General features: G+C 36.1%; 7 protein-coding genes and 1 long non-coding RNA gene across 9 annotated transcripts; 4 read left to right on the top strand and 4 right to left on the bottom strand.

The window, feature by feature from the left end:
- The first annotated feature begins 13,335 nt into the window (after positions 1-13,335).
- LOC113507677 (enhancer of split mbeta protein-like) lies at positions 13,336-14,426 on the top strand. Its single transcript, XM_026890581.1, has one exon. It carries the CDS (start codon positions 13,439-13,441, stop codon positions 14,048-14,050), a length of 612 nt encoding a protein of 203 aa, XP_026746382.1. The 5' UTR covers positions 13,336-13,438; the 3' UTR covers positions 14,051-14,426.
- A 12,257-nt stretch (positions 14,427-26,683) lies between these two features.
- On the bottom strand, positions 26,684-39,495 carry LOC113507674 (probable ATP-dependent RNA helicase DDX46). 2 transcript variants are annotated; one of them, XM_026890577.1, is made up of 18 exons: positions 39,352-39,495; positions 39,029-39,274; positions 38,532-38,676; positions 37,868-38,057; positions 37,366-37,475; positions 36,933-37,059; positions 36,557-36,726; positions 36,020-36,234; positions 35,420-35,654; positions 35,062-35,223; positions 34,423-34,542; positions 33,917-34,124; positions 32,542-32,704; positions 31,941-32,152; positions 31,509-31,672; positions 30,377-30,574; positions 29,758-29,925; positions 26,684-26,956 (listed from the first exon to the last, which is right to left on the bottom strand). In XM_026890577.1, exons 1-18 carry the CDS (start codon positions 39,363-39,365, stop codon positions 26,714-26,716), a joined length of 3,090 nt encoding a protein of 1,029 aa, XP_026746378.1. In that variant the 5' UTR covers positions 39,366-39,495; the 3' UTR covers positions 26,684-26,713. The 2 variants fall into 2 exon arrangements, with proteins under 2 accessions (XP_026746378.1, XP_026746379.1); XM_026890578.1 differs by having other exon boundaries at positions 26,714-26,956; positions 37,366-37,469.
- Positions 39,496-39,768: 273 nt separating this feature from the next.
- LOC113507679 (U6 snRNA-associated Sm-like protein LSm3) lies at positions 39,769-40,897 on the top strand. The gene is made up of 3 exons (XM_026890583.1): positions 39,769-39,992; positions 40,125-40,232; positions 40,670-40,897. Exons 1-3 carry the CDS (start codon positions 39,972-39,974, stop codon positions 40,847-40,849), a joined length of 309 nt encoding a protein of 102 aa, XP_026746384.1. The 5' UTR covers positions 39,769-39,971; the 3' UTR covers positions 40,850-40,897.
- LOC113507675 (U3 small nucleolar RNA-associated protein 14 homolog B) lies at positions 40,887-43,884 on the bottom strand. The gene is made up of 3 exons (XM_026890579.1): positions 43,127-43,884; positions 42,581-42,773; positions 40,887-42,423 (listed from the first exon to the last, which is right to left on the bottom strand). Exons 1-3 carry the CDS (start codon positions 43,777-43,779, stop codon positions 40,906-40,908), a joined length of 2,364 nt encoding a protein of 787 aa, XP_026746380.1. The 5' UTR covers positions 43,780-43,884; the 3' UTR covers positions 40,887-40,905.
- A 600-nt stretch (positions 43,885-44,484) lies between these two features.
- Positions 44,485-47,508, bottom strand: LOC113507676. Its single transcript, XM_026890580.1, has 7 exons — positions 46,915-47,508; positions 46,509-46,624; positions 46,341-46,433; positions 45,613-46,221; positions 45,422-45,534; positions 45,196-45,339; positions 44,485-44,974 (listed from the first exon to the last, which is right to left on the bottom strand). Exons 1-7 carry the CDS (start codon positions 47,099-47,101, stop codon positions 44,824-44,826), a joined length of 1,413 nt encoding a protein of 470 aa, XP_026746381.1. The 5' UTR covers positions 47,102-47,508; the 3' UTR covers positions 44,485-44,823.
- Positions 47,509-47,912: 404 nt separating this feature from the next.
- Positions 47,913-51,444, top strand: LOC113507673 (early boundary activity protein 1-like). The gene is made up of 11 exons (XM_026890575.1): positions 47,913-48,120; positions 48,239-48,562; positions 48,895-49,010; positions 49,301-49,374; positions 49,458-49,544; positions 49,645-50,100; positions 50,182-50,337; positions 50,423-50,535; positions 50,625-50,768; positions 50,973-51,179; positions 51,380-51,444. Exons 3-10 carry the CDS (start codon positions 48,911-48,913, stop codon positions 51,109-51,111), a joined length of 1,269 nt encoding a protein of 422 aa, XP_026746376.1. The 5' UTR covers positions 47,913-48,120; positions 48,239-48,562; positions 48,895-48,910; the 3' UTR covers positions 51,112-51,179; positions 51,380-51,444.
- Positions 51,445-51,681: 237 nt separating this feature from the next.
- On the top strand, positions 51,682-67,888 carry LOC113507682 (probable ribonuclease ZC3H12D). Its single transcript, XM_026890584.1, is given in 6 exon segments — positions 51,682-52,076; positions 64,475-64,645; positions 64,874-65,044; positions 65,047-65,105; positions 65,492-66,359; positions 66,412-67,888. Coding segments are annotated over 6 exon segments (1,728 nt in total). The 5' UTR covers positions 51,682-51,851; the 3' UTR covers positions 66,646-67,888.
- Positions 67,889-69,393: 1,505 nt separating this feature from the next.
- LOC113507681 lies at positions 69,394-71,315 on the bottom strand. The gene is made up of 3 exons (XR_003401884.1): positions 69,866-71,315; positions 69,624-69,767; positions 69,394-69,432 (listed from the first exon to the last, which is right to left on the bottom strand). It is a non-coding gene; the product is annotated as an uncharacterized LOC113507681 (long non-coding RNA).
- Between the last annotated feature and the right edge of the window lie 19 nt (positions 71,316-71,334).

The raw sequence follows: 71,334 nt of genomic DNA, 5'->3' as shown, positions 1-71,334 counted from the left end.
ACGTAGATACATACACAGCAGTAACTATAGGTATAAGGCTCTGACGTCAAATAACTAATCACAGTGACCGAAGCACAACCGGAAAATAAGAGGATAATGCTAATACCAAAGGCTTTGGTCCAAAGGTCAATAACGAGGAGCTAGAAAAACCGCAGGCATAAGGCAGGTCCTTCTAAGAAGATATGGACGAAAATGTTCTCAAGAATGCGTCATTTCCAAATATTTTTATTGCTTTCAATTAGATGAAACGTAACGATTAACGTTGGACCAAATAGTCCAACGTTAATTACCTACCTAATTTTACTTTATGCTGGAATGAGAAAAGAACACGACCTAAGAGAAATCAGGAGCTTGTGATTCCACTGACACAAAAAACAAACAAAATCGTTATCTTCTAAATATGCTCGACATGTATCTTTGATACCCATAAACTCTAATGATAAACGACCTTGAAACAATAGTCAATCAAACACAACATTTCACGCCGTACAAAAAAGAACTCTACCAAAAAATCTCCGTATCTCAGAGCCCCAAATATGACCGGTAGTCATTAAAAAGATTACACAGATAGGTGTTTGTTAGCCGCGGGCGCTGGTAGCGGTCGTGTCCAAATGATTACAGGGAAGCTACAGCCAACTCTTAATGTAATATCCCTGTACTTGTGAAAGCAGGAGAGCGCTCTTCATGGTGTAGAGTGGCATCTCTCTTCCACTCGTGCAATAGTGAGATGATGAAGAGAATTGATACTCGCTCGTAAATACGTCAGCCGATAACCGGATGGACGATACACATCGGATGCCGCGGGTTCGCCTCTGATTGTTTGACCATACTTATATGGAAGGTGCGTAATTATTAACTACTCTTATGCCTACTGAAATTATGAAAGTTGGGTTTTTGTGCAGGTTTTTTTCTTAATTATACAGACAGAGAGCTCGTAGTTTTGGTCTTACACTTTCGTTTTGATACGGCTCGATAAATTCACTTACGCACAAAACATAGAAAAAATTAAAACATGAATCGTAATATGTATTTGCATTGTGGATCAGAAACTTACATGTACACACAATAAACAAAAATGAGCAACAATAGGAGTATTATTCAATGTTTCAGTAATTCATTCAACATTATTCTTAGACCGTAAAAGCTCTAAAAAAATCCTTGGAAAAGCTAAGGAATTTTTGTTAAGACACGTACTTCACCATGACACAATAATTTAATTCGAACTTGACATTTTCACCGTTGCCTCATAAAACACAAGTTGTAACATTTTTTTATGTTTCTCGCAATAATGTTACAATTTACATGTCCTGTAAAAATCGATACTTTTTATGGTGCGATAAAAAATAACATAAATTAAGAACTTTATTTAAATTAATACATTTACAGATTTTAAACTTAAAAGATACACTTAACATTTAATACCAAAGAAGTATAATAGCTAATGAGTTGAGTTTCAGTCAAATCATTTAAATCAACGATACATTATGTTGATTTTATTACGGAACACGTTAAATGCGTTTAATATGTGGCACTTTGACGTCGCATCTTCCCTTTAATTACCACTAAAGCCAGCATTAAATTGCTGTGACACCACAAAGTGAGCGATTGTAAAGACCGAAGCAGTATAAAACTGAGGGCCCCCATAAAATTTAAACTAGAGACTACAATAAAATATGACTTTTAAAATCGTAAACATCATTTCCTATTGAGTAGGCTCTAAGCGGCTCTCTAGCGGCACAAAGCCTTTTCAAGTATTTTAACTATTCCTGAGGCGTCCTTCACAATAATGAGAATTACACCCTAAACTGGCGTTTGTCGGCAAAGAGCACGTGGACGGTTTCGCGCACTTCACACGAAAAGGGGTTTTATCATTCCGGGAATTCGTAAACCGCCTCGTCAGACCCAAAACATAAAAGCTCCTTTCCATTGATATATTCACGTATCTTTGGACACAACCATTATTTTACGCCGGAATATTCATAGTATTCCGTTGAACAGTTCCGCAGAAACCAACAATTTCTTCCAAAATGAATAAGTTTAGACACAATGGTATGAGCTGCAAATTACGCGCTCCCTTGGATTGTAATACAAGCAATTATTGATTTCCAACAAATCCGGTAGTCGGTAACTCTGCTTCCATTCAACTTATGAAAGAGAAACGTTAAGTTAATTTTACGGTGGAAATCTGTATGTTATTACTTTTGTGTAAGCACAATAAACATAAAGGAATTATGTAGAGGAAAATACGTGCTGCAAGTTTGTTAGCGAAAAAAATGGCGAACAAAATGCGTATAGATCATACGCCCATCGGTTGTTAGAACGTCTCGAAGGTCTTCAAGAGGCGTTTCTATTTTAGGCATGTTATTAGCAGTCGCATTCAAGTGTCCTGTCTTCTGACACTTGACAGTTTTAATACAAAAGCCAGACATTTCACATCGTTTGTACCGACACCTCCTGGCCGCCTAATCTAGTGAGGGGGCAGAAAAAGTTGGCGCCGCATTGTGTTATCTCGGCCCCCGGGGTGCAGTCACTGTCTCAAGTGTCGTTCTTTTGTTTACATCCGAAATGCACTTGCCGATGTACCTGTTTTTACAACGTCGGCTCATTGTTTAGTTCTGAGGAAAATTAGCCACGAACACGTGTTAGTTAGCCATTGTCTCGACAGGCAGGCCGACAAAGATGAACGTGGGGAAAGAAACGGACTTTTTATTACCGACTATGATTTTATGATCGAGTACTGTTAGGTACCTACGAATTTAACAGGTGATTGTAATGTAAATAAGGGTATCCTAAAAGTTCAGTTATGTATTGTGAAGTTATTACTGCGATTGAAATACTGTCTGTTAGGTTCGGTTATGCAAAACTATTTGCGAATATTTTTCCATTAAGTTATATCATGAGCATTTGTCCTGACGCCTCTCAACATCTCGTGACCGTTAATACCACACATAAACGTCTACATCTGCAGCACTCATTACGAGCTAAGCTTTTAAGCTTTATTGGTTCGAGTGGGAAGAAGAAATCACAACTTATCGCTCTTGAAATGTAAAAAAATGTCGTGCACATGTAAGTCATTAGTCAGGGTTGGCTGTCGGCTTCCAATATTTGGCGATGGTTGCAAATCGCGGCGCCACCGTGCTCCGGAATCCCTTTTAAGAAAGCCGCCAAGAAACGGCAGCTAACATAATATTTGTCGAGACGCCGTATGAACACAAATCACCGTTGGATTAGGTATCAAGAAGGTGTCGCTTTGCTTCAAAGCCGAATGTTTGCTTGTGAACAGATTTTATGTATATTTTATTTTAATGTTCTTAAAGTTTTTACTGCACTCGTAAAATGTAAACAGTTACTGGGGAACACTTAAGGTTTCTTTATTCAGGTACAGTTAGTAAACCTTTTACTTTGGGTAAAGGAAGCGCTCCACTATCCACAAAACTTCTTATATTATAACTAGGCCATGTAAATGCTTCATAGGATTGCTCCCGATCCCGATAGGAAGGCTCATTTAAGGACTCCTAGCTCTATTCAAATTCTAAATATGTCTAAGTTTGAAGGAACATTTCAAAAATGTTCATGCATTACACTATCGCAAAATTCTGTCATCACTTATCTTGAGTGATTGATGGTAATTAGTCATATAGAAATAATAGCGCAATATAATCGAGTGACGTTTAATATCTAATCTTTATAGGAAACATCAAGTTAATATGCTCTTGAGATATAATTACCTATTTCCTGTAGAGGTAAAAGCCTCTCATGTAAAGTGATCTGAATCAGATGGGTAGGGAAATCCCTTATCTTAGATACTAATTAACATGCCCAATAGTAATTACTTAATGAGTCATTTAATTATCCTCTCTTTTATGTTGAAAGTTTTAAACAAAATTTTGCTTGCTTCATGCTTGATTAGTAGGCACTATCAAGTTTTCAATTCACTTTCATAATAATTTAGTTATAGATCACTAAAATATTTTTCTCAGGTTAATACCGACCACTCGGTTATTTGTGTAGTCGAAGTAACTTCAGAGGCAGTGACGACCAAAAGTCCTGATATAATTTGACGTTGTTATTTGTCAATTTAACCATTCCCGTATATTAAGAATCAACAATAATAAACTTTCTAAACAATAAACTACAAAGTTCAAAGCAAACTCATAGTACGCACCTCATTTATTTACCTCCTTTCCTTAGCGTCTATTATGCACGTTTGTCGCACATTACGTCAAAAACTACGCAGTCAGGTCACCAATATGCCCAAAACGTCATATAAAACAAACAATCGTCATAATAATGACTCTCCAAACACTCATCGCAGACGACTCACGGAACAATGACATCAAAATTTCCGTCATAGGTTGGACCAGTGACAACATCGATTTCTCGTGAATCAGAGGAGCTTTAACTAATCGATTAGCGGCGTCATAGCGGAGGTCACGGCATTAGGCCACGTCACTTGCACCACTCACTCGTCGTCTCGAAACAGGTTTTCGATTCTCGATAACGTAAACATCCGATAGATAGCTTCGCCGGTCTTGGGAATAAACCTGATTAGGATTTTGCGAACTGACCGGTGTTCCGGTTATAGAATGCGATGACGTAAGAATTTTAATCGGATCCGTGATAAAACCCGGAAGGGAAGTCCGCTGAACTGGCGTAAAGGAGTTACAAAATTTTGGATCGTGACCCCATGAGTCAATATGCGATTCGAAAGGCTGTATGGTGTGATGTGATGACTCTCCTCTCGAATATTTATTATAGTTTTATGGAAGGCTTTCCCTGCATTAGTCAATGAAATTCTTGATGCCAATAAAATGATTCAGAGGGTTTGGATGACAAAAGTTCAAAAGAGATGAGACGTTCAACCTGTAGACATTATAGGTACATTTAACCTACTTAAAATAATACTTTGAAATTTAACTAAATGCATTTTTGTACTCCATCAAATGACGGAACTTTGATTTTTAGAGGAAGGAAAATTGGCCTTCTTTTAAGGAAAAAAAGCTTGACACCAATAAGGACAGTCCTCTAACCTTATCAACAATTATCCCCAGAAAAATATTTGTAATAACGGCTTTGACATAAAACGAAGCATTCAAACACGTAGCAAACTAATCGTGTGACATAGAAAGCATACGTAAACAAAATTACAAATAGCAATTTTGTTGAGTCATCAAAACGTTAAAAAGAGCAGAATTAAACGAAGTTTAGTACAAAGTAGGTGTTTCCTCATGCGCGGGCGCAACGTTTAGGTCGGCACGTGCGACGAACCGTGTCATAAGTCATGTATGCGTCATTGCTAGGGTTGGCGCTGGTGGCAGTTGAGTCATTAGACGCGGAACTCGTTGCTAATGGTTATAGAATGTGAAGCAATTTGTTTGTTATATTTAATTGGCTTGTAAATAAATGAGTTGCAGCTTGTTATACTCTACATTATAAATGTAAAAAAAATGAATGTAAATTAGATAATAGGAGGGCCTAACAGGGTTTCTTGTACTCAAACTTCTAACAAGTATAAAATGGCCTATACCTTCGACAAACAAATCCGTGTTAAATTAAATCAGTACACCTTTGTCTTATACTTACATATTAAGCAAGTCATGCCTAAGTGTTTTTGGCCCCTGCCAACCCTACGTCTATCATAGTGGATTAGGGCGCGTGGCAACTACGCACGTCTCTCGCGGCACGTATCGTAACCGCGCACTTCAGCTGTTTACAGGATAAACAACCACAAAACAGTTGACTACGTGACTGTTTTAACGTTAGAGCAACCTACATTACATTACCTTACCATGCAAATTAAACTCGGTTGAAAGCAACCAAAGTAAACAATGTTATGCAAATACATACAAGATGCATTTGTATCGAACAGGGGAAATCAATTTGCATCGCCTTTCGCTTGCTATCACAAAATATCTAGAACAAAAACCTAGACATAATCCATAAAATTTAATCCGTTTACGTGCACGTGTGCTGACAAACATACGTCTAAATGAAAATCTGACAATTAAGATAAGATGTTCTATTAAAATCTAAGAAATTTTTACACTAGAAACTTTCCAGTAAACAGGCCGGTAATAAGCACGTGTATGGAAGCGTGTGATTGCGATCGATCATGCGCGTGCGCAGCCGCTTGTACAACTTACAATGCAAGCGTTATCAGTACAGCTCGTTGTGGCCGAACAATGCCGTTGCCGCGTTAGTGAGGTCATTCAGTCGTCGATTTAACGTCGTATTACATGCACGCGATCGACTGACCTTGCTGTTGATTGTTATCGATTACAACACTATTTACTCGATTGGGAGTCAATATTTTTTCAGCCGTTACGAGCAATAACAAGGATTTACCAGAATAGACGGTTGATAACAACCTGTCGTTACTGGATAATCACATGCTCCTGACTAACATAAGTTCGGGCTTAAGGCTAAAACAGCACATCCATATTTGTTTTGTAGTGATGTTAAAAAATTAACAATGGGTATTTCAAATGAATGTTTTTCTTCATGTGTATATTTCTTGTCTATACCTAAAAGTGAATGACACGAGTTGTGTTCTTAATTTGAACCCAATTGAAATCAACATTTAATTATAATTACATTGCAATATTCCTATCAAGTTACGTGTTATAATGAACACAAGAACTCGATTGCCCATATCTTATATAATAGATTAGTCTACAATGTACCGTAACTGATGTCCTATGGGCAAGTGGCGCCAGCTCGCTGAGATGCGCAGGCGCACGCAACAGATAAGTAATCCGTGTAAAAACCAAACGCGCCGACGACACACGTATACGGTAAAGTACTTGCAGCAAACGTGATTTAGCATAAAAATGGGTTTTTGTGAAGATCTTTGTGAGGTGACTTGTATGACTAATATAATTAATAACATAAAATACATTTGAATCAGATGTAAGACACATCCTGAGATTCTACCAAAAAGTTGTATTTTTATTTTTGTGAAAACGTGACAGCGCAATACGTGTTACAATACACGGCGTAGATCTGTATTTAAACGTAAATCCAATCGAATTGTATACAAGTTAATAAATTATTTAACTATTAAAGTTAATAAAAGCAAAATTGAAAAGTGTAATTTAGTAATAAATAAAATGTATCTTAAATTTCTCTTATCGATGACTCAACATAATGTTTAAAATTGTTATAATAAGCAGGTGATTCATATAAAACTCCCTCACTCAAAATACTCAAATTTTTGCTTTTCACTCTTAAAATATTCTTAGAAAAGAACAAACAATAAAGCAATTTACTAAATCCCTTATCAGATAGTTATATTTGAACAGTTATCTCACATTAATTACGTACGCGTGCTAACACATAACAATCAACAAAGACTGTAGTTATAAATAGGAAAATTCCTATTATTAAAATCAAGTGCATGATAACTGCGATACGAACATGACTCCAACTATTAACCTGAATAGATTATCTATATGACAACATTGCAAATAGCTATTTAATGATTTAATTCATTAATAGTAATTAAGAAAAAGGAAAATTTAGCAAAATACATTTTTATCGTTAATTGTAAATATTCCTTTGACCTCAGGGTATTGGAAAGATTAGATGTTAATGATGTGTGTTGGGACACGAGATTTTTTGTTGGGATTTCTTTTAACAATCTATTAAGACTCTTGCATAAAGAAACAAGGTTCTCTGATATCAAAGAGTTTAGTATCGAACGTCGTGAGTCTATATTAAAACCTCTATAGATGTGTTTTCATGATGTTCTCATCGCTTTTAGACCAAAATCAAGTGTCCGAAATAATACGTGCATACTTTCAACGACGCTTGCTCGAATACGTTTTTGAGTTTAGTCACTTGTCAACTTAAGTCAGGAATCGAAGGCTTGCTATGGCCGTATGTACCTAAATCGAATTTATTAATCGTTATTTTCCAAGAATTTGTAATAAGTTTATTAATCATCCCTGAGAACATTTTTCTAATTATATCGTCTACATTAACACGGTCAGGTGTTTCTAGATGTTTATATTTGAGGCAAAACAAGTGTGTCATTGTTACAAAGCAAGGCTTCGTAATTCCAACTCTGCAACAAATACTATTTACGTCTATAGATAAGATCTCATATGTTTTATAAATGTATTTTTTGAATGTTTTTGTTGTCTTCAACAGACGCAGACGTCTAGCAACAACCTGATAAAAAAACTGATTAATTCAAACAATTATAAGTCTTATAATCCTTAATTTATGAATCGAAATATGCAAAGTGGTTGAGGAAAAACACCCGACATTTAGAAAAACCCATCAAAATACTTTTATACTTCTCTACGAAAACTAAAAAATATGTATTTTTTATTTGTTTTTCAGCGTTTTTTTTCTCTTCTTATTGCACAGGATTTCACTCATAACCAGACTAAGTTTAAGTATGTAATATAATTAATATAAACATATTTTTATACAAAATTTAAGGAGTCATTTAAATAATTTCAAGTCTTTTCTCAAGACTCAAAATTAAAAAGTAAATTAGTCGTACAACAAGTCATACACGTGGATACATTTACAAACCACACGGCGTTAGGTAATTGAATCTCTTGCCAAAACCGCATCGTTTTCTGTTCAGGTATTACGGTGTCATGTAATGAGTATTAGTTTTTCAAAAAAAAAAAATACCAAATAGAAAGTAAGACACAACCGAAAAAATAAATAACGGTCTACTATCACACTTATATCATACTTGCGAAAGTATGTTTGTATGTGTGCCTATATATTTGTGTATGTTTGTTATCTCTCTACACTAAAACGGCTAAACCAATTTCGATAAAATTTGTATAAAGACAGCTGGCACCTTGGTTTAACATCTAATGATATTAATAAACGTTTTGCAACTCAGTTTATAAAGCTATACCCGCACGTTTCCTATAATCGACATTGATTGTCGATTATCTCAATACCAAAAACACAATCAATATCTCCAACGGACATAATATCTGTCTACAATCAAACCGGCCTAAAATTAAAAGATATCTCTTATTAATATATTAATTACAAACCGCTCCTCAGTAATCATCGCTGGCATTTCCGGAGTTAATCTACCAGTTGCGTTATCAGCTTACCCTAATCGCTAAAAGGAGACAAGTAAGCAGTTTGTTGATATGCAGTTATTGAAGGATTTACGATCGTTTTCAATATTTTATCTAGTGATTGATTTTTATGGAGATACGTTTTAAAATTCCGTCAATAGTAAAGATATGAAAACGGTTTTTAGTAAAAACTTTGTAAATTTATTTTTTCGCATTAAGGACTTTAATTTTTATGTCGCAAGGGTTTCACAAACATTCAAGTGTCATGCACAGAGACACTCATAAAGTAACATCGATATGTATTTATTCCTGCAATAATTATGGTATATTAATATTTTTTAGGCGGCAACCCTATGATTAACAATCGTCTCGTAACTCCTTTTAATCTCAAAGTCAGAAGACATTTTGTTGTATGCAGTAATCTATTAAATGCTGAAATAATACGAGTGACACTGATATCAAACAAATAAGTAAGAACAAGTATTTAAGTTTAAAAAAAAAATTACAACAGTATTAAAAATCTTACTGTAAATCAAATTGTGCGAAGAGACGGGTGAAGAGGACAGAAGCATAAGAAATAAACTGATGATAAAAACATATGATGGATTTATTAAGTTCATTAACTTTTAAATGATTGGATAATGTTGTTTAGGGTTTACTGAAAGAATAAACAACAAAAACCCTATTTATTAGTTCATGGCAAATCAATTTAAACGTACCCAAATTGATTATTTGCCTCCCAACCGTTTTGCCTTTAGCCTATTTTAACGAAACCCTCGTTGTCGCAAGTCCTTCTCGCAATTGACCGGTCTTTTTAAACCTTTAAAACACGTACCTATATAGAACAACGCAGTAATACCCGTCACATTGACTATGTATTTATTCTATTGTTCCAATAAAAATATGACAAGAGAATGCGTCACTGTGATGCATGTAAATAATGATCTGATTACATAATATTATGTGGAAGGATACTTATGTGACTCATATTACTTATTTCATAAATTTGCATAAGTACTAATGCGTCTACGTCGTTAGTGTTTTGTTGTGACTAAGAAACATTTCGTCAATGACCTATTGTTGCAAGTTCAATATTATTTATGAATGAGTCATATTTTATTATTTGGATTTTTATAGCGCTGCTTTAGGTAATGAAAAAGATATGAAACCATTAAATTTGTCAGTTTCACAATTTTACAAATACAGGGCTCTTTATAGTTTGAATGTTATTGTAAGTCATGCCATTACGTTATTCAAATACAGCCTTTTTATATGATGATTAAATAAATATACAACATCTAAATGCCGTAAATTCCAGTTATAATTTTTATATACAATAAACACTTTAAAACAACGTTACCATAAACTATCAAATTGTATACTTAGTATTAAACAATTACCAAATAGAATCCACCTTCAATACACAGCAATACCTGTTTCAACTGAATGTATTTCAAACCTATTTAGTTATAAACTCATTAATCTCTCTATTGTTAACATTTAAATCTTGCAGTCAAAGGTTTTCGCTAGTCGCAAGCGGCACCCGCAAAGCACGTAAGGGAACGACAGGTAGCCGGATCGGGTTGGGTGCGATTGTGCAGTAACAGGTTGGACCCGAAAAACAATTAACAATAGAATTTCAGTAATTACCGTAACGGTACTTTTAGTTTTATGACTTGGTAATTTTACTTCCTTTATTTAAAGTGTAGAATGAGAAAAAGCGCTTTGAAGTGATCGTAAAATTGAGGATTTGTCTGCACTTGACATTTGTTTGTTTTGAGAAAATATGTATATAGTATTGTTTTATTTCCGGTAATCCTATTTAACGCGGTTAAAACAATGCGCTTTTAACACCAGTCGGTAAAACAGAGTTCAGAAAATAAAATTAAATCTAGTTGTTTACAAACCTTTAGCGTAATCCCTTTCTTGAGTAAAGGAGGGTAAAAACATATATATATGTATATGTACATATTAAAATTGTTTTATCTGAAACCCGCTTAACTCCCGCCGCTCGATAACTCAAGCGATAATCAGATTTCTTATCGTCTTACGTTGGGCACCAATTAGACTTACTACACCCTAGCCGCCGACGGTAATTAATATTTTAATTCTTTTGTTTTTTTCTTCAGCCAGACTACCTACACAATACATTATCTATGATGCACGGAGATATAGGCATACTTAACGTTGTATAGAGTTATATATTTGTGGGCTTAAAAACGGGAATAATGTTGACAGGAGTAACAAAACTGTTTGTTCCCTCAAACTTTTGTACTTAATCTTAAGTTGAGGGTTCCTGTTAAGTAACCATACACAATACCATATAATCTGTATGTAGCTCATCACTTCTTGACACAACAACATCATATCATCATCATCAAATGTCTCGCTGAAGAACGAAGGCCTCTTTAGACCTTAAAGAGAAGCATTAATTATTAAACGGCACACTTTGACACAAGGCACGTTATTTAGTATCACCATAATTTCTCAGAACACTTAGTTATCGGTTAATACCTCAACAATCCTCGTTATTTGACTAAACTTTCCACAGTTTAATGTCTGTGTGCATTATAGACGGCCCGTAATCACCGGACACCCGCAGGGGACGCGTGCGCACGCGCATAGCGCACATTATACCACAAATTAACATTTTTCCGTCCACCAGACATTAGCTGTGGAATATTTAGGCAGTGACAATTAGTGTACTGCAATGCTTTCCTAATACGTTTGTAAATTAGTCCAGTATATTTACTGTTTTGGGCTAAAATGTAAAGTGCCTAAATAGTACACACATTTTTGGCATGTTAAAGAAAAAATAATAATAATTTCAAATTCTAGATTTTAATAACGTAGGTAATAATTATTTTGAATGATTCACATTTCAAAATAAATATGCCAAAAATGAGTACTGTGATAAGAGAAGTTAATATTATGTAATTAATTACTTAATGATAAGAATAATTACACTGATTAAGAGCACTGCAGTCCTAAAGAAACCCGTTTTAACTGAGACAGTTACTCTAAAAGCGTGATCATTTTTAAAGCCCGTTTACTTAAAAAAGGTACCATCAAAATATCAACATTATGATCAAAAGCACCAACTTTATAAGGCGCGTAATATACGAGGTCGTATCTACATATTATAACAAGCTCATAAACATATAGAGTGTTAAAGTGGGTGTATTTCGGAGAAAGCATTCAGTGATCGTCGATAATGAACGCGTGTCGATACGAGCGGTGCCGCGGCGGATAATATGTCATCGGCGTCAGGCGTGGGCCGCCGCCCACTGGCCGAGCGGCCGCGCCGAGCGCCGCTCTGACTAATGCCCACCTACGGCCGCTACCGAGCCATCACCGCAGCACCGCCACGCCACACCGCGCCGGCGCCACAACACACGACAAACAAGATATGTAACAACAAGCACGACCCCGTTACGGAACTCTCCAACTCATTACCCAAGATAGTCTCATTTAACCCGGCTACAGCGTATCGCGACTGTAATTCCATCTGTCAATAATTATTACAGCGCGTAATCCGTGATTGATGAACGCCAACAGTAGCCGAGAGCCGATCAGAATATAATTGACGCCGGGCTATTGTGTAGCCGCCGGTCGCCGCTTGACTGATCGCTTTACACCGGCTTTACGTTGCGACACACGATGCATAAATCTGATCTTAATTAGACGCAGCTTTAATTAAATGCGCGCTGATGAAATAGAAGCTCCGTTTGTGCAGCAATAACTCTTTGATTAATTGTTACACGCTGCTATTGAAGGTGGCTAATGGTGACAAAGTACTGTGCTACGCAACACGTAGCCGGCGCCAGCTACGTGCTACGTGTGACCTTAATACTTTTTCTTACACTTTTCTTAAAATTATGATCATTTTTTTTTCATGTTTATAATTTTCCATAGTTATTATGTTTCTGCAATTTTTGATACAAGGCGACTTTTATAAACACGTTGAGTGTTTACAATCTGTTAAAGGCATGACTAACGTCGTATGAGATAAGTATTAACGACAATCTGTATATGGTTTGAGCTAAGCAGTGTCCTAGGCTGAGCGCCGAGCGGTAGCCGCGACCGCTGCGCACATAGAATCCGTCCGCAACACGAGCAATTACCGGGGCCAGGCGTCGCGGCGTGCGCCCGCGCCGGCGATTGTTTACGGCGCGCACGCGCGGCCGGCGCGTGTCCCCCCGCGCCCCGCGCCGGCGGCAGCTGCTCCGCACAGGTGGCGCGTGTGGGAACTCGACGGCTCCGTGCGTTCCCACGATCGCGCGCCCTCCGCTCCCTATATAAGCTCCCCGCCCGGCCGACATACCGCATTCCGCGTTCAACGCTCAGCGCAAACGCACACTTCCACTCGCTACACACAAATGTCCAACATGTCTTACGAGATCGCGTATTCACTCGCAGACGACGGCCCGCAGCCAGTCTCGCGCACTTATCAATATCGCAAAGTTATGAAGCCGATGCTTGAGCGCAAAAGACGCGCTCGCATCAACCGCTGCCTCGACGAGCTCAAGGAGTTGATGGTCAGCGCTCTTCAGTCTGAAGGAGAAAATGTTGCAAAATTGGAGAAAGCCGATATTTTGGAGTTGACCGTTCGCCACCTTCACAAGCTGCGCCGCCAGCGCCGCCTGTCACTCAACCCTACTGTGGATGCTGACCGCTTCCGTGCTGGATTTACTCACGCCGCCAACGAAGTGTCTCGCTGCCTGGCTTCCATCCCTGGAGTGGACGTGAGGCTGGGCACCCAGCTCATGACCCACCTGGGCCACAGACTCAACGACATGCAACGTGCCGCGGCGGGAGCCGACACTCCTCCGGCCAGCCCGCCCAGCCCCGCTCTGTCCACCGCCTCGTCCACCTCCGGCTACGTGACTCCGTCGCCGCCTGCCTCGCCCGTGCCCATGCACACGGCCACGCCGCTGGACTGCTCGGCCGGCGCCTTCAGCAAGGGCCCGGCCGTGTGGCGGCCGTGGTAGACGCTGACCCGGAGCTGGCGGACCCGGCTCCGCGGTCACATCTGTTCCAGCACCGACGGAGTCGTACGCGCCCAAATGTGTCCGCTAACATCCATAAGTTTAGTGAATCGTGTGGAGGATATCAAGATATCTTTAGATCTCAGAATCAGTTAGCATAAGTTAAAATCATAGATCGTAAGTCCAAACTTAAAAGCTTTAATAAAAATTAGAATGTAAGTGTACTTGTGATATTACAGAGTAAATATTATTGTATAAGAGATGTTGTATCGAACCTGTTCAAGTTCGTATTGTTATATTTTTATCGTTTAAAAGAATTCACAGAATTGTGAACAATCATACAAAAGAGTAAGTTAATAAAAAAATATTATCTACCTTATTTCTGCATTTTATTATACCAAAACCCTTTCATGTTAATACACGAATTTAATATGATTTGAGTGATGACATGTTCATTCACAATCAAATTGTTTAAAAACAGATAACATTTTGGAAAGAACTGAATAATAAATTAAACATAACAAATCAGACAGCGATAAATATTAAAGAGGTTAAGGGCACGACTTGGACCTCTGACACGGCGGCCCCGGCGCGCGTGCTCGGTAACTTTCCTGTTTACAATATTCTTATAGTTGGCACATCATGTGATACGACGACGATACTTAGTCCACCGATGCTTTCCACTGGTGACATTAGAGGCTGGTCGCCCTCTACCACGATACACGACTTGACAAGTAAACAAGCTGTCTATTGGACGTCAGACAACGTAATTACATGTTTTGATGCAGGATTTGCATGCGAAAAAAATTATCTTGGTACCTAATTAATACATTTCTTCTGCAACCTGATTTACGCAGAAGTAAGAACTCATATCTCTCGTATCACAAATATAAAGTATGAAGACCCCATTATCCACTGTTTTTATTCCTCATTCAATGTATATTGAGGAATAAATTAGAACCCGATCGCTGATCAAGGTAATGCAGAATATATTAAAACGATTTATATTGACGGCTCACTGTATCACGTCATTGCTGTTAATTAGAGGAAAAATTATGTATATAAACTAATTATAAAGTTGAATCGTTTAAGTAAGAATGAATAACAAGCGAATAAACGACTAAAGACAGAAATTTATTTCGGTCAAAATGTAGGGATATCATTATCAAAGTGATTTTCTGCTAAAGACATCTCATTACGAAATTGTTTGTTTGATAACAAATGTGGTAGAGCAGAACATATTGTGTGTAGTATGATCCCGAGTAGGACAAGTAACGCCATCTGTTATTGATCCATGGAAACAATCTGTATTGGATCCCTAGTGCCATCTGCTGTAAAGCTTCAGAACTTCAAAAAGCTTCGCAAAGCCAGCGTAAGCTTTCCAAGATAACTTTGTGAGACGCTTTTACACTAAAGAAGTCATCATGACGTTCTCGCAGATACTATTGATACTTATAGAACCTACGCTAAATATACAGGATCATTCTTCTTTTTTAATTGAAATTGTTTTAGAAGTAAAAACTTTAATTCACATGAACAAGGTCCAAAGTCTAAAATTCTCTCCCTTAGAGCATTGCTCTTGTGAGCGAAGTCCAACTAACAATTATCATCAGCTATTATCAGTACTTCTAAGCAAAGTTCAAATAATAAACACCAATGTTTTGTTAATTAATTATTCGCTCTGATGTTACGAAAATATGATTCAATGTCGTGTGATATCGATGTGAAAATTTGTAAAACTCAGTAGATTGCAATTGATTCAGACCCTCCGCATAAGTAACATTTTCACTGACATTCTGGCTCTAAAGTCCTGCACTAAAAACTCCAAAAAATTGCGGATTATACAATTTATCGAAAAAATAAATCGGTGCTAAAATAGCCTCATGGTACAACCGTTGGAGTGTCGAGTCAAAGGTAGCTTGTTTGAAACGAGGCACGCAACAATGAACTTTTGAATTCATGTCAAAACAAAAGACGCGAAACGGAAAAATATCGTGAGAAAACCAGGACAATTTTATAGCACTTGTTAGACCATATCAGACTCCTACAAGCTGCTTAACCCAAAACCAGGCTGTATACAAACCGTACTAAAAGAAGAAGATCGAAAGGGTTTTTTTTAAACAACATTGCACACAACCTAATAATAGCAGCTTCGCAACAACAAATATCAGTTTAAACTTCTGCTAATAAATGTGTGTAATGTATGTATGTAAATGTGCCCTACGGGATCCATAATTGATCATTGTACCTAAAATTACCACCTGTAACTACAGTATGGAAGCAATAAAGTATTGAGTATCTTATCAATATTTACAAAGAACACATTATATAATACTCGATACTTCCGTACCCGATTCTAGAGTAATCTAGTTAAATGTTACTTCATCCGTCAACATTTCATGCACAGATAATATTATTTGTTCAAGTATTCTTCCTATTGCATCATAATACAGATTGTCGCAATATCTACGCGTCTGATGAATCAACGAGGAATTAAAATGTAATCTACAAAGATACAAGACATGTATTATGACCAATGACGTATGAAATTTTTAGTTAAAGCTATTTCGATGTATGTTACATTGATGTGTCTTTGTAATTAGTATAAAGCGTGAAAGACTAATATTGTCTTTAATAATATATTTAATTCAAGGCTCAAAATTGATGCACCTTCAATCAAAAAGAGGATTAATGTTATTGATGTCTGTTCCTTCTACCTATGTAAGTATATTAATAGAGCTTCGACTGTTTGGCTATCAAATTCTTACTCGAATTCCTAAAACCTCCACTTAAGCATTTGTAAACCATTTGTTTCTACATTTCCTACTATAAAACCTGAAAATCACCCAAAATTGTCCACTTATATAGCTCTGTAGAGTACAAACACCGATCTCAGAACAGATATTTATCGATATCCTCCTAACTGTAGCCAAATTTTATTCATACATTTTATCGATTTAATTACTACATTATCAAATTTTACATCCATCTGCATGCGTTACCAATCAATCGACTCAGCCCATCGCAGTTCAAGGTGTGTCATAGCAAGAATAAATAAATTTATTTCTGCATTAGAAGGACTAAGTAGTTATACCTACTACACCGCTTATTACCACGCTTCTATATAATTACAACATCTCGACGCAACAACAAACCTTGAGAATAATCCGGAAGTTCGGCCATTGACGTATATTCTAGATTCAATGTTGTAAACAGTTTATAATCTAGCTTTTTTATGCATTTAGTTAATTTCCGGTCTGACTAACCTGGATTATTATTCAGACTTGAATCTGACTGTTATCGCTCTCCAACACAAGCCTTATCTCGATCTCGTAAGATATAAATAATGCTATTGATTAAAGTTGCGTATTTAATCCGTGAATACTTTCTGGGCCGTCCAATGCAGGGATTGTTCTTACTTTACAGTCCTTTGCTATCCTGTGGTTTTGCTACACAGCAGCAGCACAGTCGTCATAAATACATAACTTGACTTTGCTCAATTCTCGACATATCTATGGCGACACTACCTATTCACTGTGAAGACGAGAGCAGAATCTTTGGCATAATAATATTAATATAAATAACTATGCATATAAGAAAGAACAGACGGCACACCGTTTCCATATTGTTCCCCCTTTTTTGACTAATCTATCCTTTAAATCTGATCTCGGACTTCAACTGCTTTATCCATGCTCTTTTAAAATTAAATTTCCACAGAACCTTTATAACAAGTACTTAGCGTCCACCCACGCCTGTCAAAATGAAACATATTGTGCACATTCACAAGCAGTGTAAGGAATGCGAAAGCCCAGGGTAAAGGGTATCAGTAAATAGCTACGTGAGTTGTGTTGAGAGAGTGACCTTAGAAATGGGTTATCAAACTGTCGTAGGAAATTACCTAGCAACCTAATCAATCATCACTTATGTAAAGCCGTGATCGGACTGCGGAGTGCACGCGCTTTTGTTTACGTCTACAGAAGGAAAATTTAATTAACGGATGGATTATTTTTGATCCATCTTATCTGTTACGTGCGTTTAGGAGATTGTGAATTTTGGCGATTTTATTTTTATATATGAATACGTCAATGCGTTGTAATGGAGAGTACATGAATTTTTTCCTTTTTTACAGTTATTAGGAATTTAAGAAAAAAAACTTATCTTGATTTGCAGTATTTATTCATTTCCCTGTACCATGAGTCATATGTGAAGTTTTTTATTGTTTAACTATTGTGTCTATTGGCAAAATTCAACTGACACTTCATCGAATTTTAGTAGCATAGTCCTTTTCAGCGGATTAAATTGTTTGTTATCTAAAACGTGACTTCCACCGACGTTCCGCGACCATGCAAACAATACCAAATCTACCGATATTCCAGTACCATTTATAGATTTGTACTATTCTGATAGGTCCACAATGTAAGCAGTAAATCTGCCTTCACACCGATAGACATCAGTCGATAACGAATACTGCATAGACGTCATAGTGATTCACGTACTAAGTATGCCCCCGCGTGCGAGTCATATCGATACAATCGTTATAGACACATCACGCTTATCGATTCCAGATAACTTATCGATAATGAACTTTGATTTCGTGTTTGCATCCCAACAAAGGGGTTGGTGAGTTCGTTATGGCTAGACAAAAGTTATTTCCGGACATATATTTTGAGTTTTACATGCCTGGTGCATCTCTGTAGTGTGCTTAACTTTTGTATATGTCTTTGATTATAACAGCTTGTAAATTTCGCTGTGTTATTTTGTATTTACAAGTTATGGACAGCGAATCTTTGCCACTTATTACAAATGTTCAATTGCCTGAAACAAAGATTACTCAGGCACTAACGTTTGTTAGTGCTACAGTCTGAATAGCAGAGGCACAACGCGGGCACATTGTTTCTATAATTGTCATTTTGTAACACCCGAGTAGCACACCAACTTTCCGTTCATGCATTGGGTGCCCCCGTTCATCCCATGGATGAAAGGAAAGTTGGTACATGATGACATAATAATTAATCCCACTGTATCTATAAGTTACAATCGTAATTATTGACTTAGTACGATAATAACGCGACTTTTCGAACAGGTGTCCTCGAAAACATCGTTATCATATCTTTTGGTTGTCTCTGTTTCTGTCATTGTCACTGTCCGGGTGTCGGATTAGAAGGCGGTGCCACAAATGATGAGACATCAAATAATTTAACGATTATCTGTGTCTCATCGTCTTTTGTCGTAAACATGTTTTTGTAAGAGTAGGTAGGTACATAGCTCCATGATGAGGTCGACTCGAAGATATGATGGTCCTTATGTTGTGATGACTGACTGGGGAGCGTGTTTAACTTATCAGAAGTATTTTGTTTGTCTTCCTAATATGTACCTACCTACAATGGCTATAGAAAAATAGTTATGTCCTTATTGTGACTTGATTTCTCTCCTTTTGGTCTGCAATATGACTGGATAAAAGCCACTGAGACTGTCATAAGGGAAAAGGAAAGGAGACATTAAAACGACTCATTCTTCTCTTTGAAGAACTTGCACATACAATTTTCAACACAAAATTAGAGTGAAATGTTTTCTTGATATAACCCAGCTTAAACAAAAGAAAACTTTACGCAATCATCAAACAATGGTCGACACAAAAAGCTCTTGACAACTGTCAGAAAGAATAAAAACTCCATCAAACACGATAGCAGACTATATTTAGACCCACGTCATTATAATAAAACAAGCCGTTATAAACAAATGGAAAGTTTATTCGTAAGATAACAGTGCGTAAATAAGGATATTAATCATATCAAGTTCTCCCATTCGAATAACACATGATTTTATCGATCTATTAATCAGAATTAGCTGATGTACGGACTGACAATGTGGTAATGATTTAGGAGATTGATTGTCACTATATTAAGTTATCTTTTAAGGTAGATAAAGTAAATAAGGCTTCTTAAGGCTTTAAGCCTGGCCTTTTAAAGACCAGTTTTCGTAAATGGAGAAGAAAGAAATCAAAATCAAAAGTTTTTATTTCAAATAGGCCGTTTTTAAAGGCTCTTTTAAAACCTTACAGGAATGACTCTAGTTGCAAAGAATATTATTGTCTACCTATCAGCATGTTCTTGATTTGGTAGATAAAGAACTTGCTGAATGATTTGGGGAAAGGGTAAAAAATAAGGACAAAGTATTCAGTCACTAGTCCTTATGGCGGGTAGTGTAGCGGGACCTATTTTCAGTAAGCAGTCAAACCTTAGTTGTTTTATTTATGGTGGAAATTGTGTGGTATTTGTATATCGACTTCAAACATTTGTTTATCTGGCACGATACCTATATAAATATACTAGCTGTTGCCCGCGACTTCGTTCCCGTGGGTAGAAGAAGATGTAAGTTATGATTTATACCCCTCCTGTTTTTTTTTCACATTTTCCATTGTATCTTCGCTCCTATTAGTCGCAGCGTGATGGTTTATAGCTTAAAGCCTTCCTCGATTAATTGTCTACTCAACACAAAAAGAATTTTTCAATTTGGACCAGTAGTTCCTGAGATTAGCGCGTTCAAACAAACAAACAAACAAACAAACAAACTCTTCAGGTTTATATATTAGTATAGATTATGATTGGTTAGGTATATTAAATATGGTAAACGGAAAGACAGCGTGTTGCTGTGCAGTTTGTGGTGCCGTTTCTTCTCCGGGACCAAGAGCCCTTAGGAAGCGGTGAAACCAGGACAAAACTGGGGGCTAGCGTTTAGCTTGAGATCAATAAATAGATGGCCATTTGAATAAAAAGTCGTAACTTTTAATTTGAGGTTTGTATTATAACATATTAATTATTGTTACCATACATACGTCTGCCTTTCATGTTCTTCTTTCTAGCGATAACCATTTTTAGTTTTTGCTATAAACACTGAAATGAAAAATCAATAACAATATGATATACAGCACAATAGCACAGGACCTACCAATAAAATGCCGACACAAAATCCTACTATGTGCAAACGTCATGACACCTTAATACAAAGACAAATAGATGACGTATTTTCAGGAAAATCATTCTATTTCCTAATGCTTCAGATTAGAAAAACAATGACGCACTAACACTACGCATTTTTAAAGCAAAACAATGAAACATCAAATAGTGACGTCAACTTTCTAAGTGACGTAGCAAGAGTGACGTAGTAATGTAGGTGTTGGTTGTCACTATGACGTGCTTAACCTTTAGTGGTTTGTGGCATCCAATAACGTGATGCTATTTTTGTATAGTTTACCTAACTAAAAAGCGAGCATGGTTGTAGAGGTTTCTTTTTAAACGACTCGCAGGGTTTCACAAACATACAAATCACATGCTCAATGACACCAAGACTAGGAAAAAGCATTCATCGATTACACAAATGCTTGTCCTACGCAGGGATCGAACGGGTGTGCGTGAGTGCGTTTGGCGTAGTGAAATAGGCATTTGTGAATATTTTGTGTAGATAAGTCTAGCTCTATCGACTTGGGTAGAGAACCTTTATGCGAGTCAAAGTAGAGAAAAACAAAAGTTCTATGCTCTTTTGTTAATAATATGATGCAATATTTCAAGTAAAAAATCATTTATTGCAACTATGTGATTGTTTAAACTTTCGTTTCGTCACATAACGCCATTTGTCACTCTGTTTATTTGTTTATGGGGCTCTGTCAGGGTAGAAAGAAACCTTATTATAAAGGCTCCGCTGTCGGTCTATCTGTCAGTATATAAAGCTATAGGTATAACATACCTACTTAATCGGTTAGATAGCTTATTTACGGCTCCGAACTGTCAATCCGATTCGCACGTAATTTATTAGTAGGTACCAACGTTAACAAAAGTGCTACATAGTAAATAGATAGGCGTACCAAAATGCATGTCATGAACTAATAGCGTATGATATGACGTCATTTATTATTTAGTATTATTTTTATCGCGGCCATTTATAGAGCATGACCGAATTGTATTCGCTTCATATACGCGAGTTCAAAGTTCAACCGGTAAATACAGGCGCTAATTATATATTATGTGAACTGCGTAACCAGGTCCATGTTGTTGGAGATCTCTGTGAAAAACTACGTGTCACAAAATTGATTTTGTTTTTTCAAGTTTGCCTTTTTCAGGTACCAACTCTGAAAATTTTAATATCAGTGCGCGATGTCAAAATAGCAATCTTATTAAGAAGAAAAGAAAATATTTATTTTTATAGTAATTGAGCTATTTGTTCATGTAGAGGGTGGTCTGGTTTTCATCTACAAGTAGACGAACAAGTTTTTCTTTTATCTTTCTCTTAAAAAAAACAATAACCCGTCAAATAATATAGTCAAGTGAGTTAAGCTCTAAAAATCGTCACGTTTTGCTTTCGCGTTAATATTTAAATTGATAATATGTTCACTACGAATGTTCTGAGTTATTTTTCTACAGAAACGTGCCTACCAAATCAACAGCACGCTTCAAAGGTACTTGAACCGTGAAAGATGGCAACACTATCTTGACATCATGTCTTATGCCTCAGTCACGCCCCTTAAAAAAACAAACCATTTATCGGAACGTGACAAACAGAGGCTTGCCTAAGTTTTTATTTCTGTCTATCTACTATCAACTCCCCAATTACGTAATCAGTTTACCACCTGATAGCGATTAAAAGGGATTAAGATAAAGATTGAGAAGTTAACCAAGCAGTCGCATATAGTATGCTGTATTTGGTACCTATTAAGTATGGGTCTTGACATTATCAATCGTGCGCGGTGTGTGCCGGACCACGTGCCGTAGCAACATGTGACAGTGTTTTGTTTTAATAATATAGGTACCACATTATCGATATTATTATGTATTCGCGAATATTCGTTGTGAGAATTGGGTGATATGAAGTTTCTTGACGATTCTTAAACGAGACGTTCAACAATTAAATAGTAGTAACAATAAAATAATTAAATCCTCACACGTTTAAACAATTAAATAATGTTACTAAAGCGCATTTTTGGAAATCATTACAAAAATGTTGGACCATCTTACAGAATTATACTGCCGACAACAATAATCACAAATTTCGTGTTCAATTTATCATCGGCCTAGCCTTTTCCCAACTATGTTTGGGTCGGCTTTTTTAGCGGTGTTTAGTTATTATTCTTTAACTTATGTTTCAGTTTTAGACATTGTATATAAAAACAAAAACAATATAAGTACATTTAAAAATAAAAATAACCCTCCAACCGGCAACGCAAACAGGGCTTAAACTGCCGGTGGCTAGGGCTCCAGAGAGAGGAACCTACTCATGATATGCGCCGCGTCAAGAAGTACCGGTTGAAGCCCTTGACCCAGACACCTAACGAGAGCCTCTTTAGGTGTTGGTCGAGGCTCTTGGCTATTAAGCCAATTATTATTTTTATAAACACAAAAGTTCCCAGAACTGTACCGATGTTAAACGTAGCTCATTCATTTAACTTTCATCACGTCATAAATATGAATAACTTAAATTGACCCTCGACAATCGGAAACGCAATAGTAATTAAAACTATAAAAAAATAGGTAGAGCAATTTGCAATCAATCCCATTGTGTCAACACAATAATTTCTTTACGTTGGAATTGGATTAAAAATCAATGTTGTATGTTAATTTTTAATTAGTTTGTGCCTAGGTCACTAGGTGGAATTACACGCTGTTTTTTTTATTAGGAAATGTCTAGATACTTTTAACAATATAATGTATCTGGTGTATTTCGCGTAGCGTTTAGTACTACGTAAAAAGCGTAGCTAGCCAAACATAAAACTAACGAGAAATTTTTCGTTACACCCTCTGTATGTCTTCTTACATCCCTTAAAGTAAGACTGACGAAGTTAACACAACTGCGTCACTCTTTAAGATAAAGTCATCAACATTAAATCCCAGTGCGTTTCATTTGAGTCCCACTCAACATATATACGGCTCAACTAATTTTATGTAATATATTCGTGCGCATATTTCAATTTTCATACAAAACATACTATTTAAAAAAAATACACCATCTTTGGAATTTAGTCCTTTTGTCGCTGAGGTTTCACAAACATTCAAGTCACAAGCTGCACAGACAACACGTAAAACTCATAACACTTTTTGCGTCGGGAGTTAAAAAGTTGGTAATCGTAGAACGTAAGTAGATTAGATACAGTTGCCCTACTTCATTACCATTTTGTTTTGTTTATAAAAACAATGAAAAAGAAGAAGAACAGAAGCTTCACATAATTGCGCAATTATATGTGATCGGGTTATTACCACGGAATAAATAATATAATGACAGCTCCCGATGAATTATGTCCTGCAAGATTGTTGCAAACTAGTGTAACGGCCTATTCTAGAATAATTTTATTTGTAGCCACTCTTTTATTAGATATATTACCTTGTCAAAGGAAAATGGACTTTAGGGGTAGGTAGTTGAATTTCATATCAAAATTGCAAGCGTCATGCATGTCTGTTCTATAAACAAAGTGCTCTTTGGAATAGGAATACTTTGACATTATGATGAAATACATACTTAATTTCAAATCATTAATTAAATACTTTGTAAGTTCAGAGGTATTTTAGTATGTATGCAATATACTTAGTAGTTGCTTGTTGCATATTTATAAATGCCACTTAAGTAGGAACGTTACCTATGCAAGGCATTGTACTGTTATGCTAATAGCTAAAGGCGATTGTTCTAGTTCATAAAAATTAGAACTATCTATTGTTTAATTTCTCTGCTGCGTAGGTAAATTTGTTCTTGTCTTTATTTGCGTAAGTTTTACGTTCAACACGAAATATAAACAAATAAAAATAATTAAAATTGATTACAGCTTACGTCCTCACGCTTGTTTTACGTCGCAAGTCTCAGTTAAAACATTATCACAATTATATAAGTTAGTAACAGATGATATGCGAAAACCAGTAAAAACTGATGAACTCTCAACAGTAACCGTCAACACACCGATCTTAGATCAAGAGGTGGCGTAGCGACGACGATAACGAAATTTTTGTCATAATCGCTGTTCATTTAAATTGAAATCATAGATATTTGACCTTGGTATCTAAATGAATACCGCAATCGGTAGAAAAAAAAATTAGAGATAGCAGGACGCATCATTGGAAGAGTAAGGCAATTAGTTAAACTTTCCACTGGCTGTTAAATGTAATAAGGTTGAAAATCGCTTGAGCGGTGGGTAGGATAGTATGCGATGTTGTCGTCAGTTGTTTGCCGTGGAATCTTCCCGCGCTGTCGATAACCCGCGTTATCAGAGCGGCGCCCGCGCACGAGACCGCGCTTGTTCTTGCAGTTATTTATAATGTGTAATCGAAAGGATGACACAATTGCGGCAAACACTGGCCCATTGCAGTGACACGTGCTGTTTGTGCTCGAGTGCTGTCTGAGCTTCCAGATTCGTCTAGGCTGAAGGTTTGGTATTGTTAGTTAGTCTGACAATAAAATTGCAATAGTTGTTAGCTAATGACTGTTGATCAAAAATACTTGTTTTGTCCTAGATGACAAAACACGTACAAAACGTTAGTGACTCATTTAAACCAAAACTTTTGTCTAGCAAACCAGTCTTGTGTCACATAAATGTACTTAATACTTCGACTTCAAAAAGTTGTTTACAAATACAGTACAGAATGGTAGAGAAGCCATTTATACATCCCTACTTAATAATTATAAATGGCTTCGTTACTACTTTAACTGAGTAGGTATGTGTAAGTCCGAAGCAGATGGAGCAATATTTGAACTGTTATTGAGTAATTGTGTGTGTTGAACAATGTTTTAATACAAAATACATAAAACTACAGGCAACAATTTGCCTATGCTGCGTATATTCACATATTACCGAAGAAACTACCTCTCAAATCATGATTTAATTAAAAAAAATATTATAAACTTGGTTGTTATTATTTTAAGGTAAACAAGAATTTAGTTTTTTTTAAACGTCCAGTACATTTGAGCACAACCATCATATAATTTTATTGTGTTTTAGCTGTTAATAAGAAATTAACGACTGGTCAAAATGTGCTGATGATAGACCTTAAGACTATTAGCTTTTTGTTCAGTTTAAACTTTAAATATATTTTAGCGACTTTACTAACCCTTTTAGGTCAGTAATGATAAATAATTATAAAAAAGCCACATAAGTACTGAATTAGGATTAAATAAATCCTTCTACATTTGGTTTCGTTAAAAAGGTACCATCTGTATACAGCACTGTCCTTTATTTCTATTTCTACGAAACGAATCTATTATCAAATTACGTTCACAATTGAACGTAAAAACCCACTTTAAACAACTATGATAACATGTACCGGCTGTACTTATTAACCGTAATAAATGTTTCATTAATATGATATTGACGCCGATCTAGTAAATTAAAATGTAAACATTACTAATATATCCAATGAGAAAAGAACGGTAACAGATACCTAGAAATGTTAGGCTAAACTCATCCTTAAACATTAGGGATTTAGTGAGGTTTTCGTATGTGCACAAAATTGTGTAAAAAGTTCAAAAGCTTCAGCCAGACTCGAATCATCAATCCTTTCGTAACATACACGTTAAAAAGTACTTAAGGCCTAAAATATGTAAATTACGGGTTTAATAGAAACAGGACCATAACGCACTAGAAATAAGGTTGAAAATAAAACAATATTCAACATGCTGTAGTTATATTCCTTACATTTACAACACTTTGTATCTAGCCTTGTTTATCATGTGATGGGCTGATGTCTGAAGCTTGAGGAGTTCTTCCTTGATGAGGCGGGTTATTTCCGACTTGGCCTTGGCCACGGCTAGTTCTTGCGAGCTTTCGATGGCTAGGTAGAGTTTCCTTTCGCCTTCGGGTGGGGTCTTGCCCGGCGGGACGTAGGTACCTCGGACAGTGATACCAGCCTCGGAGTACTCGCTGATAAGAGCTAGCGCCTCCTGTAATTGTGGAATGAGATTATTAAAGATAGGTTGTATATAACAAATGTAGGAGAATAGGAATGGCTGAACAATATTTATCGATTTCAATAAGTAACTGTAAGATTCAAACTCAATGCGTCGTATAGCTAGTTGTTTTCATTTTTTGAAGATATACTTTTGGTATGAGGTGATCTACATTTATTTCAATTAAAATCCTACATGACTGGAATACAGGAAAGAGTTTAATCAAAATAGAAGCTTCAGAATAGAAAAGCGTTTGCCACATATTTTTGGGTTAGTAATGGATGCTAACTAAGCGCTTCTCTATGTTATATATATCGGAATGACTATGTATTACCTTTATTTACTAATGACAATAGAAACACCTATAATTCCTTTGTCCCCTTAGTAATTTAACACACAGGAATACGAATACACCGATAATTGCTAGTTTCAGCAACATATTGACGTCTAATCGCAGAGGGCTGAGAAACTGCACTGAGATGAGTACTTATTTACAATATGCAAGTACTTAGATTATAAAGGTTATCATTAGTTAAGGTCGAACCGACCCCTAGTAAATAACATAAAAGAAATGAGTTTGTTTACTCGTTAAAAAAAAGAAACGAGTCCTGATTAATTATATTTTATTGTTCCAAAAAAAATGGAAGGGATTGTTTTACTTTTATAAATTAACTATTATAATGTAAAAACAAAAAAATCTTGTTACAATCAAATAAATTAAGGCAAAAAACAATAAAACTGAATAAGAAATATGACTAAAGATAAACTGTTAAATATTTAATTTAGGTTTCTTAAAATGCCGCTCATTACTGACATTTTTTTTTTCAGCCCTCAGCCAATACCAATCGAGCTATGGATTTGGCATATTTCAAGATTGGTCTTAAAAAAGAGGAGGGGCCTAACGGCGGACCGCGTAGAACATGGTGATACCCAGCTTAGAGCATTATAAAAAAGACTTTACTAAACAGCGGAACAACATAGCCTGATAAAATATGGTCTTAGCAACGAAAACAGCATTGACAAACAAATTACTATTCTTAGTTTTACGGCATAACGTGTTATCAAGAGATAAAAAAATGATTTTCATGTTACAGTGCCGTTATCCACGGGTAATCCCTTATATTTAAATAGGTCAGCGTGATCAGGTGCTAGCTGAATACCATTAGAATAGATAAGAGGTAACTAAATATAGTGACGCGTGCGCCTGAGCATGTATGTAATAACATGGTGTCATTTAGATTTGATTTGTATCTTTAGATTGCTTATTGTATATTCCGCATTATTTTTATACTTATACTTGTTCTTCCTCCTGATTTTTTATGGCTGAGGGGCGTGACTATTTAAGGTCGAGTTGTCTACCTGAACTTTCTTAGCGAAGACTTTAATCTGGCGCCGTTTGGCATAGCCCCTCCAGGGGCCTCCTTACCACTTCGGTCCACTTTACACTAAAATACTTTAGTACTACAATAAATATAATTAATTTAGGGTTCCAAGCTTCAGAAGGCCTTACAGTACCCTAACAACTACTATTTAAGTACTATTTATTGTAGTACTTTAGTACTACAATAAATATAATTAATTTAGGGTTCCAAGCTTCAGAAGGCCTTACAGTACCCTAACCACTTTCGTTACGGATCACAAAAGCATAAGTTGATTGAACGCCTGAGCTGGAGGAATGCGTAAAGGAGCACTGAGTGTTCGGCCAAGGGACAATGCAAAGAGAGTATTAAATAAAATAGACAAATGTATTGGCCACATCTTGTCGTAATGTTCTAGATATAGATTGCATGGATACACAAGTAAAGTCAACGAAGAAAGTATACTCAACATTAAGTTTTAAGAAATACTGTACAAATGTATTTATTATTCCCTACTTAGTGCAGTACGCCTTGCGCTTTAAACGAACTAAAGATAACTATCCTCAACCGAACGATATAGATATCAAAATTGTTTGTATAGTTTCTTTAACGGGCCAGTATTACATAAGGTAGATATCAACGATCACCTTATCTAACGATATCATATTACACTTTAAGTGTCTATTTTTAAGCTATTATTAATTATAAACAGTGGCTTTAGACGCTAATAATACAGGGAAGATAAAATACTGAGACACAAAGATTGAAGATTTCTCATATTAAAAAAAAGTTGCGAAATAAACTTAGTCCTATCATAAATGACGTAAGATTTGATTAATAAATATAATTATGAATTACTTTGTTAAAATATAGCTTTTATTGCTCTCTGGGTTATTGACGTTATCTAAAGAAATCCTAGTTATGTGTTGCGTCAGTTTGTTAGGCAGAACAGTACTAATTAACTTCTTAATGACGATAATGCACTATCGTTTGTTATAAGTCCGGGATGGCTGCGTGTGTATGTTTTAATTTCCTTGTTTATTCTTCCTGGGTGGATGACTATTGGCTAATTGTCCGTAGGCATCGTTTTAACTAACCTTTTTACAGAAAAAAAATGTTTATTTTGCTATGGCGGCAATGGAGCTTATTATTGCATAGTATCCTTTGTATTATGGACCTATTTTAGGGTGCCGTACCCGTATGGGTTTAGCTGAACTTTATCATTAAGGATCCGCTGTCAGTCAGTCAAACTCTCCCTCTGTTTATTTAAAGACATCAATTCTGTCATAAATCGTAACGGACGGCATTATACTAGTAAGGCAGGCTTACTTTACAAAACTAAATATTTCACGGAACATAAAGAACAGCAAAACGCTAAGTATACAAGTAACCGTCCTACACTCCTAAGTCTAAGTACATTTATAATGTATGGCATACCTTGCTGGTGACCCTCCAGCGCGCCTGCTGCGGGAAGTCATTGATCTCCAGCTCGGTCTCGTACTTCCTGAACACTTCCTCAGCCGGCTCCGACGCGCTCTCGTCGCGCGGCTGGTAGTTCAACCGGGTGTTTAGCTTCGCTGCCAACTGCTCCGCTACGGTTTTGGCCTGGTAGAAACATAGAAGTTATACGGTGATGCATGTTTAAAAAGGTATGTATGAGCCGCTGGTGTAAGGGATATATTTGTGAACACCCTACCTACAGTAATGAAGGAAAACGAAAAAAAGAGGAAAATGACGGAAAGGAATGGTGTTAAATGGATACAGCGCATTACCCTGTGTAGAGCGGAGTCTCTTTTACCCAAAAGCAATAGGTCACTTTCGTTTGAAGATATGCTTGACAGTTTTCATATTACTTACTAATTAATAATAAGTAAACAAAAAATATGTATTTTCTATTGAAAAAAAAATGGATTTTCCATAATTTTAAATAAAATTGTCATTCATTTTCGTTAGGCGTCTCCACTACGGTTCATGAATATCATCATACGGTGCATCAACATGTTACTTTAAGAGATAAAGCCCTAGAGTCGAAACGTAGGATATTGTTGTATATTACCGTGATGAGTGTGTGAGCTGAGGGCGCCCCCTTGAGTATGGCCTCTGCGGCCTGCTGCGTGGCGCCCTTGTGCTCTGCGCCGAGCCCCTTGGCGAGGTTGATGCGCGAGGCCAGGCGCCGCGCCAGCTCCAGCTTGCCGTCCGCGCCGCCCGCGCCCGCCGCGCCGCCCGCCGCGCCCGCGCCCGTGCCCACGCCCGGCTGCTGGTACATGACAATGTTATGAACTATTTTACAAATTATTCTAAATTTATGAGGCATTGCCCATCGCATAACAAGAAATAAGTTACCAGTTTCACCCTAGGATGTGAAGAACACAAGAATAACACAATACTATAACGTACTGTTGACTCAATATTATGAAACATTGTGACGTAAAATTATTACTTCCCCAACTTCGATATGAATTATTATGTCATTTTAGTTAAGTTTTAAATTTTAGTGTAATTAAAATTAATTATAATATTATATTTCTCTTTACTTAGCTATCATCTCCTAATAAAGTTTACAATACGAAAAGTCCAAGTAGCTAAATACTTAAGTAGTAAATATTAAGTTCTATAATACAATTAATAGTATAAATAATATACTCATAGATAACAGTCAATCAAACTATAAAAAAATATTATGAGGGATTTCTTTTCCACATAATATTAGAAGATTTCATCACTATGATGAAATAATAACATTATAAACAAGGCAAACAGCATCAATGTTAATAAAAAATCTTCGTAAGTTCTTTAGAAAATTAATCTACCCAAATTTCCAAATGACTAACAGTAGTTTAAATTAGATAACATGTTTCCAACACCATCTCATATATTAAATTGTAAGCATCTTATTTACAAGAAAAACCACCGACCTAGGAGTCTTTTGGTAACTTTTATTACTACTAGATCTTTCTTCAAGACATCAGCAAGCGACGGGAAATCTACTTTCACCATTATAACCACACATAAAAACAGAAAATTATTGAAAGAGTACAAGAAAATAATTACTGCAAATGTACATTTTTACCAAGCCCACTGTGTCCAACCGCTGTTCAAAGCCCTCCTCCAAATATTTCCACCGCTTCTCTACCCTGGGCCAAGTGGAACCAGCCCTCATATACATTACAGTCAAAAAACCAACGTGCCTTGATCTCCTTAACGATCTTCTTGGCAGCTAACATGACCTCTATCTGCTGGTCAAGGTCGCCCTCAACGTCCTCGTCGTCAGAGTCCTGCAGACCAAGCGCCGCCTTCTGATACTTCTTCTTCTCAGTCGCCGCTTGAGCTTCCGATTCGTCAAACTTGAAACCTGGTATAAAATATACAGTCAGTTTTGCCTTTTGAAATAACCTGAGTAATGACGATATAAAATTATTTATATCCAGAAATAACGCACTTCTCCTAAGAACGCAACGAAAGCTCATATGTCCAGACGTTTTACGCTATCAACATGTTAAAACGCTCGAAAACCCTCATAATCGGCATTCATCTTTTAGCATGAGAGGAACATAAGACTTCAACCAAGGGACGATTCGGTATTTAGCTTACAAAATGCTTTACTTAGTAGAAGTAAGTACCTTTCCCACTAAAACCTCCACCAGTATGCACTTTCTTCCCATCCTTTTCCTGCGCGAGCTTGTAGCGCTCCCAAAGTGCTCGTAGCTCAGGCGGAGGGTTGGCTCCCGCCAGCTCGAAGGCGCGTAGCACGTCGCCCGCGTAGCGCCCCTGCTCTGGCGTCAGGAACGTCCACGCGTAGCCTTTGTTGCCCGCGCGCCCCGTTCGACCACATCTAAACATTAACAGGATCATTTTAAACCGATAAAATAGGGTATTTGATAAAAAAAATCGGTTTAGTCAGTTTTCCATAATATATTAAATAAGTATTTTTTATTTTATCTCAAAAAAAAAAATTGTGACGCCACTTCCCAGAATGCTTTTGCTTACATCACTTGCAAGTGATGTAAATAGCCCCTACTACAATACATTTTATCCTCTTAAGTGGTTTTAATCTTCTAAACTAAAATAAAATTAAAAATACTTATACAATATTTTTAGGAAACCTGACTGACAGACGAATTGGATATTTTTTAGTTAAATACCTTAACAACTGACGAAGAAACCCGATTGTACTCACTTGTTGCTAGACTAAAGAATTGCTTTTAATAGTACAACACTCACCGATGCACATAATCTTCATAATGATTCGGGCAGTCGTAGTTCACAACCAGCACGAGTTGCTTCACGTCGAGACCCCTGGCGGCTACGCTGGTCGCCACCAACAGTTTCACCTTACCGGACTTAAAGTCCACGATCGTCGAGTCCCTGTCGAATTGATCAATCCCTGTAACAGGCCACCATTAATATATTCGTCACTCGACAAAAAGTATAAATGCCGGTAAGTATAAGCGTACGGGTTTCTGTTAATTCCTTTCTTACTCAAAATTATATGTGAATTAAAGTTTCCTTTATATTTATGAAAGAACTTAAAGAAAATTTAAGCAATAAAGCAGTAGTTTGGTATTAATTGTGTTATTAACTCGTTTCTTGTATCTTTAAATAATAATTTCTTTCTTTAATATATGAGACTGTAACAACGTGTGCAACATTTTTTAATCCTTTACGCAAAACCTAACGGTTTACAAGTAGTTGGCATAGTGAAATAACATTATAGGACTTATTATCCTGAACATTAATAACTAGGAAGACAAGCCAATTGTCGCCTGTAAAAGCCAGGTATTATCATTTTAAAAACAATGCCAGTACGCTTATAATTATCGACAAAATACACATAAAAATATATCGAAGTGTCCCCAAATCCGCTTTGATAGCTGAAATCAAAATATTCTATTAGTATAGTTTTATACTGAATTCATAAATGGATCTTAATTTGGAAAATTATAACCGAATATTGAAACTTATAAAACAGTTCTTTAAAGAAAAAAGTGAAATTTTTGAAGTCCCTTTTCTCATGAGTTTGAAGAAAACATAAATTTAAAAAACACGAAGACAGAGGCAACCTGCAAAAGAAAATTTTAAAGCCTGTAGTGTTTTGGTCCAAGCAGAAGATTTTTTATATTTGTATTGTTTTTTTATCTAATGCCATATTGGTGTTGCACAAAATTATTTCAGATATCATGAGTTCGTTTGAGTTCAAATTCGCGCACAAAGTTGTGCCTATTAAGTAACTTTCTGAGATGATATTATTTCCCTTCATATTAGCTACATACTAAATCACAAATCCAATCAGTCTTTACACACGAGTATAATTGAGTACAGAAGAATTGTAGGTACCTCATCATTTTAACTAGGCCGAATTGTCATTAATACTTATTCGAGGGCCGCGGAAACACGAGCTCTCGCGCACCTATTTCCATTCACCTATACACAGTTATTCCACTTTAAAAGTGTAAGTAAGGTTCCCCTGAATAAACAGAAGCCAGACTACAGTACGGACAGAAGTTCATTATAATAGGAAAAGTAGGCACTAAGTAGGTAAGCTATTTTGTTATGTTATACCTATAAGGTATAACAAAAAACGCCTTCGATATCTCACCTCCATGCAAGCTCATGCAAGAGTACGACGCCTTCATGAGGTCTTTGAGCAGGCTGTCAGCGTTCTCCTGCTTGTCCACGAAGACTATGATGCTTCCGTGCTGGCTGTACAGTCCAAGGAGTTCCAATAGCTTGAAGAATTTGGCCTCCTCTTCGAGTATAGCTACGTGTTGTTCTACGTCTTTGCATACCACGCTTCTGCCGCCGACCTAGATGTGCAAGAAGGGATTATACCTAATAATAATAACATACTATACTGTCAATGGTTCAATGGTATATTTGATTTCGTAAGCTTTATTGTTTTTTGCATGTTTTCAGTTGGGTTTCATTTTGAAACTAAGATTTTAGACAATGACACTAAATTCTTTACCCTTTATCAGTACCCAGTAATTTACTAGTCACTAAAGCATTTTTAAGGCTAAGGACTTTTCTCATATAAATCTAAAATCAACATTGATCACCATGAAAAGTATTTATACACTGTAATTAATTGGCAGAAGGCCTTACCTGGACTTCGATGGGCTTCTGTAATATCCTTCTTGCGAGAGCTTCCATTTGTAGGGGGAAAGTGGCACTGAACATCACAGTCTGTCTGTCTGGCCTTACATTGTCTATGATTTTCATTACCTTTGCAAAACATTAAAATAAAAATTCTTTTATTGTTAACAAGACAATGTATTTCTAATTCTAAAGGTGTACTATTAGTCAATCCAATGATACTGGGTAAATAATCGTTCACTAGATGGCGTCGCTATAAAGCAACTGTAGACATCAGATCGTGTTTCCAAATATTTATTTTAAACTAATAATTGTAATTATTTGCAGGTGAATTATTTGCAGTTATTTACTGAGAATATTTAAAGATTCTAACGGTTTATTTTTAACTTGTAACGCCGTCTAGTCTTGTACCAGACAGCTGATAAGTATACTTGTATGTTTATAAATACATGCATAATATAGAGAGATAACACCCAAACACTGAACAAATCACTCTCATCTCACAGAGTAGGAATCGAACCCAAGCCCTCTGGTAAAGCAGGATCAGTAATTACTAATCCAACATGCCAGTCTAAATAAGGTACCCATCTATTGAATAATGGTTTTCTATTTTGATTATAACATTAATACAAGATGGTTTTCACTCACTTGAGGCTCAAAGCCCATGTCAAACATCCTATCAGCTTCATCTAGTACTATGTAAGTCACTCGTCGCAAGTTAGTCACGCGACCAGAGTTCGCCGCCAACATGTCGATCATACGGCCGGGAGTACATACAATCATTTCAGCACCACGTTTTAATTCAGCAATCTGCAGCAATGAAAATTACCAAAATATTACATAGAAATTATTGTTGCACTGTGTTTGAATTAAAGGTTTTAAAAAATAAAATAGGAATATCTGCAACTTACTACATTCAGCAGTGCACTCTACAATGCGTTCTCAATAATTTAAACTAATGTTTCTAGCACAAATTATATAATAAAGACAGTAAAACCACACATACCTGTTCAGAGATCCCAGTACCACCATAAACACAGACTACCCTCAGTCCTAACGACTTGGCGAACTTTTTGATGTCTTTACCGATCTGCATGCAGAGCTCTCTCGTAGGAGTCATGATAAGGGCGATGGGTCCATCCGTGTCTTCTAACGGTGGCTGATCAAGAACGTGGCGGAACATTGGGAGTATGAATGCTAAGGTCTTGCCTGAGCCTGTCTTTGCTATACCAATGAGGTCCCTGGACAAATAGTATGAGCATTAAACATATATTTTAGGATGACGTATTGACATAACAAAATCCTTGATATTATGTAATAACTTGTATAACATTACGGATCATTTTGATAGGTAGATAGATAGGTGATAAGTACATTCTGACACAAAAAGTAGGTTCAGTGATCGAAACATAAGTTGTTCATAAGATTGTCTTGCAATAAAATTGTTTGCAGTAGTGAAACGGAACAGCAGACAACACATGTAATTTCGCGTCTTTTGAAAAGGTTGTGGTAGCAATCTTGATATAAATTAGAGGTTATCTTACTCTTACTAAAACTGATTGATTGTATTGTACTGTTCAACTTAAAAGACAGTGAAATGACTTACCTTCCAGACATAATAGCAGGGATGGCCTGTGCCTGTATAGGTGTGGGCTTCTCAAAGTTCAGTTTCCTCAATATATCCATTTCCTTCTTACTAATACCGCAGTGGGCCCAAGTTCGAATCGGTTTTGGGCAGCCTTTACCCTTCACTCTTATACCTTCTAATTCTGTTCTGTATGCTTCCACTTCTTCTGGAGTCATTCTTGATAACTCACTTACCTAGAACATACATCATATTTGAAAACTATATATTTTAACATTGCTTTTTTTTGGGTGGTAGATAAAATATTAGCAAAGGCATTTAAATAACGCAGTTTAATTCCTCTTTTTGCATTAACAAGCAAACTCATAAGCTCGAGACACATTGATTTTTTTTTATTAAAAGTTTCATTTAAGAATCTCACTTTCTGTCAATCGGACAAGCTGAGTTTGATGACATGATTTTTTTACCAAAAATTTGTGATATTAGTATTTCTGGTAGTTTATTTAATTTACTCAGGCTTGCAGAGAAATAGACATGAAATTAGTCATGGTATCTTACCTCTGTATAGAAAGCCTTTCTATAAGGCATGTAGTCTAAACTGGCGTGATCAACTTTAGCCAGATCTTTCCTTTGCTTCGAAGCCAGGTTCGCAGCAGCGTCTTTAATATCTTCCGTTTCCTCTTCTGATGAATATTCTAACCCGTCTTGGTTTTGTTCTATTAGTTCACCTGGTATTCAAATGATAACATTGTATGAATTGAGTTACAAAGTAGAATAAATTTAATTAATTATAGAAGCTATGATAGGATATGGATCAAATTTAGGAACAACATTATTCCAAACAACCCAAGTTACAGTGAAATAGAAGGGACCCAATACATAATACTGTTGTTAACAAGTTAATTTAATTTATTTTCAAATGTTTCTTATTTACCTTTATTCTTTTGTTCTGTGACTTTTTTCTTTGCTGTTCCTGTTAGAACTACGACAGTTCCACCGGTAGTAGTCGGTACATTGATAACGCCTCGTGCTTGGTCCATTTGATTCACTTTGCGTACTTCCTAGAAACAGAACACAACGAATAAATAGTAATTATCGAGTCGACGAATTCATGTGCACAAGAAATAAAAGTTTTTCTTTTTGCTAAAAAATATTTTAGAATGGCACAAAATATGCCAGACTGAAAATGACTGCTATTGGTTGCAGTTTCTGGAATCAACCTGCCCCATGATAATTAGGATGCCCTAATTATCATGGGATAGGTTGACCAGTTTTATTTTAAATCTTAACTCCACACAATAAATTCTTCAATGATATTCAAATGAACTGTGTATTGAAAATAAAACAGGAGTTAATCTGTCACTAACCTGTTGTACTTCCTGCATGTATGCATCTAGAGGATCAATCTCGTCTTCTTCCTCTTCTGGCTTTTCCTCAATCACAGGTTTCTCTTTGGCTTCACCTGCCCCTTCTTCACCTGGCAAAAGGCCAAAGTAAATAACATGTTTTTTTATGATGACAATTTACTATAAGTTTTACAATATTGTGCATGTTCACTGTAATATTTCTGTATGGCATGACGACATTGATGGGTTTAAATACCCGTTAATGCTTTTTTCTGTCTGAGAAATCTTTATATTTTCGGAACAAGGTCCAACAAGAAAAGATAGCTTATCATCAAAATATGATAGAGGCCTATGACTACCATACACAAAAATATTTACAAATATAAGAAAGGATAACACAAGAAAGTCGATAATTGATTGATCAGTCAGTCAATATGGACATAATGGCAAATATAATAGATTTTCTCTTTCACAAAACCCTAAAAGATTGAATTCAGTTTCAGGTGTCACAATACATTCCTACCTTCATCTCCGGAGTCATCTTCTAGAGACCACTTCTTGGATGTTGGAACTTGTATGTTGGTCACTATGCTACCTTTCTGCACCTCTTTCTTGGCAGATTCCAGTTCTTTACGCTTGCGCTCGGCACGCCAGCGCTCAATACGGTCACGCCGCTTCTGCATTTCAGCTTCCAGACGGCTCTGTTCTTCTTCCTAAAAGTAAGACATTACTTTTAAACATTTCAGTCATTTGCCTTTTTTTTCGGAATATATTTGTAACAGCACAGGTTATAAATATTGTCTATAAATGCAAAACTAGTCCCTATTCACTTATTGTCAACTAATATTATCACCTTCATTCTAGATTTGTTTATGCAAGTCAGATATGATATTCAATTGACTTACTTATCAATAGAATTAGATAATTAGAATTACTTATCAATATTGGAGTAATTTTGGATTAGGATTTAGATGTACAGATATTACAGTAATTGAATAACATAAAATGACTTCAATAAAAAATTATTTGTTTAGAAAATCTTTAAGCTCATTTGTAGTAAACTTGGAAAACCAAACTGTTGATCAAAGTTTTCACCTACCCTACTAACCAATAAATTTTAAACACACATAAATTACACACTGTAAATGAAAGCCATTGTTTAGAGGAATCATAAATACAAAACTTACTTTATCAACAGTGCCTGGGTCATATTCAGAAGATTCAGACTTGAGAGCCTTCTCTTTGGACTTTGACCTCTCCTTTTCCTTGTCTGGAGACTTCTTCCTGGATGATTTACTGCCAGAACCATTTCTTTTGTCCTCCCGTTTATCACTAAAATTATCATTAAAATTGTTTACAACAAGTTGCATTCTTTACTATACCTCATTCAACTTAAAAAGACAAATAATATTACAATAGTGAATCTTACATCATAGTGTGCCCTTGTTATACCTTTTTATCAACTGATTTATTTCGGTATATTTGATTTGGTAACTTTTATTGTTGTCTTGATAAAATTACTTATTAGACAAGATGTAAAAGGTAAACATACCTCTTTTAATAACTAGCATAAAAACTGAAAATCATGTGGCACCTGGGAAACTTATTATAAGTTTGTTAACAGCAGTAAGTTGATAACAAAAGTAATGTGTGAATTGAGGAAAGGTTTTAAACAGTTACCAACCTCTTTCTATCCCTGTCCCTGTCACGGTCCCGGTCCCTCTCGCGGTCTCGATCTCTTTCACGTTCTCTGCTTCGATCCCTGCTACGTTCGCGCTTTGATTCCCTTTCCCTGCTACGACTACGCTTCCTCTTCGTTGATTTTGATACCCTATCTCGAGATCGAGACCTAGACCTCCTTCTTTTACGTTCGGGCGTTGCTGATCGACTGTGGGATCTTCTACGATCACGATCTCTCTCGCGATCACGCCTGTAAACAAAACAGAAATAGTAACACATCACACATAACAAACTTTTCTCCATACCGCATAATGTTTGTAGACTTACCCGCTTCTAACCATGTTTAATATATCATCAACATTAACCACAACAAACTATAAGTAATTGTTTTGTAATCTACTTAATAAAATTATAATTCTCGCTTCTATTCCGTGGCACGCGTTGACGAGCTTGTTTGACATTTGTTAGAATAAGTAGATTAAAAAAATATGCCAATCTCCGAAACGTAAAATACGGTTTTTGGAAGGTAGAAAACTTGCAATTTCAAAAAGCTACGGAAATTAATCAATTGTTATTTTATGTTTATTTATTTAGTAGCTAACCTTAATTTTTCCATTTTAACATGTCTATAACATAGTATTCTTTAAATACATACATTTAAAATTACATAATTTTGATTATTTATCTAAGTTTAAATAATTTATTTATTAACAGAATTATAACGGCCGGCGTACAAAATACGTCTGTGGTACAAGGTTTTGCAATACATCACTTTACAAGAAACGTCAAGCAAGATTTTTGAAAACTAATTTTTGTCTTGTCTTTGACATAACCTCAAATTGGAACCGCTCCCGCTAATTGTTTACAATTTTACATTGATTAAAAATAGTTCATATTTTGATTTGATATCTATCAGATTTGGACCCGTATATAAAAATCTGGTAGCAATGGCTGACGATGGGGAAAATGTAAGAGATTATCTCTTTCCATACTGTATTTATGTATAATTTTCCAGTTCAATTTGATTCCTTATTTATTTCCTTAGTTCCACCTAGTTTTTGTATTGTAGATACATAATATATTACTATATTTCTGTTCAGGTATCTGTAATGACCGTAAAGGAACCACTGGATCTCATTAGACTTAGCTTGGATGAAAGGATATACGTGAAGATGCGCAATGAGCGTGAATTGCGAGGAAAACTTCATGTATGTATTACACATCTTCTAAATCTAATAAATACAATTCTTGTGTTGTGGTGATCTTTATATTAAACTCCTCCAAAATGGTTCTACCGTCTTTCGTGAAATTTTGTGTACATATAAGTTTGAGGTCCACCAATCAGACATCCTATTTTTCATACCCCTAAATGTTAAGTGTGATCCACCACTAATTACCCGACTGCCAGGAGGGTTATGTGTTTAGCGCGTATCTTGTATGTATGTAATATTCTTTTTTTATTCTATTATAATGTCGTTTCTACACCATAAATCCCCTAAAAGTACATATTTATATAAGGAAAAACTTTTCCAGGTGAGCTATTAGCATATAAGCATAAATATAGTCAAAGTCAAAAAATATAGTCATAAAAGTAGCCATATTAGATTATGATGAAACTAAACTGTTTACTTAATTTCTGTAACAGGCCTATGACCAGCATTTGAATATGGTTCTTGGTGACGCTGAGGAAACCATAACAACAGTTGAAATTGATGAGGAAACATATGAAGAAGTCTACAGAACAACTAAAAGAAACATTCCTATGTTATTTGTAAGGGGTGATGGTGTCATACTTGTATCCCCACCCGTAAGAGTTGGTGTATAAATAAGTTTAATTTAAATTAAGTTAAAATAAAAGCCTCTTTATCATACATTTTTCATTTATTTCTTTTGCCCTAAAAGTTTTATAATGGCTTCATTTCTAAACCTTTTGTTTTTAGGCAGTAATAATTCATCTTCATCCATAGGTTCTATTATTTTTCCTGCTTTGGTTATCACACTTGGACGAATGAGTTTCTTATGAGCTTTCTCAGGTATAAATGTATTACCTAATGGAGCTCTAATTGAAGCTTCATAGTCCTTTACACTTTCAAAGGGAAATGGTACATCCTTTACTTTGTGAACACCCAATTTCGGATTCTTATGCTCTTTGATGATGATATCACCCTTATTTTCGTCGCGACGTGGCATTACCGGTGCTGGCTTGTTGATAAACCTATTCCTCTTTCGTCTTTGAGGTTTTATACCTTTACCTCCCCATGATCCCCAACCTGGTAAGGCAAGATTGATTTCCTCAGGTTTATCCTTATTTATTTCATCCTCCTTCTCTTGTCTGAAACTTGCTACAACATCGTCTTCCTCAAACACTTCTTCAATATTAACTTTGGGGACAACTTGTTCATCATCATCATCTAATTGATCATATTGATTGTCTCCTTGTGATAAAGCAGTATTCAAAAATTTTGGCTTGGCTTGAATAAATCTATTAGGATCTATGTTGGATGTAGAAGAACCTGCAGAAGGCTCTGAAGGAGCTTGGGCAGTATTTAAAATTTTGGATAAAGACTGATCATCTTTATCATCATCCTGAACAGTTTTGCTAGAAGTTTCTATTAGTTCTTCATCAATAATAGGTTTAACATTCTTCTTCTTGAGCTCTAAATATTCTAAATTACTCTTTTCTTTACGATCTTCGATTTTCTTGGTATCTCTTTTGTTGGAGCGAGCAGCCTTTTCCAACATTTCAATATTACGTCTTATCTGTTTCAACTTATTCTCTACTTTCTGAGCTATTGAGTCCTCATGTTTTTCAAAAACTTCTGTAATATCTTCTGAAACATTAAGTGTAGAAACTTTAACAGGTTCAACTTCAACCACTTCCCAATTTGTAGTGGCTATGGGTTTGATTTTTTTGGATTTGCCTTCTGAACTCTTTGCTCTTTTCAGTGATTTTTGTGTAACAACTGTTTTTCTTTGTGGCTTACTAGTCAAGCTCTGAGAAGGCTTAACACTATCTCTCACAGTTATTGTCTCTTGTTCAACTGCTTCAGTAGTATCATCAGAACTGTCATCAATTCTAGTCAATCTATTTATACTATCTTTCAATACACTTATTCCATTACTAGGCTCATCATCTACATTCTCGTCATTGGAATCAGTGTCACTGTCATCTTTTTTACCTATTTTATTTTGTACAAATTTCTTATACCCAAAGTCAAACTCTGTGTTGACGTTAGATTTATCTGGTCTCTGCATCATCCAGGGATTCATTGGGTCTTGGGAAAGTGTCATATCTGGTATTGCTCCATCATCAGCCTCATCATCAGAGCTTTCATTGTCTTGCACTTTCTTGGTCAAACCTCTACTAACAGCTAATTGTTCTGCCAGTTGCTGTCTTACCTGTAATTACCATCATTTATTAAATACATGCTAAAGTTGTAAAGTTGCGAAAAATTCAGCATGACTAAAACTTAAAATTTATTAAAAATTACAAGAATTGTAGGCACTAAATATTAAAGATTTTCTTAAAATTAGGACCTTAGAATTGTATTCTCACCTCTTTATCATATTTTGCCCTTATCAGCTTATTCTTTGCCCACTTGCCAGTGTTCTTGTGTCTAAGAGTATGTCTCTCTAGTGCTCTTGCTTTTTCCAATGATTCCAATTTCTTCAAAGCCTCTTCAGGATCTGTCTTTTGAAGTTCCTCAAATTCCTTTAACTGTTGCTTCAATTTTTCTTTTTTCAGAACACTGTAATCAAAGATTTTTTATGATTTCTATGATTGTTTCTATGATTATATTAGTTAATATAATCATAGAAATCAAATAACTGGATTACCATATATCATACAACTATATTGTCTTGTCAATATACATACTTTAGAGAGATCAATTATCCCATGCAGGAAAAATTGATGCCAATGCACATATATTTCTTGTTAGATCTGCAGTTTAATGCAAAAGTAGTTATTACATTGATTTTTCAATGTTTAGAAATAGTATATACAACAAATTGTTAATTTATATAGCTAAATCTAGAATTTGACTCAAGTTTCAACTACTATGTTGTGTTATTTTGTAAATGAAACAACTGTCATACATACCGATGATACTTCTTACTCTTTATCTTGCTTTGTCGTTTAGCTTTAGCAGCTTTGTATGACTGCTGGGCCCGCATCTTAGCAATATGTTTCCTGTGCTCAACCATTTCTTCGTAGGTCATTGGGAATACCGGCTCTTCTTCTACCTCTTCCTCAATGAATGGAGGCGGATCTACTTCATCCAATTGTTTCTCAAGATCCGATTTCAAAGTAAGTTTGGTCAAAAAATCGCCAGTTGGCTCCAGTTTGGATGATGCACTTTTTAAAGGGAATGATACGTAATCCACGGTTCGACTTCGTGCTACGACAGGGTCCCATCTACCTACTTTCTTTTTGGTTGCTTCATAACCAGTCGATCTCTTTATGCGCTCAGCTTGTGGCTTCTCCAAAGGTTTACTCAGAACTTTAGATTTGTCCTGAGTCTTTTTTAACTTTTTACTTATTTGAACATGATGTGCGGTATCCCCTAATATTTTAGCTACACTGTTTAAGTTAAGTCTATTTGTTCGTTTCAAAAGATTGAATTCTGAACCAATATTTGTGGACTCATTTCTCGTTGGCTCTGTAATGTGCTGAGTTTTATCCAACTTTGACACGGCACTCACTAAAAGATCGTGATCTGCTGCAACATACTCTGATTCTTCAATATCTTCCATTTTCCTGCTATTTTTAATATAACAGATTTATTTTGACTGATTCGCCGTATCAACGTGACATAACCTACAAAATTACAAAATAATCATGTACTGAATGTCAAAATATTTGACGTCAATTAAAAAGTCAAATCAAGGAATTAACAGCTGACGATTTAAAATAAAATCGACTAAAATCAACGACTTAAATCGTTCGATTAATTAATATTTATATTTGTTTGTCAGTATTTGGCGTCACAGGCACGGCAGGTTATTTGGATTGCAAAATGGGAGAAATTAAAATGCTGTCAAAAGTAAATGGTTGCTCCAAAATCATTTCGTTGTGTTCAAAAATGTCTCCCTCACTAAGAAACTGTACCTATCCCTGTGTCACAGAGGGTGCCATGAACCTTGAAATCATGCATAAAATACTTACCTACACTCAGAACAGCTTAGGTGGATCACACAAGTTTGTCCTACACAGGGATCGAACCTGCTACTCGTCGCGCATAGCAGTAGTAGGCGCAGTGACCTATACCACTCTGCTATCCGTGCTGGTGGAGCCAGTATTAGTAAATTCACTTACTCGACATGAAGTTTGAAAGGCATTGACCAATTTTAATTTTTTTAGATTAATCTTGGGATTATGGTACGTATTCTTTTATATAATAGTACGTAGTGTTTATTGTAATGAAATTATAAGTACAGTTATATTTGATGAGTAAAATACCAACATCACTTAAACACTATTTATTAACTCAAGGTTTTGATCCGATTGAAACCTTCATCAAAGTCACATTATCAATGTTTGCATAGTAAAATATTGAATGAACAAAAGCACTTATCATCAGAACTTGCATAATATAGACATACTTCATAGTGGTGAAATATATATATAATTATTTATGAAGTTTTTAATTGAACTCACTAAAATACAAAAATTTTAAAACAATAACTGTAGACTGGTATCTTGCTTAACTTATCATCTAAAGTCATAAAACTTATTCGAATACACGTTAATATACTGCCCTCAATTTATTAGTATTACAATTTTAATTAATACTTTTACTAATTAACGACAGCGGTAGCTTCATCTGAAGACGGCGTGGAGGGCGGAATATTTTCTTCATTTTGAACAAGAGCCTGACGAGCTTGCTTATATTGTTGACGATTACGATATAACTTAGCTTCATCAGTGCACTTTATTGTAATGCAGTTTCTGTAAAACAAACAAAGTTCTATATTGTATGGATGTTGTAAGTGTAGAAGTAAGTAGTGTAGTAATTATGGGTAGTTTCAGGCTTATATAAGACGGTATTTGGACGAGACAGGCACGGGAAAGCAAAGTTCAGCACCTGTCTTCGGTGAATTACAACTATGTCAGTACATTAAACATATGTTTTGAATAAGTAATAAATGACTCGTGCAACTATAGCTTACCTCACCAAATTCTTTGGTACAACACATCTTGTGGAAACTGTCTTTACAATATCTTCAACAAGTTTAGGATCAAGAATCTTTTTCGGAGGGCGATTCAGAAATGCTGGGGACTGCTTGCCTGTCAAAGAATGAGTTGCCAATACTCTGTAAGAATAAATACATATTAGTTATTATACTATAGGAAAATATCTTCATTGTTTTTTCGTTTGAAAAACCTTAGTTATACCTGCGAGGGAATACAGCTTGAAGTAGTTGCCTCGTGGCAGACGTGTGGGAGTTCCAATCGATTTCGTTCAATAATCTTGCTGGGACTTTAACGTTGCCGCTTCCGATCGGTACCTAATAAAAAACAAAAGAGTAAATATGAAATTTGTAGTCTTTGATATTTTAACCGCTAAACTGTGTTATAGCAATTACCATATCTGCATCGTTCGACGTTAAAGTCTCAACATTATTAGTGGTTTGTGCTGACATCCGACGTACGCGCAAAGTATTAGGATTTATGTTTGCTTCAACTTTTACTGTAGAGCTGTTGACTGGTTCATTATTAGCAATGTCTTCTTCTCCATCTGTTGCAAATTCCTCAACGATTTCGCCCACATTGACTGGTTCCCGGTAATCGGAATTATTCCGTTCAGCCCAAGAATGTTCTGAATTTGGTGCTAAATAGTTACTTTCATCAATAATGTGGTCGTCATCTAACATAGATGCACTCGCTAATGCAGGCACTTGAGTAACCAATGACTGAAATTGACTGTAAAGGTTTTGGAGTTGAGCTTCCATTGCTTCAATTTTTTCAATAGGTGGTTTTAAATAAATGTCTTCAGTTTGTGTGCCTTGATCGAAAGCCAGTGTTGTTGGTGGCTGAACGCTTGGCGGTATCGGTGTACTGCTGACTATGGATCGACGTATTTTATTTGATCCACGGGAAGGTCCACCCACTGATTCATTACGACTATGATGCGAGTGCCTCGATTTAGATTTGCTAAAATTGCGAGGTCGGTTCCGATCGACATGTGAGAAAGGCTGAAACGCAATAATCACAGGTTTAATTAAATGAGATCTGTAGAAGCTTAATTAAGTTACATGATAATGAAAACAAAGGTTACTATAATAAATTCCTAAAAAAAGGCATTGTTACTCACCTCTATGTCGCTATCACTGCCGCTATTTTCTGTGTTCGCTATTACCACATGTGGTAAAGGGTGATGGTTGCTCGTTTGGAGTGGTGAATTAAACTGTAACCAATATTAGGCTCTTAATTTAAAATTGAAATTATTCATAATTATCCCAAAGTATTTCGATTAACTTACTGAATTGTCTGATTTCAATTTCTGGATAGTCCTCATACATATCTGCAGAACATTCTTCACTTGCTGATTTTCTCGTTCCATGATCTCTTTTTGCTCTTTCACATATCGTTTGCTTTCTGAAATTTATATAAAACACAAATTAGGTTTTGTTATTTCACCCTCAATCGAAGAAATAATTATTTACAAAAGAAAAAAAATATGACAATAACTTTAAACGATTTACTCCCTTATTCCGATAGACACTTGTACCAAAATTGGACATGACAAAATACCGTTAAATCCCCGTACAAAATGTTTTATAAGTACATTTTTTAATAAGACGGGAATTTTTAATTTCTGTTGGAATTTGATTCCAATTTACTTAAAAATACGATGATTAACTATACTAGAATAAACTTGTACATACCAGATATTCGGACAATTTTCGCGCGACGAGGACTGTCATGTTTTACACGTATGAAAATCAGGTTTCCGGGATGGAGGTCCGTCTCGTCGTACGCCATGGTATCGACATTCACTACATCATAAGCTGGGCACATATTAACACCAGTCTGGTCCACCCACTCAACAAGAAGCCAAACACGAGAAGCCATATCTTTAGCGTTCTGAGCAATGAACAAAATGCAACTGAACCGTCTTCAACTTAGAGTTCTCAGGTAAAAAATACGACAATACAAACGTATTTGCCCTAACGTTCGTTCGTAGACCCTATCAAATAAGCACGCAAAAAATTTACACACAATAGAATAGAAATTGTCTAAGGGTACGATCACGATAGTTCCATTGCGGTATAAGAATTTGATAGCACATAGAAACTTATTAAATAATTAATTCTTGAATGATGTTTAATCAATCTAAAACCGACCGACAAATATGCAAAAAAATATATAAAAATATGCTATTTTTAATAAGCACTTGTTAATAAAAAAACTATTGAGAAAAATAAGTAAGCTACTTAACGTTGCATTGATTTTGAATTTGAAATGACTGTCGTTTATAAAGTTACAATCAGAAAGATTTAAGAATACCCTCGATTAAGTAATTAAATAAGTAATATTTAAGTTCAGTTTCACGCAGAATAAAACAATTAAATGTTAATAAAAATGATTACAAATGATCTACGGTTTTATTTTTATTTCACAGTAATTGCAGTATTGTATGCTAAATATAAACGCACAAGATAGAATGGAAACCGAAAAAGTTTTCCCAAATCTCAAGGCAAATACCGAATTAGATTAAAGGAGATTTATAAGGAACTAAATTACTTTTACATTATGTATTCCATGTACCTAGTTTATGCTTATTTGGTAGGTCTATTTTCATCAATATAATTATTTGGTAGGTCTATTTTCATAAGCATTTTTCCTTCACAATAAAAAGAAATTCAGTAAGGGACTGTATACTCATGGTCAATACTTAATTTTCAACTATTATGTTGGCATAATTCTTAAGAGAATTGAAATAATTTAAAATTTAATCCATTGCCATTAATTCATCGGCCATTGTAAATAGCAAAAGCTGGGCTCAGGTCGCTAAAAATAGTGTGTCTAGGAAATTTCAAGTAGCATAGTTATTTAAATAACTTAAACAAGTATGCAAAGCTTCTTACAAGGTACATTTAGACTATATTAATACAGCTTATAATCCCATTATTCATATTTGCCCTTGAAGGTAGTTTTACAAAAGTTCAAACATGCATTTTTTAAACTTGTTACCTACTCTCTTTGTAGGTTCAATTTTACAACTACAAGAAGATGTGTTAAACAATAGCTAAGCTGACACAGGTACTAAACCTTGAATATAGTTTTAAACAATGAGTCAAGTTTGGGAGAAATTGTAAGGGATTTACTTAAACTACCTGAATGTTGTACTCAAAGCAGCTTAACCGGCGTGGTGTTTTATTTTATGGCCTATGGGAAAGCTACATAAATAGGCTGATTAGCAAATGTTGGTCAGTACAGTTCGGTGTCCTGTCGAGGATGGTTCTTCCTTCCAAGTGCAAAATCGTTGACTGTGCATAATTACTGAGTGAATTTGTGAAAATCAAAGTGCTCGTAAGTACCTAATACCTGGAATTTCACTTCACCTTGAGTTAAGAATATATAATTGTAGCTACTAATGTTTAACTATTCTAGTAGTGTTTGTTTTTCCCCATCTATCCCTCTTACTCCTGTTCCCGTAATTCATACTTTTATCAAACAAACTTTGTTACTTTTACAAGTTATTTCTTGGTTTGGCCCTCCACTGCTATTCAATCACTGTCATATTTGTAATTAGTCTCTTTGTGACTTCCATCTTATCACAATCTTGATACACAGTAAATGTTAAGGTTTCTAGTGTTACACATTTTGTTACAACTCCTAAAATGAATGTACTCTATTTGCAGTACAAACCTTTTTAAAATGTCGACGGTTGGTGTAAGTGTTGCCAACCTCGAGTTTGACGCTGCGCAAGCTCTGTTGGATCTCCAGAGCAATTTCCGTCAAAGAAGACAAGAAAATTGTGAGATTTTCAATTATTACAAATTAAAACTTACTATAGATGGGTTTTGTGAACCGTCTGTTCCTTATAAAATGCAAATATTCGATGTTACACTTGATATCAGTCCCCGCTAAGCGTCGTTTCCAAAATTACCAAAACCATTTGTCAATTATTCAAAACAAGAAGTTATTTTGTATTAAATCCGTTAGGTGCTGTATTCCACACCGCTACTCATAGATCGCCATAGTCAGAATCGGATAAGCTTATAAAACTACCGATTTAAGACTAACTTTCTTATGTTCTTTTTGCAGATGAAGAGAATACCAAAGAATCTGGGGACACAGCTAAATTATTTCTGAGCTGTTTTATAGCTTCGAATGTAACGGTAACTATTGAGTATTTCCGTTTATACTAAAATATTTTTCTTATTAAGTATCATTATTATTTCAATATTTTTTTACATTTTAGAAACCAAACACTACTACGGTTCCTGTGACTCAAGTCCAATCTACAGGCCCCCTGTATCCAATTAAAAGTGATGTGGGGACTTCAATGGTAAGATCCAATAATATCACACTCAAGCTCGACCAAGGGCAAGCTTTTTGAATAATTAGAAATCATGATACAATTAAATTCAAATAAGATTTTTTTTTAGCAAACTGTCAAAAGAAAAACGCCTGATTATGAATTACCGCATGACTATAGCGTCGGCGGTCCACATCATAATGAAAAGCCATACGCAGAAGACTCTGAAAACAAAAAGGCTAAAACGACGAAAAGAAAGTCCATAAAACAATTTACGGTGACCGCGGGCCCTGTGCCAGATGCTTTGGCTAACAAAAAAGCTGATCTGACCAATAAGCCAAATAAAGCGCATACTCCTGAAAAAAGAAAAAGAACTCGGGATGTAGCTACTCAGACCGAAGAAAGGGCAGCTATAGAATCGATGGAAAGTACTATAGCTACCTTGTGCGAGAAAATAAAATGCCTCCAAGCAGAAATAGAAGCTCTTACAGAACAGAACGAAAAGATTGCCAGACAACTTTCTGAAAGTGAACAAGATTTTGATTGTGACGATGATGAGTCTTACAAAGCAGACTCTAATGAAATGGTACAAAGCATTGGAAATCATATAAAATATATTATAGTGATCTATTTTATGGGTGTAATCATATTAAAACCTATTTTTCAGGACGATAGCAATGCATATGACTCGGATTTGGACGACACTGACTACATCACACCCAAAAAAGAAAATAAACCGAAACTTAAAGTTGAACAACACAATGGGCATAACAAACCCACAAAGGTTTTGAAAAACAGAAATCTCAACACTAATGATGACGTGGTTCGTATTCCATATTTAATCGCACTACAATATTAATATTGGCGAAAGTAAACTCTCGATTAACATACCTCTTTTACTTTAATAGGTATCTCTTGGAGATGGAAACGCAGTGATTCCATCTAGAATCTTTAGACACATCAATTGGAATTCCTACACCAGTGCTACACGAAAATTATTGACAGCTGTGTTTTCACGCAGGTATACAAAAATTAATAATTGCTATCAATAATTGTATACATCGTTTGAGGATGAGAAGTTGCTTAAATAATTTGATTCCTTTTTTCCAGAGTTTTGGCTACACATTCTCTAACTGGCAAACCGTCACCAGCGTTCCCAAATAAACCAGCCAAGAAGAAACTTGATCAGTCAATAGTTAATGACATTGTTCAAACAGTAGTCGAGCGTTGTTGTGTCCCGGAAAATGTTGTCAGGTACGTAATCAATTACTTTCTTGTCCAGTTAGGCATGAGTATGGAAATATCTGTTTTAATATAGTCCTGTTTGAATCCTGGTTGATTTGAAAGTTTCTCTCATACACAATGCGAACTGGTACCTATTTCGTAGAAAATGGTTATAAAAGTGAAAATCGAATTATTATTATTCTTATCTTTATATTTCTTTTTGTTATTTTCCAGGACCAGCATAACTACAAAATGCGCAGATGAAAGCAAAATGTTCCGCACTCGCCAACAAAATAAGAAGAAGCGCAAACTTAAGTTTAACAGAGAAAACATCCCACCAGGATCGGAATCTGATGATTCGGATGAACGATGAATTTTAAAATATGTAACAAACTAAGATACGGGTACCTACTTCTTTAGCTAGGACTTTTACATTATAAGGTGAGCAAGAACATTTGGCTATATTTTTTTATTTCTCTTCTTCTATCAGCATTAACTTTTAGCAACTTTTTTCTAGCTCTTCAATTTTTATTAACTTACAAGGAGTATTATCGTTATTTCTTTTTTCTTGTCAGTGATTCACAATGCCAGTTCCACAGGGCCTCATTTTTTATTAATAAATAAGACGCGTTATTTTTCAGATTATTGACAAAATAAATTTAAAGTGGTTACCACTAACTCCGCCACCGAGATCAACCGGTGCCAGTCTCAAGCCTGGAAAAAGGAGGAGAGATTTTTTTTCTAATTTGTATAATTTCTAAATAATTATGTTTCCTAATAATAAATTGAGATTTAGCAAATATTGTTTAATTTCTTTTCCTTACTTAAACATAGAAAGCTAAATAATAGCATGCATTAAACAATGTTAACATTTCCCTATTCTATGAATTATCACGTGAATTAAAGTATACAAATAATCGACTAAATTAAAATCTATCCTAGCAGACTTTAGTCGATCAAAAATGTATAAGTCACATATCTATTGAATTATCTGTCAAACTAAAATAGTGACTTGTGTGTTGGAATGGAAGGCTGTCGCAGTTGTTTTGATACGAATTATGCAATAAAGTTGTGATAGTCGTGTGTAATTGTTATTGCGACACACATCAAACAATGTCTCAGGATACGGATCTCATAATATCAGTGCCGCGTTCCCGTATCAATGAATTTTATTGTAAATATTATAATTTAGTTGAAACATTTTACTGTGTCACACTGTCTGAGAGTAAATTGTGTCCCGCGAATGAAAAACCTGATTATGTGTATTTCAACGTCACTTTTAACTTGAATCCAGCAGATGGAAGTTTTAATCCTAAGGAGTTAGTAGGAAGAATCCAGGTAAATAGATTGTGTTGCTTTGTAAATGACAACTAATTATGTGTCTTATAAAAAACTAAATGTAACAAAGGATTGAATAATTAAGACGTATCGTCATCATCATTTTTAGTACATAACGAGCATCTTATGGATAGCAAATCAATGACAGGTTTTGTGCTCTAGTGTTACATTATTTTTTTTGCATGTTGATTATTAAATATGCTCATTGTCCAATAAAAAAAAATGAAACTCAACTATGAATAATAAAAGAGGTTTTATGTTTTAGAATTATTTTATGTTTTTTCTACTTTTTTCTTTACAAACTTCTAAATTCTCTGAATCATCCTAAACATAATATTTCGTTTTAATAAGTTTTTTATTGATCGGAATATTAAATAATTCTCAATTTATATAAAATAATAAAAAATAAAATTACATATTCCCTTAAAAAAAATTGAGCTGTTTTAAAATCTTATAAATTATTCTTGTTTTAGTGAAAGTTAAGAAAGTTTTTAATAAATTTAAATAGTTTGATGCTAATTTGAAGAAATTTTTAACCTCAAATTCTCTCAGATATATAGATATATCATCTTTGGGCTGCTATATAGTTACCATAAACAACATAAATAGAAACTATCAAAATTTTAAAATAACAAATGTTTTTTATGTACTAAATCAGATTTATTTTATCATTAACTTAATCAAAGGTTTTATCATATCCTGTATCTACTTGATAAGAGTTGGGCTAACAGTTTATATACTGAGGTATCATGGTGGACCTAAGTCAGAACCTGTGAGAACTCCTTTTGTAGAAACCGGTAATTCTTTCCTCTTAGATTTTTGTTTTATTATTTTCAGTAATCATTTTGTGTGCAAGTCTCAAAATTAAGAATTACTTTGAATTTACTCTCATAAATAAAAAAAAAAGTACTTTAGATAAAACACCAAAATTACTTAAACTCATTATTTAAAAATCTTGAAAGAATAGGATATTATCAATGAAGAAATTACACCTGCCTTGAATAATTAATCTTGACTGTTTGCCTTGAATAGGCCTTGGGCATGGGCCTTTTCCAGTTGAAATTTGCAGACTATTGCAGAATAGTAGGTTACATAAGTCCTTAAATGTTGTAACTGTCAAAAAGTTAAGTAGGCTAAGCCCCTTTGAAATGCTATATTTTGTAGCATTTTATATTTGTCAGGGTAACATAGTCTTTAGATTCATTTATTAATTCAGAATCAGTAGGATAAACAATTAATCTATAGGTTGCAAATGAGTAGGCTTGCATGCCTTGAATATAACAAGGCAAGTCAAAGTAACAGATACATTACCTACTGTCTCTGCCTTTTTTCTGGTTTTGTAACTCACCTAAATTTAAGAATTTTATTATTTATATAAAAACTAATTAAACCTTAAAATATGTGTAAGAAGATAAATTCTCGAAACTATTTAAAATTCGTCTTAGGTTTTCAAATAAAGCATGTCTCAAAGCAGTTCAATTTATGAATTTAGTACGTCATAAACGGTGCTAGAAAGTTGACGTCGGTGTTTCCGGGTACAATTCATCACCGTCGTGTATGGATGCGACAAATCCGAAACGATATTGGTGTGTAGTGGCAGAGGTCAACGGTGCGCGGTGTTGTTTGGGGGCCGCCCGCCGGGTGCAGTGGGCGCACAACCCGGATCTCGCGGTGCCCCGCTTCCCCTTCACTCAGCGGGCTCGTGCGTGGAGGTGTGCATGCGCTTGCGCCACATGATACGCTAGTCAATAGTCTTGCCGCGAAGCACGCCGCGCTCGCACACGCGCGTCATGCCATGCTACTCGCGCACGCATTAACACAATATTATGTACGCGATCGACAACTCCCAGGTGAGCGCGAATCTCATATCCTCCGTTAGGACACCTGTTACAACTGCTAGCACAGTACGTGGTCCCGCTTCTTGCATCTTATATCCCCCGAGAGTTTCATAGTGAATCGCGATTTTGCGTACATCGCATTGTAATGATGTTCATTCACGAACAGTCGATATAACGAACCCGGAAGTAGAGCCGGTTCGTTAACGTCATGTAGGTATGCTAATTATTGTATACAGTGCTCAAACATAGACAAAACGACTAGGATCTTTTTTGAGATAATTCATAGTGGGTGAGTGAGAACAACGGATTAACAGTTTGTGGACTTCTATTGTCGGTGTTCACAGCGAGAACGTGAAAATGGTTTGTTGATGATCGTTAGAAAGATGGATTTACTGCAGTGAACATGTTTAGTGCCGGCAGCATGCGATCACTTAGATGGCTGCGATAGTGTTCGCCGTCGTCAGTAGTTGCTCTACACTCCACAGCATCACGATACAATATTGATGTTTTTGTGACCACTTGTGAAAGCAATGTAGAGGTTTAATTAATGTGCATGTCTTCATTTGTCGTCTGTGCGAAGTGTCGCAGGTCCGGCACTGCTCGGATATCAAGACAAACTTTCACTTCGCCTCCGCGGGCACTAGTGATTTATATATTTTTGTTATCAACGACATCCGATCACGGATATGAATTTTATGTGTTTGGTCAGGACGTTTCTGAGAATTTGAATTTGTTGAATGCATTTATGAATATTTTAACGTCCGTTTTTGTTTTTCGAATTGATTATTAGATCAGTTGATAAATGCTTATTATATCAAATATCAAAAGATTTAAGAGCGTCGCCCATTGAGATCGTCCTTTATATTATTGTTTTATCAGATAACTTTCCATAGATATCCAACATGTGAAGGTTACGTTACATACTCACGGATGTTTCGCAAGTAAACAAACTGAATACAAAAGACGTCACTTTCATTTACCCAAGATTGTTGCCTTCGTATCTCAAAACACATGGGAAACCCTAACGTAGTTAGAAACTCATTAATAAATAATTTACCATTGTTTTATAGTAATTCTTATCACATACACTCCCTTCATACAAATGTATCAGGAAAACAATGAATTCGTATAAAGTAATTCGTAAGCAATTAAAATAGTCTTTAGGAAAACCAAAAATGTGATCGTAACTCTTTAGTTCCAAATTATTCCTTACTCAATGCAAAACCAATTCACTAAAAAGAGAGACTTGTCAACCTTCTAACAGTTGAAATGAATTAATATCCGGTATGATTATTCTCTGATGTAATTTCAATAGGTAGGCAGACCGAGCGATTGAGTAACTTAAATGATACCACTTCAGGGGCCCACTGTTTCTTTGGATGACAATATGACTATATTTCGGTCGCCATCAACGGATTCAGGTGACGTATTCTTATATCCTAATGCTAATTTGTTGCCGGTTTGGTTTGAGGCAACACGTCATAAGTAATTAATAAGCCTTATTTAAATATCCTGTTAAATAAATAAGCCCATACGTTAAATTCGAGGTTTAATTCTGTTATATTTGTAACAGCTGTGTAAAGTTAATCCTTTTAATCGCTATTTCTTTCTTGTTTTCTATCTTTTATCAAGAAAGCAGGGTTCTCATATTTTTTCTTTTACTTCGTCTATTTAATTCTTTGGCAAGCCTTTTCTGACTTTATACAATTCTAATTTCATACAACGTCTTTCTATTAGGTACTTTATCATCACCTTTTTAGACTCACTCATCTCTGAGGCAATCCCCATTTTTGCCCATTTTTGTATATCCATATACAGATGATTCCTATAAATGTAGCCACGTCATCAGCCCCACTTGGTCTCAGTTTTCCCTAACTTCTGCCACCTGTCTTTGGCCTCCATCTATTAATGGCTATAGCTGGTTTAGGCATTTGGTTTCTGCAATTCCTAGGGATTTATTTATTCAGCCCAAAGTGTAGAAACATCCATCAACGTTTTGGGCGAGTATAGAAATTGATCCCAAGTATCTTACGCATAAAAAATCGGATCGAAAAGTAAGATTTTTCCAAAATTTAAATTATACAATGCAGACAAATCTTAACTTGTAAACAGGCTAACCAGTTCTTAGATATTGTGAAGTGTACTTATGATTGTGAAAGAATGCCGGTAACGACTGGCAGTCCAATAGATTGCAGGCACCGCATCAAGCCCTTCTAAGTATCTGTAATATCTATCTATTTTATGTTTGGACAGTATGACTGCATTTTATTTAGATTAGTAGCCCTAGAGAATGTTGTCACAGAATTCTATAAGTATTTCTACCGTTTAAAGATCTCAATCGGTAAATTCTGCGATGCAAGGAGTAATAAATAAAACGATGTCACGTTAGTTTTCGAAGAATTGCCCAAGAGTGTCAAGTAGGAAAACATTGTATTTGAATTTAACATTTCGGAACCGGCATAAAAATTATAGCTGCGGTGTGATTTTTGTAGATATTTCTGTTTTATCTACAGTGATTACGAAATGCTTTAAAGAATTCGTTACACCTTATTGTGATCATATATTTTATCTTATAATCTGATCAAACCCAATGACGTCATATTTCGTTTTCAACTAATCTTGTCATTATTATTGTAAGCAAAAGTCACAACATACCTACGTCACGAATTAATTGCAAGCTTGAATATCAATTAAGAACCTTACAAAAAACAACTGGCTATTTATGACAAACTGTATGTTTACAGACAACCAGTCTACGTCTATTAGAAATGAGTTATCTGAGATCATGTAACATAAATCTTTATGTACTTTTAGCGTGTTAGCTAACATATGCTCTGCGATGTGAAGACAGCGTATTGTTATGGCAACCAAATGTTAGAGCGCACTCAAGTGCAGTTTGTATTGTACTCATGTGTACGTATGTATAAAGTATGTCGCGTGCCCGCATCCTGTTCGTCGCTGACGCCACATCGCACGAGGTGGCGTGCGTCGACGTCGCCCGAATGCTCCCACCCTATTGGTCGTTGTTATCTCTTTAACAAACCAACGATAGAATTTCTCCTCTACAAACGGAACTAATTGTACTCACTCACCCGCAGACGTTGCTTATCGTATAGGCATGCCTTAACCTTAATTCGACGGACTTTTTAATTACTTTAATTTAAAAAAAATGTTGCATATTTTGCTTTTTAGGTAGAAAGGACCCTAGGAAAAATACTGAAAAAAATCTACTTATTTCAGTTTCCTGAAAAACCACCGTCCATTATACTGGACATTACCAAGCTCGTAAGAAACTAATGCACTCCTACCATGTGCAGTACAGTTCCCATTGTCAAAGACACAGAATAAAATAAACAAGTGATTTTGTCATAAAATATTCATTATATTTAAAAAAAAATGTCTGAAAGTTACATTAGTTGCGCTTAAATCACTATTAGGAACACAGAAGTCTTAGAAGTACAAAGAACTCGAATAAATTCTGAACATAATTATTAAATATCTAAAAACTTAAAATCTTATTCAAAAACAACCAGTCTTCATAATTATAATCAACATTTATATTTTTCAAAAACAATCAGTCTTCATAATAATCAACATTTATATTTTTCAAAACAATCAGTCTTAGTTATTAATATCATAAATGTATTCTTTGGTCATCTGTCTATCTCTACTTATTATGGAAATTATAAAAACAATTTCTTTTCGCCACTAAACACAACCTCTGCTTGCATTTGGAACATTGCACGTTCGTTTATTATCTTTGCAGAACTTGCAACGTCCATATGTTGTATATTTAGGCCAGTGGTTGCAGCTATCGTAACGAACAGAATCTGGGGGCCTCGGTGCGCTAGGGTTTTGGATTATCGCTTTTTTCGGTAGCGGACTGGGTGGTTCCATTTGAACTGGTCTTCCTTTTTGCCTCAATTCAACCGCCAATCTCTGTTTGAACTTTTTGAGGCTTATGTTTTTGAGGCTCTTCCTGTTGCATTTCCTCCTATAGAGAAGCCAAGCATTGTTAACAGTAATATCTAACATTTGGCCAAAATGTTCATATACCAACGACGACTCTTGAAAGATGTTCTGTAGAGAGCTATCAACATGTCGCACAGGTCGACTCCTCCCATATGTTGATTATAATAACGAACTAATTGTGGACACGGGACATTCACTTTCTTTTTCAGTTCTTTGCTCCATCTTTTAATTTCTTGAAGTGGGTATGAATCTGCATAAGAACAAGCCAATGTCACAACTTTATTATCATACCATTTGACAATGGCGATCTTTTTGTCGTTGTCAACGACTTGACTAAATGAACCTCTGCCTTTTTTTTTTAGTTCCTTGTCGCTCAAAGTCCCTTGGTGCAACCTTTCAATCTATTTTGCCCGAATGGTTCCGAGACTGAAAATCCCTCGGTGTTCACGTAGATACCAGACCAAGTCGAGCGTCGTGAAATAATTATCGAAATAAACAGCACTTCCTGGAGTCTGAATTGTCTTGCAAAGAGCTAATACCATTTTAGCACCCAGTGTCATCTGCTCTTCCTCTTCGCTAAAATTGATATACCGGAAGGTATCATCGCCGCCATACAATAGAAAATCATAGACAATTCCAGACGCACCAGCGCGTACGACGTTCTTGAATCCCCATTTACTAGGTTTCATGGGGTTGTATTGTCTCCGATTTCCTGCTTTAGTACCCTTATATGGAATTGTCATCTCATCTATGCTGTATTTCGTTTCTTCTTCTGTAGAAAGGCAGTTTCTTCTTATCTTTTCGATGAATGGTCGTACCTTGTAATATCGATCTTCGTCCTGATTAGTGTTATCCACAAAGTGGATGTTTCGTCGAATCTGCTCGAATCGTTTTACTGGCATGATGTCGGCAACTTGGGCATATCTAAATTCTGTAGACCAATAGTCTAAATAAGAAGGCATTTTCACTATACCCATGATAAGTAGAATTGCAAGAAAATCTTTCAGCTGCTCGATGTCAATTGCATACATTTACCGGTTCTTTGGGTTGAATACAAGTTCGAGTTGTCGACGATATCAATGAATATATCTGGGGAGAAGAATAAATAAAAAAAGTCTAACGGGGAGTCGGTGTCTGGTAAATCAAAGACGAAATCGTTTGATTGGATGTCAGCTTTGTGTCTGAATTGTCCTTTTTTCCATTGTAACTCACAGTTAGCGTTCTCTTAGCAGTTTTTGCTACTCGTACATTTGGCGTCGAGTGTATTGGTAGTGTCCTCTTATGTCTGGTTGTTCTTGGTGTTGATGGACTAGCCATAGACGAAGTATTTGGTGATGGAATTGACAATAATGAAGCCATACTTGGCAAGGCATTGTAATTGATTTCACCACTCGGTAGTAGCACGTTGTCAATTATTGGAGTCAATGGAGGTCGCTCAGGGTCCAAATTATCTTCGACTTGGTTATTCTCATAGCTACTAACGCAAACACGGTCTTGTATTTGAATATTTTCGTTTCCTGTCGTAGCATCAATGTTTACCTCAGCACTGTCGTTTGAAATATTGCCTTGTGTGTCGTTTTCGGAACTATCTAATATATTCATGCGCTCAATTTCTGAATCGATTGAAGGGCAGGATGAAGAAGACAACTCCTCAGTTCTATGAAAAACAATTTCCTCTTCATTGTCATGTTCAGAACCACTATCTATATCCGAAGAAGTGTTTTGAGGCGGCACTAATGCTACTAAACGATGTCCTCTAGACTTAAAGCTCTGAAAAATCAAATAAATAAGTTTTAAAATATTTCTTCTGCGAATACCTAAAATTTTTATGTTGAATAATTACAAATATACGTTTTCTAATATTACGGCAATGAGAAAAATACTAGACATACGATTTAGTATTTAGTTTTTCAATTAAGTCGACAAGGGGAAGAATACTGGACATAGTATTTAGCAGTCACTTCATTAGTAATTTGACATTGGGAAGTATACTGGACATACATGTTTCGGGGGTCGTAATAACTAAATTAAACTTAGTAAGACAATAAAAATAATATTATTAGCTATCCGGGGGCATTTTCTTTAGTTTTCAATGATATCACGAGTAAATAATCCCTAAATAATGATAAAACTCAACTTACGAAAGCCCTCGCAACGCGTCCTTCCTTCCGCCATCTCGTCACTGACTGTTCGCGTCCCGTTGATGTGAGTATGTTACTGATTTTTGACAACGTAGGTAGATCATTAAGGTTGCATTAAATAGCACCTAGAACTCTAAAGAGATATTCGTTTTTTTTATATAGATTTTTTTTATCCTATGAGAAGTATATCGCACGTCGTCGAATAAAGGGTTAATGTAAATTAACATAGGCAGCGCGCTGACCGGTTCGCAATGAGACACAATTTCCTGGGAATACAAATCACGTTGCTTTTAACAGGTCAGCCCGTCGTCTGGTATTTGTTTCGGGAATTCAAATACGCTTGCGGTATACAAATAATTTCACTGCATCTGTTCCACCAAAATGCGAATGCTCTGCTTCCCAATCTCTACAATTTCTATCAGTAACTACTATCCAGTAGTACTACTTACGTCAATAGTTAAACAAATTTTAGTAAATAATTAAATTTTCGTAGATTGCGCCGTGCGATAACCTTTGCGAGTATCTATGAAGACCTTCCTACGTAATTAATAGTTCCTTTAGTTGCGTCTAAATGAGATAAAATTGAACTTACACTGACGTCAATATACTATAGCATTGGAGTAATTTGCGAGACGTCAATGAGTAGGATGAATAACAAATTATTGCTAAAAACATATGGACTGATGGAGCAAATAAACATGTCGCAGGTGTTGATATAGACCGGTGAAGTTTGGAAGAAATGGACTTCTCCAGAACTGGATGATATAAGCATGTGACGTACTGAAACTAAGCTTCCGAGAATAGGAGTGCTACGCATGCAAAATGGCCAGAAGCTAGAAACGCTAGTAACCTGGTTACGTCATGAGTTTAGCGTTTTGTTACTTCATCATTTGACGTTGTCATAACATTCAAGGAAACAAAAAGATGAGGTTGTTTTGGCGTCTTACGTTCCTTGAAATTGTTGCACTAAGAACTTTTAAACCAATTATAGCTTGTAAAAACATAAATGGACTAAATTAATCGGTTCATTTGCGCGACCTCTAAAATTTAAGTGGGTCGACGAATGTTTCGTTTTTTACTGAAGGCGGTACACGTTTGTTATTTATTATAAGTTGAAGCACTCAAGTTTCAGTGTACAACGAGTTTAGCGTGTTTCGATGGAGACTAAATAGTGTTAGAAAAAACGTAAACAAATAAATTGCCCAACGTAAACGAGCGTGGCTGACGGCGGGATTAACCGATGGGTTTTGCCTAAAATACTGCCGCTAGTATTATATGAGGAAATTGATTTTGGCCTCTTGTCCGTCTTATAAAATGTTCTAAAATATCGACAATTCATTTACCCTGATCCGATTCATCAGAAATTGTCTTTTGTCTTTAAATTTGAAAGGCTTTGAAATTTAAGATCTGTTTTGGATTGGATTCTTATTTCAAGTTTTTACTATTATTCAGTAGCATTGAATGTATAATCAAAATCGAATTATACACTAGCATACACACAAATACCGAACCCTGAGAACTAAAATCAGACTTATGTCATAGATATGTGCCAAAATTTTTACGGTTCAAAGTACAAAGTACGCGTTTTGTTATCACAATTGCTGCCGCATTCAATTCAGCACCGCGTAAACAGCAACGTTATATCACCGTAAAATGAACTTTATCACAACATTTACGTAAAAGTGAAACTATGGCCCCTATGTATTCACACTGACGTAGAACTGAAAAAGATTTAGATAGCATTAAATTAATAACATGTTTGTTAAATACAGTAATCATGATGGCTGACCCCAAAATACGAACATCGGATGATCATTGACGTAACTCGCTATCTTAGGAAGCATTTATTGTTTATTATTATAATCGGAAACTTACTCATTGACAAAATAATATTTAGCTGATAATAACTTTCCATTACTTTGCGAAAATGCACTTTTATTTTTTGTGCGTATCATTAAACTTTGTGTTGCCAATTTACAATATTCCAACCATACAGTCTCCTTGTTAATTATATTTGTTTAATAATATCATCAGTATTTTCTTTTTTGTATCAAATTTAAAAATAGAAAATTAAAAGCAAATTCCGACCTACTTTAATAAATAATAATATATTATGTTTATTAACAGGACTGTTTTTATTATAAAGCGTTTAGTTTCTCGTTTCATAATAGCATAGTTCAATATCTCTCGCGCCGAAGTCAGGTTCGATTTTTTTAGAAAGTCGCATCCGGCTCCGCTATGTAGGCGGGGCGCTTCCCGTGCTCGCGCCCGGATGTAAGCTCCACAGACCTACTAAACTTTATCGTCTTACACGACGTGTACTTACCGATTTTCTAACAGGAACTTTGCCTGCACTACTTCAATATTTACTTTTGCTTAGACAATGATCTTAGAGGAACTACGAGTACGAATTGATTTATATTTAGATTTTTTATTTATGTTTGTAGAAGGATGATACAATTAAACTTAGAATTTAATGTTTATTAATACTTAGTAATTGTATTAATAGGGTTAATGTCATTGTGTTTAAAGATTATTTTTGGCGTAAGACTTGTGTTTGTCCAACCACGGCCGTTAAAATAAAATGTCTGTCAATAATTTTGCCATCCAATAATTTCTACCTGTCTAGTTCATCATGCGCTTAATTATTATTATTATAAAAGACTTGGTTCTCATCTTCAAAAAGTACAATTTCACTTTTTTACAATCGATTTTTGTCACATTATTTATATATTTAATTGTATTTATTTTATAGCACTTATGAAAATTCGTTTTATTTGATAAATTTACGAAAATAACTACATATCTACTTAACCAGCGGGCAACAATATGTTTGCGTATTGGGCCTACCTAGTAATAAAACAAGAAAAAATAAGATCGTTTGGAACTGTAACCTACCTACATCGTATGAAAAATCACAAGATTACAATGAAGTTGGCTATTTCATAAACAGAATTACTAACTATTAAAAAATGTAGTTTTAGTAGATTATTGGTACTTTACGATGAATTATGTAATATTTTTTTATTCGCAATAGTTTCTTTTATTAATAAAATTCGACAATTTTGGATCATTAGCCTGATATGATATTAACGCATAATTTATTTTAATCTGAGACGTTAATCCCTGGATTATTATGTTATTATCTTTTTATCTGCATACATGTGCAGTTTTATCTTAACCAAAATCTAGATTTGTATTTTAGTTTGTGAGCCAACTAGGTCTTGATGCGGATCTTGTGCTATGACTAACCTCTATTTTGGTAGATTATTAAATTTTCTTACAGTAAACGTGCCCAGTTTAGTACGTAGACTACGCGGTATCATTCCACTGATCATTTCTAACCGTTTGAATTACTCTCGCAAGAGGTTCTCCATTTGAATTTCAAATATTTTTACGTACAATTCTGCGGAATATCCTGTTACATTGAAACTTAGCCCTTACGAGTAAAGAAATAGGGACTGACGTTTCTTATTAGATTTTTTTGCTTCGTGTAATACTGTTGACATACCTAGATAACATTTTAATAAATGCAATATCACAGTGAAATGGATATAATCCGTCAAATTTTTATATTTCATTAGGTATCTTTATTATTAATTCAGTAATAATTTTGTCAATTCATGAATAATGAATTACAACCGGTGCGGCCGACAGCGCACACGCTAAAGGTCAATGATCATCTGTAGATCCGCCTCGACGGCCCCGTGACCCTGTGCAGAGCCGGTCGCGCTAATATCAAATTTGCTTGATCGATAATCATCGCAACGAACATCTTAATATATTATAATTATTTATACAATTTTAAACGTCAATAGCAATTGTCAATTTGCCGATCATAGATCACTCGACGTGTTTTTTTTTAATTTGGTGTTTCTGTGTGTCCTATATCGTTTTAATTTTAAAGATCCGTTTCTGCTATTCGCGTTGCCAAGCTAATCTTAGAAATGTGAACTGCATTCTCGTAACATCCGGCCCGCAGTAATGCAATTCATATGTGAAAGGATAGATTAAAATTGTTGCTTACTTAAAATGCATTGCACATTGTTACTGCAATTGAAATCTTAATCGATTCAGCCTTTGAATCGATTTAATTACATTTCGATTACTTTGCCCATTATTACCGAAGTAATTTTAATTACAATAGATTTTTAAATTGATATTAAAATAATTTGTCGGTATCATGAATCATGATCAATTGATTCATTTCAAAAAAGATAAACTTGCTTACAGCGTAGCTTAGATAATTATCTTTAGAGCTGACTATCCGTACTCGGTTTTTTTGAGATTCACAAAAAAAAAACTCAAGAATTAAAGGTGGCTATTCACGATTCTTGTGAATTTATTGCTGATGTTCAAAAATTTTCTTGTTTTGAAACAGCTCGAACAGTCAGGCTTCCGTTTAGTTTTACCGTAGCAGTTGTTTCAATTGGAAGTATTGTTTCAGAAATATGTGGAGTCATCGTTGGGGTGGGCTGTGGAGCGAGGCGAGGACTCTAGCTATGACTCGGAGTGTGAGGACGAGAGCGCGCACAGGGCGGCCTCACGGACCCCCTCGGACACACTCGCCGCCGAGTTCGCGGAGTATGTCACACTCACACCAACACCACCCAACCAGGTAAGAGATTTATACGTTTTAGATGTTTCTATTTTGTTTTTTTTTTTATTAATTACTTATAAAGACTTGCTTTGGCATAACTTGAAAAAATATTGCCAAAACGTGATCGTGTAGGTTCACTCGCTGACCTCCGCCTTCAGATTCAATAAGTGTCCAAACAACCAGGAAATATTTCCATTTATACGATTAAAGTAAATTGTTAACTTCACCTATTCCGTATACTTGCAGGCAAAGATCGAGTTTGCCATGAAGTTGGGTTACTCTGAGCGTTTGGCGCGGACGGCGCTGCAGCGGCTGGGCCCGGACCCGCCCTGCAACGAGCTGCTGGCGGAGCTGATCAAGCTGGCCGCCAAGCAGCCGCCGCGCGCGCTGTCTCCCGCGCCGCCCGCCGAGCCCGAGCCGCCGCCGAGCGGGGCGCGCTCAGGCACATCGTCATCGATGGCAGCAATGTCGCTATGAGGTAGATCATCAAAATATTCGAAAAAAGCATTAGTATTCCCCCTATTTTTTCTATTTAAAGTAACAGTGACACATTTCTAAAATAGATTTCCTTATAAAAAATATTAAAATATCTGTCTATCAACACGCCTATCACAACGCTCAAGTGTGATCGAATTCAAAAATAGTAGGTACCTACTATTTTCCTTGTGTTAGTTAATGATAAACTGCGTGTTCAACGTCGTATTATAAATATCTATCTCGAGTTCCGGTTGAAAACATGAACAATCTTATCAGACGATAGTGTATTAGTAGCAAAGTTTACAAAGCAATTCTTTAACCTAATTATATGAATTCCGGAGAGTATATTGGACTTTGTGTTTGATGCGTGTACTTATGCCTCTTCAGTCACGGCAACAAGGAGGTATTTTCGTGCCGCGGCATCGAGATCTGCGTGGAGTGGTTCCGCGCGCGCGGCCACCGCGAGATCACCGCCTTCGTGCCCAAGTGGCGCAAGGAGGCGTCGCGCCCCAACAACCCCATCGCCGAGCGCGACGCGCTGGAGCGGCTCGAGCGCGAGCGCGTGCTCGTGTACACGCCCAGCCGGCTGCTCGGCGGCAAGCGGCTCGTCTGCTACGACGACCGCTACATCCTGCGCCTCGCCGCCGAGACCGACGGCATCGTCGTCTCCAACGATAACTACCGCGACCTCGCCAGTGAAAATCCAGAGTTTCGGAAAGTCGTAGAAGAGCGGCTGCTCATGTACTCATTCGTCAACGACCGTTTCATGCCACCGGACGATCCTCTTGGTCGCTCTGGACCTACGCTGGACGCGTTCCTGCGCGCGCCCGCCACTCGCGTGGAGCCTCCACCCGCCTGCCCTTACGGCCGCAAGTGCACGTACGGCAACAAGTGCAAGTTCCACCACCCCGAGCGCGCCGGCCGCCCGCATAAGTCTGTCGCGGAGAAGCTTTCTGAGCGGGCCGCCAAGACCCTGCGAGCACGTGACTTACACACTGTGAGCCTACCGCCCGGCGGCCGCCCCGCTGATGTTAAGCGGCAGCTCGCACGAGCTCAATCCGCTGCTCCACGACTCGCAGATCCTACGCTGGCGACGCACTTCGACCGCGCGCAAGTGGCAGGACCCTCGCAGCCGCCGCCGCCCGATGTCAACACGCACCGTAAGCTGGCTCGCCAGCTCACGCTGAACCCGAGCTGCGACCCGCGGTTGCAAGCGCACTCGCTGGCGGCGCGCGTGGCTAGCGCGCCGGGCGGGGCGGGGGCGCGGGCGGGGCGGGGGCGCGGGCGGGGGCGCGGGGGGCGCAGGCGCGGCGGCGGGTCTGCTGGCGCCGCGCGTGGCCCCGGCCGCGTCGGACGGCGCGCTGCAGCACTGGGACGCGCGGCGCCGCATGCACTACCACCTGGCCGGCATCTTCCCCGAGGCGCAGGTGGCGGCGGCCATGGCGGCCTACCCGGACGAGACGGACGCGCAGACCATGTGCGCCATCATCCTGGCGCGCTACCGGCCCAGCGAGGCGCCGCCGCCGCGCGCTCCGCACTGACCGCGCTCACACACAACTACTCCCGGTTTTCGATATAAATCGGCCCAGTAGACATCCGCACAGCGCGGGCCGGGCCAGGCCTCGCCCGCGTCAGGCGCGCTCGGGCCGGCGCGGCGTTCCGGCGTAACAATGATTAAATAGGCATTTATATTATGTACATATTCTAAGATCGGCATACGCTTCTGAGAAGTGAATGCTGGTAATTAATTAATAATAATATAAATTTTTATCTTAATCTTTTCTGATCAAGTTATATCACTTCGGTCAGTGTCAGGATAGAGTACATGGATATCTATTTAAGTTAATATATATCTGAATTGTTCACTAACTTCCGAAATTTAGAATTTCATTTATATGTATAAAGAACAAGTATTCCGTAGGTCAAGAACCAGTCCCGACGTCTATCCATCGAGAACATTTTTCCCTTTTCATAGACTGACTTGTCTGGAGAATGATTAAACTGTGAATAAGACTGTACAACATAGGTCTTTGAGAGTAATTGAATCGGGTCTGCTCTACGAGTCTCTTGGAATTTACTTCCATCGGATCCGATTGTAAATACCTTTGGGAATAATAAACCTAATATAAAGTGTTAACAAGCTCACTAAGTCCTTGAGATTGTGATCACATCATCTTTTCTCCTACGTCGGTATTCTATACTCCTTGAGATGGAGAAGAAATGTACAAATATTTCCTTATTTAGAGTCATTTTGACAACTTGCTTATTTCGTGAAGTAAGGCAGGATTTATTTCTTATTACTTTCCAATTACCTTTCAGTTAATAGTTTCAGTTCTTTATACGTAATTTGTACGTATATGTCCTTCATTGGTATTTTATAATCAGTGCAATTGACCTATGTCACTCGGGTTTTTGTCCTAATAAATAAATAAAGAGCAGTATATATTTTTACATTGATAAAATTGTTACATGTTATGACATGAGATTAAGAAGACAATTATTATGAATTAATAATAGCTAAACATGTGATTGTATAAATCAATATTGGTACCATGTACCAATTTTTATTGTTATCTTTAAGTTAGTATAAATACCTAGATATTATAAAATAATATACAGCTATTTGCAAAGTAAATTCGCTATTTGATGATTTTATATTCAGTGTTTTTTGTAATGCCTCTATAGTTTGTGTGGGAACTATAAATAAACTTGTACCGTGGTAATGTTTGCATCCAGATTTAGGCAGTTTCCACCAGATACTAGTAACGAGCGATGCTAAAAAAACAATTGTATCGCTTCATTTGCCTAAACTAAACTTCAGTTCCCTATCAATGAAGCGATGTGTCGTGCATCCCTGGTGGACACACATTTTGTCAAATCTCGTGTCGTCGGCTTGACACTTGTTATTACAATGTTCAAATTAAAATAATTCACATGCCGTCGTAGAATTCAACAAGTACACACTCGTTTCAAGGGCACACAGAACTTCGTCGTTTATTATCGTCTTGGTTTACTTACTATGTATGTTTAGGTGTAAGCATGGCCAGCATTAATTGACTAGTAGTCATTACTGTAGGTGTAACATTGAACCAATCTGTTGTTTGATTTTTATTAAATTGAACTGTAAAAAACTTAATGCAATGCATAAATTGAAATGTAAGATACATATATCTACTGTCATGGTGTACTCTATAAAATGATTGTTATTATATTTGTACAGATGCATTTTATCGGGTACAACATGATCTTTAGTATAATTAGTTTATCGAGTTTTACCTGTTTTATGTATTAATTGAAATGAAACATAACCTTTTGACTGTCAACATAGACGTAAGGCTTTATTAATTACACAAAGCAATATGAATTTATTTAAGCTTAATGTTTTTATTTTATGTATAAATTATGTTTTCTGTTTAAAAATATGGTCATGAAATGGTGGCAGTAAAAAGGTAAGGGTAAATTTGGTAATTGGTAATAGAACTGTTCTGAGATTACAATTTACTTGCTTCTTTTAACAAATCCCAGACAATTCTTGTTACTGAGCTTATATTATGGAGTTTTATGGCCATAATTGTTCCAGTTAGAAAATGATAGAGTAATACAAAGAGATATCTTATTTTTTCATATTATTGGAACTCTTATGCCTATAACACTTCCTAATGTTTTTTTCACATTCCTTGTGGAATGTTTAACATATGTCTTTTTTGACATAATAGTAATTAATATTTTAAAATAAAGCATATCTCTTATAATAAATGGTTTATTTCTTTTTAACCCTTGCTGGATTATTTGTTATCCTCTTAACTATCATTTTTCATGTAGGTTCTACTTCTTTCCTCTTCTTTTTCCTGAGAATTCTATGAAGTCTTGTCCTATAAACTTCTTTGTTGCATTTCTTCTTTATCTTGACTAGACGGAACAAATACTCTTTTGTTTTTCCTCTTTCTGAATAGGAATGTAAAAAGTAGTATTTTCTGTAATGTCCATCTTGTTCAATTCAATTTTTTCTGCTTTATTCACTTGTTTATTTCAACAGTCGGTTTTGGTTGGGGATAGTTGTTGGCTATTTTAACTATTTCATTTTTAACATCAAGTAAATGGTCACTTTTTATGCCCAAACAACTTGTAGGGACACCAAATAGGTTGCACTGATTTTCTTAAGGTCAGGCAAGCAAACATATGGTACTTGTCTATTAATACACAAATCTAGTAAAGGGTGGACAATTAATCTTGGATTGAGTTTTACTTCAAGAACAATTCCAGAACAGCTTCCATTTTGTAATTGAGTCGTACATTCTCTGATTCCAAGCAACAAGCCTTCATTTTTTCTGCAAATACAAAAATTACAATAATATTTTTCCTTCAAAAAGTCTGACTATATTTCTACAATTACCCATATACATATTAGAGCATGATTTGAAAACCCTCGTATCAATAGTGTTTTTTTTTAAATATATAAATTCTATAAAGGAATATATTTTATAAAGGAATTTCATAAATTATATACGTATTAACTTACTTTAACTTTGGTGGTTTTGGTCGCTTTTCTTTTGGAACATTTTTTATTTCTTTCCAGTGTGGTTTCTGAAATACTGGAATGACAATACTATGGTTCTTTAGAACTGATTCTATTCTCTTTCCTTCATTTTCTGTTATCTCGGGCCTATAAAGCATAATATAACTTTCTTATAGTACATTTTCCAAACCAGTAATTAATAAAAAAGAATATTGAAAATCTAATGTTTGCAATTTAAAACTTACCAAAACAGTTGATCCGGGCGACAAAGGACATTCTTAAGACTTTTCTTTATTTTACCTTTGCTGACTGTATTCTTTTTCTTCTGCAATGTCGTTGCTTCACTACTACCTTCCATTATTTGTTTACACAAAGTAACATATTTATTTAATCTCGTAAATCAACATGCCTTGGAGATTCGGACATAACCTAAAATATCTGATTTGACATGTTTATATTTTACAATTTGTGTTACGTTCCGTTCCACATAATGTTCCAATTATCACCTACACAAGTGATTAGGTTCACAATGTATGTGGTCTTTTTAAGTCATAAGAAAAGTATTCTTCTACTCTTCATAAGTTTTGTGATTTAGGAAATCTAGGCCAATCAAAGATCCAAGTAAAATAACTTATTAATTTACGTATTAAAATATGCGTGCTCCCCGAATATGCCAATGATGGCTTCCAAGCTATAAAGAGCGTTTATTTGTAAGCTCTTAAGGCCAATAATACGAATCGTGTAATCGTATCGAATCCTTTTGCAAAAGATTTGTCGAAATGTTTTAAGGCAGCCACTTGCTCGGTGTAATATGCCCCAGACTAAATTCCAAAAGTAGTGTCTTGCGGAATAAATTTACAACGCATAACACGGTGATAAAAGTTTTAAAGTCAGTGTCAACGATGCGCATGCATGCATGCATGCACCCATGCATGGTCCATGAAATATATGAGAATGTGGTTTAGGGATTAAATGGAAAAAGTGCAACTTTTTGTATCACACTACTAGGTTCCAGACTACGTATACCACATCACTCTAATTAGAATAGATATAATCAATCATCTTACGCGTATATCTATTAAACTTAATTTAAAAGGATACATACTAGAAAGGGAAATTTCATTTCCTATAGATCAAATTAATACGAAATGATGCATCTTTTCAACACATTTTACTGGTCTCTATGACTACTACAAGCTTATGAAAGAAAGAATAACCAATTGTTTTAAATACTTTTACGACTTTCGGCAAGACAACACAAATTACACAAAAGAATATAAATCTCCGCTTAGAAACTTACTAGGAAGTACGTTGCAAAAAAGGATGCGTTTTTTGTTAGACCCGGGCCCGTTGGCGAAAACTATTGTTCGTTTTGGGCGGGGGAAGTAATAACTGCAGTTAGGGAGCGTTGTAATGAAACTTTTACCTGAGGGACCGATGCAATGCATTCTAGTCATTTGGTGAAGCTTGAGGTGTTCGTATGTCTGCCAGTGATTTTAGTGAGTGATGTCCAGGCAAACTGATTGTAACTGGTTGCTTGTGGAGTGGAAGAGCGGTGGCCGTGATGTGGTGTATGTGAGGTCTGTAGTGAGTCCTCTGAACAAGGAGCTGAAGCCTGGCGATGTGATGGTGGTGAACAGACGTGGTGAGCAGGAGTCGGCGACACTGGTGGCGCGCGCGCGTAAGTAATTGAACTTTTGTTACCCTTGTGCAG

This window comes from Trichoplusia ni, unplaced genomic scaffold (assembly GCF_003590095.1).
Source record: "Trichoplusia ni isolate ovarian cell line Hi5 unplaced genomic scaffold, tn1 tig00003038, whole genome shotgun sequence".
Lineage (NCBI taxonomy): Eukaryota > Metazoa > Arthropoda > Insecta > Lepidoptera > Noctuidae > Trichoplusia > Trichoplusia ni.
Note: the sequence above shows the minus strand (reverse complement) of the source record. Positions and strands in the feature narration are given on the sequence as shown.

Excerpts from the sequence above, each read along its gene's own strand:
- LOC113507677 (XM_026890581.1), top strand. The coding sequence starts at position 13,439 with ATGTCCAACATGTCTTACGAGATCGCGTATTCACTCGCAGACGACGGC.
- LOC113507674 (XM_026890577.1), bottom strand. Across the intron at positions 38,677-39,028 it reads AGGGACAGGGATAGAAAGAG|TGATAAACGGGAGGACAAAA; the intron begins GTTGGTAACTGT and ends TGATAATTTTAG. Across the intron at positions 34,543-35,061 it reads ACATGGGCTTTGAGCCTCAA|GTAATGAAAATCATAGACAA; the intron begins GTGAGTGAAAAC and ends TGTTTTGCAAAG.
- LOC113507679 (XM_026890583.1), top strand. The coding sequence starts at position 39,972 with ATGGCTGACGATGGGGAAAAT. Across the intron at positions 39,993-40,124 it reads TGGCTGACGATGGGGAAAAT|GTATCTGTAATGACCGTAAA; the intron begins GTAAGAGATTAT and ends ATTTCTGTTCAG. Across the intron at positions 40,233-40,669 it reads AATTGCGAGGAAAACTTCAT|GCCTATGACCAGCATTTGAA; the intron begins GTATGTATTACA and ends TTTCTGTAACAG.
- LOC113507675 (XM_026890579.1), bottom strand. The coding sequence starts at position 43,779 with ATGGAAGATATTGAAGAATCAGAGTATGTTGCAGCAGATCACGATCTT. Across the intron at positions 42,774-43,126 it reads AAGAGTAAGAAGTATCATCG|TGTTCTGAAAAAAGAAAAAT; the intron begins GTATGTATGACA and ends CTTTGATTACAG. Across the intron at positions 42,424-42,580 it reads GGGCAAAATATGATAAAGAG|GTAAGACAGCAACTGGCAGA; the intron begins GTGAGAATACAA and ends TGGTAATTACAG.
- LOC113507676 (XM_026890580.1), bottom strand. The coding sequence starts at position 47,101 with ATGGCTTCTCGTGTTTGGCTTCTTGTTGAGTGGGTGGACCAGACTGGT. Across the intron at positions 45,535-45,612 it reads CGTCGAACGATGCAGATATG|GTACCGATCGGAAGCGGCAA; the intron begins GTAATTGCTATA and ends GTTTTTTATTAG. Across the intron at positions 45,340-45,421 it reads CAAGCTGTATTCCCTCGCAG|AGTATTGGCAACTCATTCTT; the intron begins GTATAACTAAGG and ends TTATTCTTACAG.
- LOC113507673 (XM_026890575.1), top strand. The coding sequence starts at position 48,911 with ATGTCGACGGTTGGTGTAAGTGTTGCCAACCTCGAGTTTGACGCTGCG. Across the intron at positions 50,101-50,181 it reads AAGCAGACTCTAATGAAATG|GACGATAGCAATGCATATGA; the intron begins GTACAAAGCATT and ends CCTATTTTTCAG. Across the intron at positions 50,769-50,972 it reads GTCCCGGAAAATGTTGTCAG|GACCAGCATAACTACAAAAT; the intron begins GTACGTAATCAA and ends GTTATTTTCCAG.